The sequence below is a fragment of the Salvelinus fontinalis genome, chromosome 42 (assembly GCF_029448725.1).
Source record: "Salvelinus fontinalis isolate EN_2023a chromosome 42, ASM2944872v1, whole genome shotgun sequence".
Classification (NCBI taxonomy): domain Eukaryota; kingdom Metazoa; phylum Chordata; class Actinopteri; order Salmoniformes; family Salmonidae; genus Salvelinus; species Salvelinus fontinalis.
In genome coordinates, this window is record NC_074706.1 from 1715404 (window position 1) to 1787492 (window position 72089).

The following is a 72089-nucleotide window of genomic DNA, read 5'->3' on the forward strand; positions in this document are numbered from 1 at the left end:
TGCTACCCTCCCTGTCCCACTGCCTGTCCCCCTGCCTGTCCCCCTGCCTGCTACCCTCCCTGTCCCACTGCCTATCCCCCTGCCTGCTACCCTCCCTGTCCCACTGCCTGTCCCCCTGCCTGCTACCCTCCCTGTCCCACTGCCTGTCCCCCTGCCTGTCCCCCTAACTGTGCCTCTGCATGTCCCACTGCCTGTCCCCCTGCCTGTCCCCTTGCCTGCTACCCTCCCTGTCCCACTGCCTGTCCCCCTCCCTGTCCCCCTGTCTGTCCCCCTGCCTGTCCCCACTGCCTGTCCCCCTGCTTGTCCCCCTGCCTGTCCCCCTGCCTGCTACCCTCCCTGTCCCCCTGTCTGTCCCCCTGCTTGTCCCCCTGCCTGCTACCCTCCCTGTCCCCCTGCCTGTACCCCTGCCTGCTACCCTCCCTGTCCCCCTGTCTGTCCCCCTGCCTGCTACCCTCCCTGTCCCACTGCCTGTCCCCCTGCCTGTCCCCCTGCCTGCTACCCTCCCTGTCCCACTGCCTGTCCCCCTGCCTGTCCCCCTGCCTGCTACCCTCCCTGTCCCACTGCCTATCCCCCTGCCTGCTACCCTCCCTGTCCCACTGCCTGTCCCCCTGCCTGCTACCCTCCCTGTCCCACTGCCTGTCCCCCTGCCTGTCCCCCTAACTGTGCCTCTGCATGTCCCACTGCCTGTCCCCCTGCCTGTCCCCTTGCCTGCTACCCTCCCTGTCCCACTGCCTGTCCCCCTGCCTGTCCCCCTGCCTGTCCCCCTGCCTGCTACCCTCCCTGTCCCCCTGTCTGTCCCCCTGCCTGCTACCCTCCCTGTCCCCCTGCCTGTCCCCCTGCCTGCTACCCTCCCTGTCCCCCTGTCTGTCCCCCTGCTTGTCCCCCTGCCTGCTACCCTCCCTGTCCCCCTGTCTGTCCCCCTGCCTGCTACCCTGTCTGTCCCACTGCCTATCCCCCTGCCTGTCCCCCTGCCTGTCCCCCTGCCTGCTACCCTCCCTGTCCCACTGCCTGTCCCCCTGCCTGCTACCCTCCCTGTCCCACTGCCTGTCCCCCTAACTGTGCCTCTGCCTGTCCCACTGCCTGTCCCCCTGCCTGTCCCCCTGCCTGTCCCCTTGCCTGCTACCCTCCCTGTCCCACTGCCTGTCCCCCTGCCTGTCCCCCTGCCTGTCCCCCTGCCTGCTACCCTCCCTGTCCCACTGCCTGTCCCCCTGCCTGTCCCCCTAACTGTGCCTCTGCCTGTCCCACTGCCTGCACATCTGTGTCAGATTGCCTTCGACCTGACATTCAAACAGTGACGTGTATTCATGGATGCCAAGAGAAGCCACGCTTCCTCAAAAGACTAACCAATAAAAATAAAAACCTAATATAATTGGTCTATTGTTCTCTTCTGTTTTATAATTTTCCTTCAATTCGCAAGAGGCTGAATGTGTCTCACCGGAAATGCATCCGAGCAAGCGAAACAGCGCACCTCTGACTCTGTATGTGTAGACCATCTCGGCATTGTTGCAGCCCGTAGAATTGAATGCAAGGGAAGCCAGCGAGCATTTGGCGTACCTTGATAAAATCAAATGGTTAATTAATAGCCCATCAGCATTATGCTAAACTAAAGAAGCTCTACTGTGAATGGTTCTGGTGCATTAAACAAAGTGTCAAGGAAAGCCAGTTTGGATTTGGCTTCAAACCAATCAATAGATCATTAGTAGTCTGAAAAATGTTGTAAACATAAACTTGCTTGACCATGTTCTAGGTCATGTAGCTGTTTGTTACATGCAATATGCTTTGTGGACTTAACCGGACAGATGTTGCTCTCCGGTTTTGTGATGAATCAAAGGTGTGGTTAAATGTATTCTGCAACTGTGTCTCTTTCATTGTCTCGGCATTAGGCCTATATATCACAGTCACAAAGCATATGAACTAACAGGTTATAGAACAAACAACACAATTATCACAACACAGGTTGTAAAATGCCATTTTTTAAAACTTGTCATCCCCAGTGATTTTATCCATGAACCCCTACTGCATGTAAATAGCCTGTTTACTCTCTGTTTACTCTCTGTTTACTCTCTGACGGGACCCAGAGCCATGTCTTTTTACATTTTCTGACTGTATCACTGGCTGAATTTCTCTGCTCTACATAAAGAAAAAGACAGCTACATGAGTAGTTCTGCACACGTATTTATTAAATGTGAAGGATTCAAAAAATAAAAAAGATGTAGTGAACATGAAAACAAGTTTTAACCAAACAAAGTAAGTCTCATCATTCCATCTCACTAATAAATAGCTTTCATACATAAAGGTGCAATGTGAAGCAAGAAGATTGATAGGTAATCTTCCCAGATACGAGGGAATAAATCAAACCAAGACTTGTAAAATTCCTGATTTCCTGCTTATTCTTTCCTCATGCCAGGAATCTTCTGAACAGGATTTCGGGAAAACTTGGGAATTTAGGGGACATTTCCGTACTTTGGCAACCCTTATCAAAACACATACATATTTCTGCCAGAGCATCAACAACTATCAACCTCTTTACAAGCTTATCAACCTCTTTACAAGCTATCAATTAACAGGTGGAAACAAACAGGTTACAACTGGCCATCTGTATAAGGTGAAACTTTGAGTATCAACTCTCTTAAAGACCTCTGATACAGGGCAGTTTCCCAGCCCTGTGGAGGTAGAGGAGGGGCTGCACAAACCCACAGACCACACCGATGAAGACACAAACATATATGGCTGAAAGGAACTGCCCCAAATCTAAGATTCCAATGAAAGGTAAAATCATTAACCATGGGAGGCAGTTCACCATCATAACCACCATAATAATCAAAATGATCTTAAACGCCCTTATCTTCATGTTATTTGTCCCCTCCCTCTCCCCTTCCCCCGGTCCTGGACGTTTCAGAGCCCTGAGAACTGAGAGGCAGCAGAATAACATGAATGAAATGAAGAACAACATTTCACTCAAAGACAAAAAATATAAAACATTTAGGCTTTTTCCCAGCATAAAAGTAAGACAGAACCCAATCACAACCAACCAGATTAACCCAGAACATGCCAACTTGTATCTGAGGAGTTTGTACTTCAGGAAGACCACAGGGTGGACCACCGCCAGGTAGCGTTCTAAACATATACAGCACTGGAACAGGGTCCGACCAAAGATGAGAAAACCACCACAGAATGATACTAGAGCTTGGAGAGAGGGAATAGGGAGGTGTATGTAGACAAAGAAGAAGACAGAACACAGGCAGCAGAGGATCTCAGAGATGGCCAGGTTGAGAGCGAAGAACTCTGAGGTCATCGTTTCTCCTGCTCCGGTCACTATCAGCCACAGGACGTAGACATTGGTGGGGAGACTGAGGATGAGATTGACTGCATAGCAGGCAGTGCCGATAGAGTGATTGATTTCCGCATAGCCAGAGAGGACAGAAGAATGGTTAGAAGAGTTCATCTTTTTATTTTTACCAATCTCAGTTTGGAAGTACCAGCTTTGATGTTTCAAGTATCACTGTGGAAGAGAGAGAGAGAGAGAGACAGAGAGAGAGACAGAGAGAGACAGAGAGAGACAGAGAGAGACAGAGGGATACATGTATAAATCTCATGCAATATACGTGTACATTTAAATAGCGTTTAAGGTGTTTTTTAAATACCAACTGAAAATACTAATTACTGTAAGATATTCATAACAAACATGTATGAACTATCCCATGCAGATTTTTTTTCCTGCTTTGAAATGTCTAATAATTCCAGATATTGTACAGAAAACAAAGGGGAAAACCTCAGAAGTGAAGTGAAAACTTCTTCTACATCAACAATACTGATATTAAAGAGGAAAAATAAAAATGTCAAACCTTGACTGATGGAGTTCTTCTCTGTATTGGACAGTCTGTGTCTGTCAAGAAGTGAATGTTGGGTCATACACAACAGACACAACATAACAGGGACAAAACGGATGGAAATGGAGGACGTGCCTACCCTTATCCAATGAGAATGCTCATCTTTGTTTTTAACCCCATTCAAAACAATTTCCATTTGATGTGACCTGAATACAAGTCAAGTCTATTAGTCCCTGTTTGTACACCTGTGAGTCACAAACAGGTGCAGCAGGTCATTACACCTATGCAAATGATTGTGTTTGACGGGTCCTAATGATACACAGTCTAAGATTGATTGAGGATGTTTTGTAAAGCCTTGTTCACACTGCATGCCTTGATGCTCAAATCAGTTTTGTTTTTACTGACTGTCCAAATAGCAAGTTACAAGTGACCAAGTTGGATTTGTGTGTGTTCAGACAGCAGTCATTTGCTGACATGGCTACACTTGTCATAATAATGACTGGTGTGTGCGCAGTGGTGTAGGTTGATTAGTGCTTGTGCTTCCTATATCTCAGAAGTTATGCAGTAAACTAAGGTGACAACAATACCTTCCATGGACTTTTTCCAGTTGCTTTGAATGTTCAAACTCATAGTGTCAGAACACTTTTAAATGATTAAAGGATAGGATGATCCAACTTGAGAAACGTGTTTTCTGGCTTGCCACAACAGTCAACGTTCTTGCATATTCACTAAATTGTTTGTAAACAATTAACAAGCCAGTTAGATACCACGGTTCCACGGCAAAAAACTCTGATTTGACTGCGACACAAGTCGCAAGGCCAGGAATCAGAATTGTATCTGATTTCAAACCACCTACAAAAGTCGTTTGAAATGTGTCTTGAAATTACTGGTTACTGGTTACTGATTACTGGTGCTCTTTCATGCCGTCCCTAGGAGGGGTGCGTCACTTGAGTGGGTTGAGTCACTGACGTGAACTTACTTGGGTTGTGCCGTGGCGGAGGTCTTTGTGGGCTATACTCGGCCTTGTCTCAGAATGGTACGTTGGTGGTTGAAGATATCCATCTAGTGGTGTGGGGGCTGTGCTTTGGCAAAGTAGGTGGGGTTATATCCTTCCTGTTTGGCCCTGTCCGGGGGTATCATCGGATGGGGACACAGTGTCTCCTGACCCCTCCTGTCTCAGTCTCCAGTATTTCTGCTGCAGTAGTTTATGTATCGGGGGGCTAGGGTCAGTTTGTTATATCTGGAGTACTACTCCTGTCTTATCCGGTGTCCTGTGTGAATTTCAGTATGCTCTCTCTAATTCTCTCTTTCTCTCTTTCTTTCTTTCTCTCTCTCGGAGGACCTGAGCCCTAGGACCATGCCTCAGGACTACCTGGCATGATGACTCCTTGCTGTCCCCAGTCCACCTGGCCATGCTGCTGCTCCAGTTTCAACTATTCTGCCTGCGGCTACGGAACCCTGACCTGTTCACCGGACGTGCTACCTGTCCCAGACCTGCTGTTTTCAACTCTCTAGAGACAGCAGGAGCGGTAGAGATACTCTTAATGATCGGCTATGAAAAGCCAACTGACATTTACTCCTGAGGTGCTGACTTGCTGCACCCTCGAGAACTACTGTGATTATTATTATTTGACCATGCTGGTCATTTATGAAAATTTGAACATCTTGGCCATGTTCTGTTATAATCTCCACCCGGCACAGCCAGAAGAGGGCTGGCCACCCCTCATAGCTTGGTTCCGCTCTAGGTTTCTTCCTAGGTTTTGGCCTTTCTAGGGAGTTTTTCCTAGCCACTGTGCTTCTACACCTGCATTGCTTGCTGTTTGCGATTTTAGGCTGGGTTTCTGTACAGCACTTTGAGATATCAGCTGATGTAAGGGCTATATAAATACATTTGATTACATTTTAATTTTGGCTGTTCAGACTGCAGTAAAATAATCAGATTTGAATCACTTCAAACTCCAAATGTAAACAAGGCCTAAGTGACTGTACCTATAGAGGGCTTGCAGTTACATCACAATTCACCTAGCAACCGTACCAGTTGGAAGGCCAGAGTCAGTCTGGTGGAAGCCATCCAATCGTCCTTATGGCTGGCTGCGTTTTGCTACCACCGGAAAATTCGGGAAGATTTCCCATTATTTTGTTTTTCTAAGTACCCAGAATACTGAGGCAGTGGGATAACTTATTAAAGGAAGTAAATATTTTTTTTAAATGATAAACTATGTAGCTATAATTAGCAAGACTGTGTAACCGGTGCTGTACTGCACCGCTGTAACTCTGCGTTGTGTGTGGTTGATTGAGACTATAGACGTGGACTTTGGAGATCAGGTTGTTTTAATTAAGCAGAATTCACTCGCTGCATCCTGCATCTGCATCCAAAAGAAAATAAAACATTTGTAGATCACATATGTTCTGCGAACCATCGCCTCTTTCTACAACAGATGCACAATACAAGGGACTGGGATCATTCGAGGAGCTAGCCATCGTTCACACAGACAATAGCCTGCTAATACCTCCTATTGACCACATGTTGAATTCAGAACGTTAATATCATCCTAAAAAGTAAAGTTACAAGTGCATCTTAACAATACCATCCACTTATGAGTAACCTCTAAATAGACAACATTATTCATGAACAAAACACTGTGTGTATGACTGTGCTTAAAATAATCTAACTTTTCTGAAGACGACAGAAAAAGCGTGCCTACCTCTCATAGTGCATCAAAAAGATTTGAGCACGGGCACGAAAATGATTTGAGCACGGGCACGCAGGGCAAAACGTACGTACACACTCTCCTACTCCCAGGATGCAGGCATGCATAATAACAAATCAACATGCCATATTAAAATATGAACCTGGTGAAATTCACACAGTACTTTAACAACTGTTACATTCACCTTGTAAAACTGAACAAAATGACCTACCAAGCTCAAGGCATAATTCTGAATTCAGCTCAAAGCTACAGGCTTCAGGTCAAGTGAAAGTTGGTCAGGCCTTCAACTGCCCCTAGATGCATAGTGCCTCTTACACTATACCTACCTTCTTAGCCTTAAAAAAAAGTCATTCTGTACTAAATTATATCTCTGTAATATGTTAAACTTGCACCTTCTGGTGGATTGACTCAATTAGTCTCTTGACTGGTTGAACTACCCTCCCCGCCCTTGTGTGACCTGCCGCTGGGCTAGGGGCCATGGTGACTAACAGTGGCTCTGGCCTTAGATCATTGATCAGAGGGTTTGAAGGAATCAGCTACAGGATCTCAGAGGTGCTTCCCAGGTCATTTTCCTCAAGCAAGCAAGGTTCTTCTGGTTCTGACTGTCCATCCGATGTCCAGAGCTCGGAGTAATCGCTTGAATCGTCCGCCAACCAAGATGCACTTTCCTCCCCAGAGTTCTCCATGTCTTTCCTGTCCAGTCCATCGCCGGACTGGGTGGCCTCTCCTGCATCTACATTGATTGAAGGTCCTGCAGCATCACTGTCATTGAATTGCGCTGAGTCATCAATGAGATGAGCGATGAGAACACGATCCCCATGGACAAACTGATGCCTTTAACCCGCTTGTCATACTCCCGACCTTGTCGTCTCTGTTGCTTGTCAGTGTGCCTTTGGGCAACACTCATAGCTTCCTTCAGCCCAGTGATCAGAGTCTTGACATACTAGTTGGAATCCACAACACTGGAGTCGTCCAAAACAAAACATCCACTGGTAGCCGAGGGACCCTACCAAACATGAGAAAGAATGGAGCATAACCAGTAGTCTCGTGAACAGTGGCATTGTAGGCAAATGTCAATGACTGGATTTGTTCAGGCCAATGTTCTTTGGTTTCCAAGGGTAGACTCCTGAGCATGCTACCTAAAGTCCTGTTGAAGCTTTCAGTTTCTCCATTCCACATTGGGTGATATGCCGTGGTTCTTGACTTTTGAACACCGGAGAGCTTAAGCATTTCTGCTATTAGCTCGCTCTCGAAATTTGCACCTTGATCAGTATGGATCCTTGAAGCAAGTCCGTGGAGACAGAAGACATGATCCCACTGTTTACGAGCTACTTGCTTCGCTGTCTGGTTTCTGCATGGCCTTGCATGGGCAAGTTTAGTAAAGTGGTCAGTCACCAACTGAGTTCTTCTTACTGTCTTCCGCTGTCCAAAAATCCAAACACACTCTCCAAAAACACTGTCCATTGGAGAGCAAGTTTTGATGCTCTGGGGCTTAAGCCGCTGGCTCTGGAGTCTTTGCTAGAATGCATCTCTGGCAGAAGCGCACATAGTCCTTGATGCCTCTCTCCATTGCAGGCCAGAAAAACCTCTGTCTGGCCAGGGCTAGAGTTCTAGCTTGGCCTTGATGTCCTGCAAGGTTGTGAATGCCAGTCATCACTTTGAGTCTCAACACCTCTGGCAAGATATACTGGAACTTTCTCCGGTTTGCGTGACTCACCTTAATGACACGATACAGAACTCCCTCTCTAAGGATCAAGCAGTCCCACTGTTTCATCAGCAGCAACACTTTAGAAGAAACATTGTATCGATCTCGTCTGGTGGGCCGTTTCTTATCGAAGACGAAAGGGATGACCTTGGAAGTCACAGAGTCTTGCAGCTGAAGATCTCGAAGTTCCTCGTGCGAGAGTTCAGGCAAAGTGTCAATACCAGGAGAAAGCAGCTGTTGGGTGTTGGAACCAAGCTGGATTGCTTGCATCTCCGTTGAACATTCCCAGTCGATATGGAGCTGACATATGGCCTTCACTTCAGCAGTGGTCAAGGAGGTTATCTCCTGGGAATAAGAAGCCCAACAGAAGGCATCTTGGACATCATCATTCAACATCCCAAAAGCCTCAGAAGTGCTAGGTAGGACTCCCTCAACATTCTCTGCGTGACAGTCACTGCGAAGGGGATCACTGCTCAGTGCATCTGCTACTGTTTTCTTGCTGCCTGGGATACGCTTCAAATCGAAGTTGTACGGTGCCACATTGGCAACCCATCTTTGCTCACAAGCGTCTAGCTTGGGTTTTGTCATGATATACGTTAACGGGTTACCATCTGTCCAGACAGTGAACTCATGCCCCTTAAGCCAGTGACTGAATTTCTCACACACAGTCCATTTCAGTGCTAGAAATTCAAGTCTGTGTGTCGGATACCTTCTCTGCAACTTACTCAGGGTCTTGCTCGTGAATGCTATGGGCCTTGCTTTATCTTCACCTTCAGGCACTTGACAAAGCACAGCCCCGAGACCATCCAACGAAGCGTCAGTGAAGAGAATGAACGGCCTCTCAAAATCAGACACAATTCAAAAGAGCATCCTTCAGCTTCTGGAATGCAACGACACACTCCTCAGTCCAATCCGATAGCGTCAGCTTCCGGAAAAAATCCCACTGTTGCCCTTCTTCCTATCTCTTCCTCTTCTCTTTTGACCCCCAGTGAGTGCAAACAAAGGTCAGGCTATGGCGGAACAGTCAGGAATGAAGTGCTGATAATAAAATACCATACCCAAGAAGGATTTCAGCCTCCGAGCAGAGGGAGTGCATCTGTCTGCCTCCATCAGCTGAGTTTGACTCATCTTGGCAAGGGCCTCCACCTTCTCAGGATCCACTGACACACCGTCCTCATTAATGATATGTCCGAGGAATTTCACTGTTCTTCGTAGGAAGTGGCATTTCTTGGGTGCTAGTTTGAGATTGTTGGCTCTTAGGCGGCTAAACACAACGTCAAGTCGCTGTAGAGCCTGTTCCTCGGTAGGTGCAAAGACCAACAAGTCATCTAGGTAACAAAGGAGATTTGAGAAATGTAGGTCCCCAAATATACTTAACATCATTCTCATGAAAGAGGCCGGGCTGTTACACAGACCTTGTGGCATGCGATTGTACTCATAAAGTCCCATCGGTGTGGTAAAGGCTGTGTACTTCTTGTCCTCTTCATGAACTGGAATGTTATAAAATCCAGAGGTCAAGTCCATGTAGCTGAAAAATGCACTGCCAGCAAGGGCTGCGAGGCAATCTGCTTGATGAGGAAGGGGATCAGCGTCCTTCACCGTTCGTGCATTCATCCACCTGAAGTCAGTGCATAACCTCAGACTCCCGTCTTTCTTCCATACCATGTCCAAAGGGGAGGTATACTCACTAACCGACTGGCGTACAAGACCTACTTCTTCTATATCTGTCAATACCTTCCTCAGCTTCAGATAATGAGATGGCGGAAATCTTCTGTATGGTAGCCGGATGGGTCTGTGTTACAGATACAGGTATTCTGTGTGTATCCTGTGTGTATTTCTTTGCTCTCCTTCTCCCCTACTCACAGGTGACAATCATCATTCCCCAATCAGTCATCAATTAGTCGCTAATCAGAAGACACCTGTTCCTTTTCCCTTACCCAATCACAGTTCCTTTCCCTTGGTTTAAAAACCCTGTCAGTTGTGTTCTCTAGAGCTAAATCTCTCTGTAAATGCCATATGTTTGTAGATCTCTAGTGTGGTTTAGAGGATACATGTCACTTTGTCCCCACCTGTGAGCATTGTTTTGGTGATGGCGTTTGAGTGTTTGTTTGATGGTGGGAAAAGGGGGTAACCAGATAAGTCGCCCATGGGCATACTTTACCCGTAGGAATACTTTGTTAAATACACTAGTTAGAACTGGGTGGACCACCCACTGTATTTTTGGTTAGTTAGCTGTTGTTGAAATAGGCTAGTCTAGCTTAGGGGTGTTTTTGGATGCTTATTGTTTCATTCCTTGGGTCCAGCTCAGCCCCTTTTCCTGCTCCCTCCATTACTGTGTGTTTGTAAATAAACCCTGAGTGTTTGACGGTAATTAAGTTGTCTGTGTTATTTCGTTCTCACTCTTACTTTGCCACTACTATAATTTGCATGAGTTATGTTACGGGTCCCATTACCATCCCCCCTAGATTGTCGGGCCAAAGGGATTCGTAACAGCCTGTCATCAACCAGGTGGACACGGTGAACATAAACCCTGGCTTCTCCGCAGTCCAGATTATGCCTTGAGAAGATGTCTTCATAATTTGTGATGGAATTCACAAGCTTCTCCTTCCACTGGTCAGTTACCTGACATCCATCAATGTCAATGTCTCCTAATCCTAGATCAGACAGTCTTTTTGTTTCAGGTTGTGGCTGCCATTGTCATCCTGCTTCTATTCCATTGGGGTTTTTCCTCACTTCATGAAGGTCCTGAAAGATTGTTGCATCCTTAACAGCCAAGCATGTAGACACATCGGCCAGCTTCATGTTACATCTTAGATGTTTGTCAGAACAGTTTACTACCTTTAAAGGGACGCAGCCATCTCCCCACATGGGCGTAATAACTCTATCCACAAGTATGTTTCTGGGCATGCCCTTTGACCTGGTAGGCTCGACTATTACAGTGCTGCCTGGAGTCAATGCCACGTTTTTAGGAAGTTTACCCCAAACTAAGTGTTCAGTCTTGGGTGAAAGAGTCACAGCTTGAGTGAGCTTCACTGTCCCAATCTTGCCATCGACTTGCATCTTGTGACACTTGTCATCATATGCAGAAACTGCTCACCCTCTGGTGAGTGGATCTGGCCATCCATGTTGTGAACGAGGTTCCAGTATTCGTCAGTGCCTTTCATTTCATGCAATAGATGCTTAATGACATTCGATCCCAGGATGAGATCATCACGCTGTCCAGAAACAACTAGGGTGGGCACTTTAACATCAATCCCATAGATTTGCATCTCCAAGTCATAAAAACACTTTGTTGAGGTGTTCTTCCCCCCACACCACACTAACTTTGTAGGAGGCTGATAATGCTGAGGAAGGACACCTGCTTCCAAAAGTCTCTGCTCTGTATGTTCACTCAATGTACAGGCCATAGACCCAGTGTCAAGCATGCCCTTAAGCTGCACTTTCCCATGTACAAACATAGAGGTGTAAAACAAATCTGAAAAAGCCTCAACCTCTTGTGAACCTAGCATAACAATTTTTTCTCCTTTCACATCAGAGCACAAAATCTCATGTTTTCTCGAGATCATCAGATTATTTCTTGGGGGCAGAAAGTTGAACACCCACATTTTCCCCCTTCACCTGTGGGCGTGTCAGTTTAACGGTTGCTGCTGTGGAGAGTTTCTCTGCTGTTGTGGTGGGCATCTCTCACCACCGGGATTGGCATAGCGTTCCCCCTGTTTGGACAAATTGACTTCCAATGATCTGGGGAAAAGCACCAGAGGCAAAGGTTCTCATGTCTACAGTGAATCACAGTGGAGTGATCGGTTGAGCCACAAACCCTGCAATCCCTACGCCTGAAGGGCTGGGTGGGGAAAGATGGTGCCTTGGCCTGTGTCTGTGAAACCATAACGGGTGGTATGCTCTTCTCTAAGGTACGTTCAAGCAGGTGAATGAGTCTCTCGATACTTGCACTCTGCCCATCTTGTTTTGCGCTTGATGTGAGAGAAGTGCCACTGTAACCGATGTGAAATGGCTAGCTAGGTAGCGGTGGTGCGCGCTAGCAGCCTTTTAGTTGGTGATGTCACTTGCTCTGAGACTTGAAGTAGTGGTTCCTCTTGCTCTGCAAGGGCCTTGGCTTTTGTGGAGCGATGGGTAACGACGCTTCGTGGGTGACTGTTGTTGATGTGTGCAGAGGGTCCCTGGTTCGCGCCCGGGTTGGGGCGAGGGGACGGACGTGAAGTTATACTGTGAAATTGATACAGTTGACCCGGAACTGACCACTAGACCACCAGGGAAGGATACTACAGTATAAATCGGTTCACAATTTGAAATGGTACAAATGTGCGATAACCTACTAAATTCATTGTGACGGGTTGCACAATGAACGGAAATCTCACCATGGCTGAATGGTCAACGTTGATCAACATGTGGTAGAAAAGATTCAACTCAATGCTACGGTTCAAACATGTACCTTTTGCTCCAAAGTTTTCTTCATGTCCCTTCGATAGCTCAGTTGGTAGAGCAGAGGACTGTAGAACGACACATGCTGAAATCCTTAGGTCGCTGGTTCAAATCCGGCTCAAAGGAGAACCATTTTTCTGCCTCATCAATGCGCCCCAAACAATGGTTTTACCTGTCGTTCGCACCTCCCCCCATGGAGAATAAAATGTGCATTTCCAGTTTCCTTAAAGAATTGTCTAGATGTACGAATCCAATCATACAGAAGAATTCAAAACACTTCAAGTTTATACACAGTTCTCCACATTCGATAGCTCAGTTGGTATAGCAGAGGACCGTAGAACACTAAATGCTGAAATCCGGCTTGAGGAGGACCCTTTTCCTACCTCATAAATGTGCCTAAAAGATATACATTTGCCTGTTGTTTGCACATTCCCCTATAGAGAATACAACGTGCATTTCAAGTTTCCTAATTAAGAAAGCATCCAAGTTAACTCACAAAATAGTAAAGAACAATTCAGAACACCTAGTTCCCTGAAGTCACTTTTCCAAAAAGTGTTTACAGACAGATTATTTTACTTATAATTCACTGTATCACAAATGGAGTGGGTAAGAATTTTAAATACACTAAGTTGGCTGTGCCTATAAACAGCTGGGAAAATTCCCGAAAATGATGCCATGGCTTTAGAAGATTGTGATAGGCTAATTGACATCATTTGAGTCAATTGGAGATGTAGATGTATTTCAAGGCCTACCTTCAAACTCAGTGCCTCTTTGCTTGACATCATGGGAAAATCAAAAGAAATCAGCCAAGACCTCAGAAATAAATTGTAGAACTCCAAAAGTCTGGTTCATCCTTGGGAGCAATTTCCAAACGCCTGAAGGTACCACGTTCATCTGTACAAACAATAGTACGCAAGTATAAACACCATGGGACCACACAGACCTCATACCGCTCAGGAAGGAGAAGCGTTCTGTCTCCTAGAGATGAATGTACTTTGGTACGATAAGTGCAGATCAATCCCAGAACAACAGCAAAGGACCTTGAGAAGATCCTGGAGGAAACAGGTACAAAAGTATCTATATCCACAGTAAAACGAGTCCTATATCGACATAACCTGAAAGGTCGCTCAGTAAGGAAGAAGCCACTGCTCCAAAACCGGCATAAAAAAGCCGGACTACGGTTTGTAGCTGCGGACAAAGATTGTACTTTTTGGAGAAATGTCCTCTGGTCTGATGAAACAAAAATAGTACTCTTTGGCCATAATGACCATCGTTATTTTTGGAGGAAAAAGGGGGCGCTTGCAAGCCGAAGAACACCATCCCAACCGTGAAGCACGGGAGTGGCAGCATCATGTTGTGGGGGTGCTTTGCTGCAGGAGGGACTGGTGCACTTCACAAAATAGATGGCATCACGAGGGAGGAAAATTATGTGGATATATTGAAGCAACATCTCAAGACATCAGTCAGGAAGTTAAAGCTTGGTCACAAATGGGTCTTCCAAATTGACAATGACGCCAAGCATACTTCCAAAGTTGTGGCAAAATGTCTTAAGGACAACAAAATCAAATTACTTTGTGAGGAAAATGTGTGTGCAGAACTGAAAAAGCATGTGCGAGCAAGGAGGCCTACAACCTGACTCAGTTACACCAGCTCTGTCAGGAGTGGGTCAAAATTCACACAACTTAATGTGGGAAGCTTGTGGACGGCTACCCGGAACATTTGACCCAAATTAAACAATTTAAAGGCAATGCTACCAAATACTAATTGAGTGTATGTAAACTTCTGACCCACTGGGAATGTGATGAAATAAATAAAAGCAGAAATAATCATTCTACTATTATTCTGACATCTCACATACTTAAAATAAAGTGGTGATCATCAGAAATTGTGAAAAACTGAGTTTAAATGTATTTGGCTAAGACGCCTTAGCCAAATACATTTAAACTCAGTTTTTCACAATTTCTGACATTTAAACTTCTGACTTCAACTGTATATAGGTCCTGGATGGCAGGAAGCTTGGTCCCAGTGATGTACTGGTCTGTTTGATCACCGTCAGGCAATGCAACCTGTCTGGATGTTCTCGATGGTGCAGCTGTATTACTTTGTGGAACTGGGGACTCATGCCAAATCTTTTCAGTTCCCTGAGGGGTTAAAAGTGTTGTCCTGTCCTCTTCACAACTGTCATGGTGTGTTTGGACCATGTTAGTTTGTTGATGACGTGGACACCAAGGAACTTGAAACTCTCGACCAGCTCCACTTCAGACCCGTCGATGTTAATGGATGCCTGTTTGTCCCTCCTTTTCTTATAGTCCACTATCAGCTCATTTGTCTTGCTCACATTGAGAGGTTGTTGTCCTGGCACCACACTGCCAGTTCTCTGATCTCCTCCCTATCGGCTGTCTCATCGTTGTCAGTGATCAGAAACAATAAAAAACATGTTTTGTTTGTTTTAATGTATTTATGTTGACAGAATTCTCTTTTACAGAAATCAACTGTTGCAGTGAAGTAATGAGTCATTGGAATGTATGAATTTGAAATAGCTACTGTATATAAAAGAGCACGATACCTTAACTAGAGCCAAGTCTAATATATTTCCATGTTAACATGAGGTTTTAGCACAGTGGCTAGCTGTGCTATGGCTAGGGGCAGCTAATGGTCCATGCATGAGTTGAACATGGAAATCAGTACATTTCCCTTGGTGTGCATGGAAACCACACTGCTGAACTAGTAGTAATCAAATCAGGATAATGCATAAGTAGATAGACAGAATTTCCCTGGGGGGGATGAATAAAGTTGTATTGAATAAGGGTAAAAGGTGACTTTGGTAAACATGTCTTCAAAGGATGGTTTCAACTTCAAAACAAAGACACAGCGATTGAATAAAACACTTTATTTTCATTGTACACTGGTTTCTACTTTAATTTCTCTCTATTGAGTCACTTCTCTTCTATATCATGGGAAAATAACTAACAAAATGAAACCGTTATAGTTGTGAGTGAGAGATTGGACCCATGGGGAAGAAAAACAAAAACAAGTAAGTGTGAAAAGAGTTAAGACAGGAATGAATCAGTCAGTGGTTGGGACACAGCCAGTCAATATTTAACTCTTCAGCTCATCATGGAGAGTCAGTCTTTCTTCGCTCTCCACTTCTCCAGGGATTTCTGTAGAAGAATAAAAAGAAAATCATGATTAAGTATCTTACTAGATAATGTTGATTCATATGTGGAATATACGGGTTCCACGAGAGAGCGCCACTGCTGCCAATCTTAAGCTGATGGTTTCCATGACTGGACACATTCCTTCATCTCCTTCCCCACTCCTGAGTATCAATGTATTAGTTATCAAACACGTAACACCTGGACAATAAAAGCAATAAAACAGTTTCAATTCAGGAAGCAAACTGAAATCCCAAATATGTTTTGCCAAATGAATTTACTCAATGGAATTGACCCCATCCCTGATTGTCAAAATGTTATTTCTGATTGGTGGTTGACTTGTCAGTGTTGTGGCTGATTGGTTGTTTTGGGTTCTCACCTCCAGGTTCTGATGGTGTTTGAGGGTCTTGCAGTGGTTCTTCTCAGCCTCGTCAGTTCCACTGTAGAACTTAGAACACACCTTGCAGAAGAAGCCTGACTTGGGAACCAGAAACTCCATGCCTGATAGTGATTAAACAGACCAGAAACAAAACCTGTTTTAAGATATACAAATGACATGTGATTATACTATGGGACCTATGTAAACATATACACACACACACACACAGTATTCTGACAATAGATAAGCTTGACAAATGTATCATTAGAGCTACCCTAATCAATTTCAACAATTAGTTTGTCAAACGCAGCATCATCAGTCTCACCGACAGGGCTGTCAGGGTTGAAAGGAGGGATGCTGTAGTCTTTATAAAAGAGGGGTTCCATCTTCATCTTCCTCCTCGCTGTCTCCTCCTCTCTCTCCTCCTGAGATGTCCTCCTTCGCTTTGACTCCACTGAGAGATGAAAGAGAAGATGGAGGAAGGAGCAGGGTCATCACTGACACCTTAACTGTTCTGTATTTTGGTGTGACTTTTCCTATACCTGACAAGTCACCAGAATGTCCTTACAAGGAAGGAACAAACATTTGAATTCAAGTCTTTAAAGCATGAATCACAAAAATAAAAATCACTGACATCTTTAAAAAAATCCAACTAACGTGGTTTCAGGCTGTCAACCAACCATATTTTTCTACAACTTCTCAAAGAACCCAGCATTTCGTGCCATCATGCCATGTTTGCCATGACGAGGAGTGGCATAACACAAAACAGACAGGTAACCAGGTTAACATGAGCTTGCTACCACCATTGATTTGGCTGAGTTCACCTCTTCACCTTTTATCATCTAGCCGTATAGTGGTTACCATAGCTACCATTGATCTACATACTTGGACTAACGGTTCACAAAACCCACGGTTAGGTACGTATTGCGGTGTTGGGGCCACGATTCAGTTTCGGTAGAGTGGGAAAATGAAATGACAAACGTTACTGTAGCAATTTTTATTTTATTTCATAGAAATAGTGTTGGTATTCCAGATTCCATTTATGTTCATTAAGTGAATGCCAGAGAAGCCTTTGTTGAGGATATATTGGCACGGGTGTTGTTAGGCCTGTGTCAAACACTGGCTTTAAGGGCATTATAACCTTTATAAAACAGGTTACCAACATATTCAAATAATGATTTACATATTTTAATTAACGTTATTTTGATGAATTTATTCATACAAATTTTCATTCTTCCACAACATAGTCCCAACACAATTCTAGGGTTGCTACCCAAGCCGGCTGGTCGTTCATTCTATCGGTTCGGTTGCCAGAGATGCGATCCAGTCGTTTTGTTCTGTATCTATGGACACAACCCAGTTGTTCGCTCTAAAATGTTCCATTGCCAAACTGGCTGGCAACGTTCCTAGCCATAGGTGGCTAGCTAGCAAGCAAGGGAAAACTTAGACACGTCAAAAAGTGCAACCAGAAAAACAGCTGCAGTAAGTAGCTGCATAAACTGATTTCTAGTGACATTTATTTTGATTCATTGATAACAATGAGGTAATGAGGCGCAATTTCACCTGGCATAGAAAATATGTTCACTCTTCAGGGCACTGTTGTTCAGGGGAGCTAGCCAACAACACAGCTAACACAATCACTGCAAACTAGCTGCAATTTGTTTCGGTTGACCTTTTCTCAATGACATTTCTGTGTATATAAACTCAGCAAAAAAATAAACGTCCCCTCAATGTCAACTGCGTATATTTTCAGCAAACTTAACATGTCTAAATATTTGAATGAACATAAGGTTAAACAACTGAGACAAACTGAACAAATTCCACAGACATGTGACTAACCGAAATGGAATAGTGTCCCTGAACAAGGGGGGGTCAAAATCTAAAAAGTAACACTCAGTATCTGCTGTGGCCACAAGCTGCATTAAGTACTGCAGTGTATCTCCTCCTCATAGACTGAACCAGATTTGCCAGTTCTTGCTGTGAGATGTTACCCCACTCTTCCACCAAGGCACCTGCAAGTTCCGGATATTTCTGGGGGGAATGGCCCTAGCCCTCACCCTCCGATCCAACAGGTCCCAGACATGCTCAATGGGATTGAGATCTGGGCTCTTCGCTGACCATGGCAGAACACGGACATTCCTTCATTCTTTCAGGAAATTACACACAGAACGAGCAGTATGGCGGGTGGCCTTGTCATGCTGGAGGGTCATGTCAGGATGAGCCTGCAGGAAGGGAACCACATGAGGGAGGAGGATGTCTTCCCTGTAACACACAGCATTGAGATTGCCTGCAATGACAACAAGCTCAGTCCGATGACGCTTTGACACACCGCCCCAGACCATGACGGACCATCCACCTCCAAAATCCTATTGCGGACAGTCTGAGCACTGATGGAGGGATTGTGCGTTCCTGGCGTAACTCGGGCAGTTGTTGTTGCCATCCTGTACCTGTCCCGCAGGTGTGATGTTTTTGTTGTTGTTGCTCTTTTGCACACAAGTAATGTCTACTTGCACATCTATCACTCTTGGCCAGGTCGCAGTTGTAAATGAGTACTTGTTCTCAACTGGCCTACCTGGTTAAATAAAGGTGAAATATATATTTTTTAAATTAAGTTTGGCTGTACCGACCCTGTGCAGGTGTTGTTACACGTGGTATGCCACTGCGAGGACGATCAGCTGTCCGTCCTGTCTTAGGTGTCTCACAGTACATTGCAATGTATTGCCCTGGCAACATCTGCAGTCCTCATGTCTCCTTGTAGCATGACTAAGGCACGTTTACGCAGATGAGCAGGGACCCTGGGCATCTTTCTTTTGATGTTCTTCAGTGTCCTAAATTGTCATAATTGTGACCTTAATTGCCTACCGTCTGTAAACTGTTAGTATCTTAATGACCGTTCCACAGGTGCAGGTCCATGAATTGTTTATGTTTCAATGAACAAGCATGGGAAACAGTGTTTTAAACCCTTTACAATGAAAATCTGTGAAGTTATTTGGATTTTTACAAACTATTTTTTAAAGACATGGTCCTGAAAAAGGGACTTTTCTTTTTTTGCCAAGTTTATATCCATAAAAGTGATGCCAGCTGATTCATGAATTCGACTGGCTGAGAAACACTGTGTGCCTCTATCGTCCCTGTTTCCCGACGTTCATTACTATGGGAAAGCTGGAGATCGGATTTGAATGTTGAAACAATGTTGCAAATGTCAGAGACAGCAACGTTTAAACAAATCTTTGTTGTTGATAACTAAATGTTAGTCTAAAAGAAACGTGAGATAATGTCTAGAATGCTTTTTAATAGTGCAGATCAAGTTTATAAATTGCTTGGCTGGGCTGATGAGACTGGATTGCGCAGTCAGGTGTAACTAAAAAAAATTGGCAATTTAATGTCATAGATTTAGCCAGTTTTAAATTCTGGAACAGACACTGGCTGGAACGCGGTTTTAACCAATCAGCATTAGACCCACCCGTTGTATAATTAGTCATAATGCACAATCAGGAATAACACTTCGGATTTTCGTGATTGAAAACACAGGATTACTGAACACTCAGTCACTTGTAAAAGTAATACTTGTAAAATCAATATGTAAACATGGCTCATGCTATAATGTTTTGAACAAAGAGAAAAATATGCACTTATTTGACTCTCATAAAGAGGGGCGTATCTGTAGCACCCTACTTCTCCTTTCCCACTCCTGGGTGATGTGGTGTCACTGCTAAGTAGCTCTCTGTAGCCCTGGAGGTCTATCTATCTGTAGTAAGCGCAACACATGGGTGCATTGGCCAATACATTGACTACTTCAGCTTTACCTTGCTTATATGGAAGCGGATACTACCTGTTTGGTGAAATGGGTGCGAGAGAGTGAAGTTCGCAACGTGGCTCGAACACTTTGACGAGGCGCCGAAACCCCTTATTCTTCTCAACCACCGAGAAGCAGCGCATATCCACGGCTATAAACATACCTATCGCTCTGGTCATTTCTTTGGCCCATTTAGAATCAGCTGAAGCTACTTGAATGCAGAGGAGAGACAAAGTTGTGTTGTTGAAGCTACGATGGTAGGAAAACTGGGGTGTTTTCTAAGTAAACGTTTCAAAATGTTTGAGGTGTTGGCAGCTGCATAGGCTATTCTGGTTGAGCAGTGTCGACAACACCGTTATCTACTGGGAAAACAACATTTTCCCAAACTGGAGATGTAAATATCGATGGCGAATCCTTTTGGGTTTATCCATCCCACCACTCCCGCCTGCTGCGCCTCACAAAAGGACAGTGAAATGTGACAATGAAACAATTTTGATTCCAACATGCACATAAGACTGTAGTTGTTTTAACCAAACAGCCTGAATGTTTTTTTTTCAGATTAGATTTACTGATGCTGCGTAGGCATTTAAATGGATATATACAGTACCAATCAACAGTTTGGACACCTACTCATTCAAGGGTTTTCATTCATTTTTACTATTTTCTACAATGTAGAATAATAGTGAAGACATCAAAACAATGAAATAACACATATGGAATCATGTAGTAACCAACAATGTGTTAAACAAATCAAAATATTTTATATTCTTCAAAGATGCCACCCTTTGCCTTGATGACAGCTTTGCACTCTTGGCATTCTCTCAACCAGCTTCACCTGGAATGCTTTTTCAACAGTCTTGAAGGAGTTCCCACACATGCTGAGCACTTGTTGGCTGCTTTTCCTTCACTCTGAGGTCCAACTCATCCCAAACCATCTCAATTGGGGTCGGGTGATGGTGGAGGCCAGGTCATCTGATTCAAGCAGGACCACACGGTTACTCCATCACTCTCCTTGGTCAAATAGCCCTTAAAACAGCCTGGAGGTGTGTTTTGGGTCATTGTTCTGTTGAAAAACAAATGACTGTCCCACTAAGTGCAAACCAGATAGGATGGCATATCCCTGCTGAATGTTGTGGTAGCCATGCTGGTTAAGTGCTCCCGAGTGACGCAGTGGTCTAAGGCACTGCATCTCAGTGCAAGAGGCGTTACAACAGTGCCTGGTTTGAATCCAGGCTGTATCACATCTGGCTGTAATTGAGAGTCCCATAGGGCAGAGCACAATTGGCCCAGCGTCGTCCGGGTTTGGCCGGGGTAGGCTGTCGTTGTAAATAATAATTTGTCCTTAACTGACTTGCATAGTTAAATAAAAAGGTTAAATAAGTGTACCTTGAATTCTAAATAAAATCACTGACTGTCACCAGCAAAGCACCCACACACCATCACACCTCCTCCTCCATGCTTCACGGTGGGAACCACACATGCAGAGATCATCAGTTCACCTACTCAGCATCTCACAAAGACACGCCAGTTGGAACAACAAAAATTTAAAATCACAAATTTGGACTCAAATTAAAGGACAGATTTCCACTGGTGTAATTGCTCGTGTTTCTTGGCCCAAGCAAGTCTCTTCTTATTGGTGTCCATTAGTAGTGGTTTCTTTGCTCAGGTGCAAAGGTAACTTTGGGTCTTACTTTCCTGTGGCGGTCCTTATGAGAGACAGTTTCATCATAGCGCTTGATGGTTTTTGCGACTGCACTTGAAGAAACTTTCAAAGTTCTTGAGATTATCTGGATTGACTGACCTTTGTCTTAAAAGTAATGATGGACTGTCATTTCTCTTTGCTTATTTGAGCGGTTGTTGCCATATTATGGACTTGGTCTTTTACCAAATAGGGCTATCTTCTGTATACCACCTGTCATGACTGGCCTGTTCGGGTCAGGTTACCGTGGATCACACTCCTACAGAGATATATATCTCTCACACCCACCAGCGGGGGAGAGATGGAGAGGTATGGAGGTGGGGGATTTTTGACACCTCACGCCCATTGTAAATCTTAAAGCAGCAGACATTTCTTTGTCCTCTCAGTATGGAGGAATGGAATGTATGATGGGCCTATGGAGAACCTACCTAACATGCAATAAATTGACTGTTTCATCAGACAAAATGGTAGTCATGACGACAGACGGAATGTGAAAATTAATGTTGTTTTTGTTATTATAAGTTAAATGACGACGTTATAACGAAAACATTGTAACTTGAAGAGTTTTCACAACAAGTACTTGACGATGGCATATTTATTGCATGTTGTGTGGAAAACATTTCCAGATCAAAGAGAATGTTTTCATTTTTTAAAGATGAAATGTGAAGTTGTCTAAATTGCATCTGCGTAAAATCCAGACCTTGCCTCGTAACTAGTTACACCCAGAGAACATGCGAGTTAAGAATTAACATTTTAACTAAGTGACCACTAGCTGCAGCCAAGGTCCGATTAGTTGTAACACCAAAACGCAACACGAGGTTGAAGAAGACAAAGGAACCGTTTAAAAATCTATGCTACGGATGAGTAGCTGTGTCTAAGAGGGTGAATTCAAGCAGGATCACACGGTTATTCACTCCAAGGAATCGTGTGTCTACACTGCTTTCATTCCCACGCTGGAACTGCCCTCCGAAGACCCCTTTTCAACAAGGACGAGGAAACAGACCACTAAGAAAAAGGACACCAACATTGTGTGGACAATCAGAGAGTTACACCCGATAACAACAGAAGTGTCACCATCAGAGGAGAAGTCGGGCCTCGGTCCACGAGGAGACACCCCTTCAGAGACCTTCGACACGTAATTACATAATTGTATTCTGAACCCATAACAGCAGCAATTCAGGGCAAGGTTAGGGTTAAACTAAGCATAGTTTACAAATGTACCCAAGTGTTCTTTTCTCTCGTGCATTCTCTTTCTCTTTTGAAATCCCCATTTTGTGCAACACGTGTCATATTGTGTTGGCATGCTAGGGACCTGTTTCATTGAACTAAGTTCTAATCAATAGCCTGGACTATCTTATATTATTATTTATATACTAACAAGCTAAAATTATCAACTCAATTGGTGTGGTACGAACTTTTTTTTAGTGAGACTCGGGTTTGTGCAGATTATGCAACGTTCAGAATGAGACTGTAGAGGAAATTAATTAGCGACTGTTGTAAAATCGATATTCTGATATTATTTGAGTTATTTTGGGAAATAGAAACTCAAAGCCAAAACTTTCCCATGGTGCCCCCAGGTTAACGAGTTAATACCTGACTCATTAAATCACGTAATTATAAACAGCAGTCGTCACATTAATCAATACAACGTTACGACACACCCCTACCTTTTCACAACACAACTGACTGGCTCAAAAGCAATAAGGAAACACATTCTACAAATTAACTTAAGGCACACTTGTTAATTGAAATGCATTCCAGGTGGCTACCTTATGAAGCTGGTTGAGTGAATGCCAAGAATGTGCAAAGCTGTCATCAAGGCAAAGGTTGGCCACTTTTTTGGTTATTACATGATTCTATGTGTTATTTAATTGTTTTGATGACTTAACTAATATTCTACAATGTAAAAAATAATCCAAATAAAGAAAAACCCTGGAATGAGTAGGTGTGTAAACTTTTGACTGGTACTGTGTATACACACACACAGATGTTTTATTTATCTATTCATTCGGGTTCACAGTGCAGACCGATCTGAGGTCCCCATACCGAACGGTTCAGTACTAATGCTTGTACCATTACACCTCTACTACATACAGTTGGTTATCTGACCTCGCCACTACCACTCATCTACAATGACCACAACCACTAATCTATGTAAACCAGGTTACCATTCATTGACCACTTAACAAAAAGGCGGGTGGCCAACTCAACCACTACTATGCATACAGTAGGCTGGCTACCATATCTCAAACAACATTCTACCTGTAGTCTTTTTCCTCCTGTGGCAAACCAGACGGTAGATCAGAAAAAAAAAACATCATGTAGGGACTACCTGAACTTGTCCAAACCACTCATTTATTTTCCATTTCAAAACATTTCGCTACTGAACACAACCCAGTCTCCTCAGACAAATATGTTGCAGATTGACTTAACATAAAGTTTGTTTCTTACCTCTACTGGCCAGTTCCCTACCATATCTTCATTTTTTAAAAACATTTATTTATACAGGTAAGCACAGCAGAACAGATTTTATTTACAATGACGGGCTTTCACGAGACAAGCATAGCAACGATATACAGTATATTTCTTACCGTTCTCAGCAGACCTCTTCTCCCCGTCCTCCTCCATTTGTCCCACCTCGTCCACCGTCAGAAACGTCCCCATGTGGAGACCCTCCTTTTCTCCATCCCTTTCCTCTTCTCCAGCGGCGGCAGGTGCGTCTGTGGTTGTGGACTCCTCAGTGACCTCGTCGCAGGTTGTCTTGGGCACAGTGACCACAGGCTGAAGGAGAGTAATGTTAGAAACACTTTATTTCTTCCTTCCTCAGTTGAAGTAGTCTTTAACCGATCTGCTCGTTGTTGAACGCTATAGAGTTGAAGCCTTTCTTTTCGGAAAGGGATTACTCAAATAGGAATGCGACTAGACACACTGACCTCTTTGATGTCATCCTGACAGTCTGGAAATGTCTCCTCTGTCACCTCCCCAGGTCCCTCTGCAGTCTTCACCGACCCCTCTGTGGTTGCTGGGGACAACCCCCCCTCCTTCTGTTCTCGTTTGTCCAGAGCTTCCTCCCGTACCTTGGCTGTCCCAGGCTCACCCTCCAACTCCATCGATGTAGTGTCAGCTGGTGCCTGCTGCTCCGCCTCAGAGGCTGTGGTCACAGGGTCGTTGACGGTCACCTCTGTAACCTCAGTCACCTCTGTGGTAGTCTCGGGGAGAGGACGGGGCACCGCAGCTGCTTCCCCCACCTCGTCCACAGTCACAAAGTCTTCCATGTCGAAGGGGACGTGCTTCTCACCTAACTCCTCCTCTTCCTGAAATAACACAGGACAGGGAACTTTAAAGCCACAATTTTCTTCAAAATGGAAAGTCCTTCCCCAAAATGGTTGGAAAGTTGATATTGGCATTCTATATTCATGATGGGTATATGACACTCTGTGCATGTATGGATGGAAAGAGAATCTCCAGTGAACCAGTGTACACCAAACATTAGGATCACTTTCCTAATATTGAGTTGCCACCCCCCCCCCCCCCGCTCTACAAGGTGTCGAAAGTGTTCCACAGGGATGCTGGCCTATGTTGACTCCAATGCTTCCCACAGTTGTGTCAAGTTGGCTGGATGTCCTTTGGGTGGTGGACCATTCTTGATACACACCGGGAAACTGTTGAGCACGGAAAGAACTGCAACGCTGCTGGGTTTGACACAAACCGGTGTGCCTGGCACCTACTACCACACCCTGTTCAAAGGCACAAATATTTGGTCTTGCCCATTCACCCGCTGAATGGCACAAACACACAATCCATGGCTCAATTGTCTCAAGGCTTGAAAATCCTTCTTTAACCCGTCTCCTCCCCTTCATCTACACTGATTGAAGTGGATTTAACAAGTGGCATCAATAAGGGATCATAGACTGACATGGAAAGCGTTGTTAATGTTTTGTCCTCTCTGTATATAGAGTGAATACCAACACACTAGCCTCTCTCTTACCTGCTGTTTCTCCTCTCCGTTTCCTCTCCTGGACTCAGACCTGGCGCCGCCCTTCCCACTGTGCCGGCTCCCCTCATACCTGATGGAGGACCTGGACCCCGGGGATCCTGATGACCGTTCCCTGTGGGACCGCCTCTTCTCTCTCTCCCTCCTTCCTTTCTCCTTCTCCTCCTCTTGGGCCTTCAGCCTCCTCTCTTTCTCCCTCTCCCTCCTCGCTCTCTCCCTCTCCTCCCTTTCCTCCTCGCGGGTCTTCCTCTTAGTGGCCTGCTCTCTTCCAGGCTCCCCGTCTCCACTGTGGTCTCTTCGGTTTCCAGTGGATGGCTTTTGGCCTGCAGGGGGCGCCTGGTCCTGCTCCTTCCTGGCCTGCTCAGCGCCAGCCCTACTGGTGGACCGGACCCTGCACTCCTCCAGCAGCACCTTCAGGATCTCTGGGGTCACTCTGGGTAGAGCGGGGGCAGCCTGAACATCTGGAGTCGCCTTATCTTTTGGTTGTTTACCTGGAGGATTGTCAGCTGCAGCCTGGTCGGTGGTAACCTTGGTAGAGGATCTGTTCCTGCTCTCCTGTCGTAAGGCCTCTATGATGGCCGCCATCACTTTTGGGGCTGGGGTGGCTGTTGTGGAACTGGAAACAGACATTTTCTCAGTCTCTGGTTCAGCAGCTTGAGGAGCGGAGGTAGCATCTGAAGAGACTGGTTCTTCAGTTTCTTCGGACTCCGTTGTTGAAATGTCTGCAACCTTCTCTGTGACGACCTCTCTACCCTGACCTCCAGGTTCTCTCTGGTTCACTCCTGCTGGCTGTAAGGAAGATGTATCAGGCTCCTTCTCTTGATCCTTTCCTCCTAATGCTGGAGACTTTGTGGCTTGAACCCATTTATCAACGTTCAGCCCTTCATTCCCTGGCTGAACCTCCTGTCCTTCAACCTTAGTATCAACCCCTGTTCCTGACTCCACCTTTAATCCTGACTGAGATAGCGAGTCCTCCTGGCCACCAGGGGGCATAGTGGTCTCTGCAGTCTGGGAGTCATTGCCACCAGTTGAAGCTGTTGAGCCGGCAGAGGAGATGTCGACTTTAGCTAGATCAGTCTTGGGATCAGGTTTCCAGGAGAAGGCGAGCTTGTTGTTCTGAACAATGCAGGGAAACTTCTGGAAGCGGTTGAAGACACTCTTGGCCATGTCTGCTGTTCCCATCTCAAAGATGATCTGCATGGGGTGAAGAAAACAGGATTGGATGGATGGCGTGGAATTACTGTAGGCAGGGTAGATGCAAGACACTTGAACACACAAACACTTAAACGTTCCTCACTAAGATGTCCCTCCCTTTGACAGACACTTGAGCACACAAAGACACCCCTCCCCACCCACAGGTCCCTCACCTTGTCCTTGAGTGCCAGAGTCTGTTGGACTGTGCCGAAGCGCTGGACCAGTTTCTGGATCTCTGTTGGGCCGGAGGGCGTGGCCGGGATGTTACTGACAACCAGGAGACGGTTCCAGTCATCATCACCTCCCTCCTCCGCCTGCAGCAGGACGTATTAGAAACATTGAAATGTATTCAATTACAAACAACTTTACTTGTACCATTTATTAGAAGAAGCTCAACTTTATAAATAGTTGTTAGAAATTGCAAAGGGACCCTGCAATAATTTATGCTCTTGGGTGGAATTCATTTCATTAGGTTAAATCATGTTGTAACATGCAGGTCTACAGTTGGGATTGTGTGTGTTTCTCTACCTTTTCCTTGGGGTGGCAACAATGCTATTATTAAGAGCCTTTCAGGTTAGCGGAAGCAACAGGAAAATACTCACACTAACAGGATTCCTGGGTCCCATTAATGAATGGAAAAGGGCCACCTGTGGTAATACAATGGAATGAAACGTTCTTTATGTCATCACTGATCAGAGACAACTACATTGAATGTGCATAAACACTCTTTTCATAGTGAACAGTGATCATACTTTGCAGCAACCACCTGGAATTAAGTGATGAAAACTGCCCAGAACAGAGGACGCTGGAGATGCACGCTTGAGGCCCTGTGCTCCACTAGGAGCTAATAGGGATCAGTCAGTCAAGCCACAGTATCTTACCGGTCTGTTGAAGTCCACCAGGAGGTTTGGAAGCAGGCTCATGTTCAGAACAGAGTCCTTGATGCAGACTGGCTTGTCGTTGTAAAATTTCACCATCTCCTGGGCTGACTCCACATCCTGCATGGTGACCAGAGCCTGGGGAGGACCACAGACAGTCATATTGGGCATACAAGTTATATTGTTTAAAATCCATGTGAAAATCATGATATTGCCATTATACCCAAAGCATCTGACAGAACATTGACAGCGCCAATATATTCAGCAGGTCCTACGTTGGAATCAAATTCCCAAACCTGGTCCTCCAGTACCCCCAACAGTACACATTTGTGTTGAAGCCCTGGACAAACACACCTGGTTCAACTCATTGAGGGCCTGATGATTAGTTGACAAGTTAAATCAGGTGTGCTTGTACAAGGTGTACTGTTGGGGTACTGGAGAACCAGGGTTGGGAAACACTGCCCTAAGCCACATAATGTGAAAGTGAGTGATTTATTGCGGATAGCGTGCCTACCTCACTGGGCTTGGTGATGAGGAGGATCTTGACAGGTGTTCCGAAGGGCTGGGCCAGCTTTGCGATATCAATCTCGGAGCAGCCGCTTTCAGGAAGTCCAGTAATCTTGACCATGCCCCTCTAAAAAGGTCAAACCACAGGAGACAAAGACCGTCACAATCAAGACGGGGAGTATTCAGTGAGGTAACAAAAGAAACCGGTCAGAACGTTGTATACAGAGATATCACAAAGAGCTGACAGTCACACAATTTCCTATTCTACCTGTCCTGACGGAGGCAAATCAAGTCCAATCTACATGATAGATTTCTATCTAAACGTTCCATAATGTAGCATCCCCTGCCTGGGCCTATGAGAAATCAGTTCAGTTCTGCACCTTGTTTTCCCTCTGCAGTCTTTTGAGTCTCTCGACCTGTCCCGCTCTACAGCCCCTCTTCCTCTTCCTCTGTGGCTTCACCTGCTCCCTGTGTATCTGTTGGGAAACCCATTTCATCTTACAGCTCAGACACCGCTGACTGGCTGGCTAACTGACTGGCCGACTGCCTCCCCGTTTTCTATTGTTTTAAAGATTAACTGAAACACTATGCTGGAACACTAATCTTCCTGACACCCAGGACCTATATACTAGGTGGTGTCAGAGGAAGCCCCCCCCCAAAAAAAATCGGCCAAGTCATACTGTTCTGTCTGCTACCGCACAGCAAGCGGTACTGAAGCGCCAAGTCTTGGAATAAAAGGCTCCTTAACAGCTTCTACCCCCAAGCCACAAGACTGTTGAACAACTAATCAAATGGCCACCCAGACTATTTACATTGAACCCCCCCCTCTCATTTTTACACTGCTGCCACTCTGTTTATTATCTGTTACGTCATTTTCTTCTGTAATTTTTTTTTAAACTTTATTTTTTTAGTAAATATTTTCTAAACTCCATTTCTTGAACTGCATTGCTGGTTAAGTGCTTTCACAGTAAAGTCTACACCTGCTGTATTCGGAACGTGACAACCGTCACTTACTTGTCTTTCTGTAGATGTGATATATAATATTGAAAGACTTCATATAATTGTAATAGACATACTGGCAAATAAGAGACAGATAAACAAAAAATAAATCACCTCATTTGAATTCTTCTGACCAACGCTGGCTTCTGTGGGGGACAAGAAGTATAATGTTACATTTCACAACTCTTATTGATCAGGTCTATCAAACATCATTAGTTGTATATTAAATCAAGACATCTAAGGCTGGCACCCTATTTGCTATTTAGTGCAATACTTTTGAGCAGAATACAATGCCCTATATAGGGAATAGGGTGCCATTTGGGATGCATTCCAAAAGAACATTAATTGTATGTTTTTTTTACCTGGGCCTTTGACGGCCAAGTTGGCCTCGTTGGGGGCTGCAGGTGTCCTGGGAGCACCGATCACTTCTCTATGGAGAGTAGTGAAATGTGTGAAGAACTGCCTCCGTAATAACACACAAGTGGCAAAGGTCAGGGGTCAAAGATAACCCTGGCATTTATAGGTAATGCATAATGCTTACCCTTTTATAATGACAGGTATCGAGGAAGTAAGCTCCTCCTCGCCATTCTGTAAAACAAAGAAAAAAAAGGATTACATTTGATCAATCATCACCTTTCTTTATATTTAATTTTCTCCTCTTTCTGTCATTATTAGCTTCCTTACTACAAGGGAAACCTGAGCCAGTTCAATGATATACAGTCCATTGGATGAATACCCAGCTGGGAGCTGAGGTGGCTTTGGTACGGTAAGCAGGGAGGGACAAACCTGGTCGGAGACAGAGATGGGGTGTTCCCGTATGTTGAGAGTGAGGCACTCAGCCAGTGCTTTAGCGTCCTGCTCTCTCTGCATGCAAACAGTGGCCTGGAGGAACAGAGACACCGAGAGGGGCACAGGTTAGATAGATGGATCCAAAACTAGTGATTGGGGGGGGGGGGGGGGGGTACAGCCACATATCTCAATATTATTTTTGCGCTAATGGGCTGTACCTGCACCAGTATTCTTGCCACATAGCTTGTTCTCCATCTTCTTTCTGAAGAGGAAGCCATTTTATTTTGCACTTGTTTTATCATGGCTCTCTCTTGTACCTTTACAGCAGACATACCGTGAGCATTATGTTTGGAACATTGAATTGCAACAAAATAACAATATTGAATCGCAATACATATCGTGAGGTCCCTGGCACAGGAGCATTAGTGAGGTCAGGAACTGATGTTGGGCGATTAGGCCTGGCTCAACAGGGGGCGTTCCAATTCATACCAAAGGTGTTTGATGGGGTTAAGGTCAGGTCTCTGTGCAGGCCAGTCAAGGTCTTTCACACCGATCTTGACAAACCATTTCTGTATGGACCTCACTTTGTGCACGGGGACATTGTAATGCTGAAACAGTAAAGGTCCTTGCCCAAACTGTTTCCACAAAGTTGGAAACACTGAATAGTCTAGAATGTCCTTGTATGCTATAGCATTAAGATGTCCCTTCACTGGAACTAAGGGGCAACCAAATTTTACAGTGCATTGGGGCGGGTAGCGTTCTCCTGGCATCCCCCAAACCCAGACTCATCCGTTGGACTGCCAGATGGTAAAAAGTGATTAATCACTGCAGAGAACGCGTTTCAACTGCTCCAGAGTCCAATGACGGCAAGCTATACACCACCCCAGCCGACGCTTGGCATTGCGCATGGTGTTCTTAGGCTTGTGTGTGGCTGTCGGCCATGGAAACCCATTTCATGAAGCTCCCGACGAAGAGTACTTGTACTGATGTTGCTTCTAGATGCAGTTTGAAAATTAGTAGTGTGTTGCAACCGAGGACAGACGATTTTTACGCGCTACGTGCTTCAGCACTTGGCGGTGCTGTTCTGTGAGCTTGTGTGGTCTACCACGTCGCGGCTGACCCGTTGTTGCTCCTAGACGTTTCCACCACAATAACAACACTTACAGTTGACCGGGGCAGCTCTAGCAGGGTAGAAATGTGACCAATTGACTTGTTGGAAAGGTGGCACCCTATGACGGTGCCATTTTGGTAGTCACTGAGCTCTTCAGTAAGGCCATTCTACTGACAATGTTTGTCTATGGAGATTGCATGGCGGTGTGCTCGATTTTCTGCACCTGTCAGCAACGGGTGTGGTAGCAATAGCCGAACCTACTCATTTGGCGTCGTGTCCACATACTTTCGTATATATAGTGGATCAGTGTTTCCGCTGCAGTCATTTATATGTAGTGCTATACCACGGCAAAATCCTTCCCGCCACGACAAAACAATATGGACGATTTCAGGAAGACTTTACAAATATATCTGCCTGGCGCACTTTGAAGATGTTACAACAGTCCACATTTACTTTTTGGAAGCTAACCAGTTAAAAGATCACATCTGGGATAATAGAATAAATGCAGAGGGGCAACCCCATGCTTCCGCCTATTTATTGAGCCCTATAAAATCAGTTTCAGTTTTTCCCCCAAATTCCATTTTCTCTGTTTAGTTTTCCCAGGTTTCCGTTTTATCAGGGTTTCGCTCTGAAAAATCACACTTTTATAAAACAGGAAAACAAACAAATTGGATGTTAAGTCCACAACAATGCTTAAACTGAGGGATTTTGATGGGGATTTTTTTTATTATGCAGGGCCGGGGAAATCGACTCCAAGGGGTAAACAAGAGGTCTTCATATTTATCAAAAAGACACCACACTTAGCATTAAAAGGGTATGATGCATAACTTGACACTCCCACAGTTATCTATACTCACTTTACTGTATTGCGGCTGCCCCTGGTTCTCCTCACCCTCCTCGTTCCTGATGATGAGGACATTGGTGACCTTGCCGAAGGACTGCACCAGTGACACCACTTCCTGGTACTTGGCATCTACAGGGAGGCCCGTCAGATAGAGCAAGTAGGAACCTGGAGGATTCTTCTTCTGCAGCGTTGGATTCGGCTTCTTCTGTGGCGCGTTGGAGGACTGGAACTAAAATCAAGGAAGGAAGGTTTACAAGCACTGCTTGGGTTGGATGGGAGTGTGAAGAAGCTGCTTATAAAGTTAGTTCTAATTCAATTTGTGAAATTTCCCTAATGATATTACTACTGAAAGTAAATATAACTGATAATGTAGTTGATCTTAAAAGCCCTAATGACACTGTGCATAGCAAACAAAAGATTGAACCAAAAGCTCTGCCTAGGGCACACCTCTGAGTCCTGTCCTAGGGCGGTATCCTTCCCGGCCGCTGGCTTGGCGCCTGGCTTAGAGGAAGCTGGACGATGTGGCTTCTCAGACATGGACGCCGGAAACTTGCTGGTGGACGACAAATAGGACTCACGTTTCCCGGACTCGTGTTTCCCAGAAACCCCTGCTCTGTTGCCGTGGCCAGTCGCACACTTGGCGGGGTCATTTCTGGAACGCTTCAGGCCTTCTCGAGAGGAGCTCCCAGTAGATATCCCTGGAGGTAGGGGTAACAGATGATGTCTGGGTTATAATGATGTAAATATATTACAGTAGATGTCCCTGGATGTAGGGGTAACAGATGTCTGGGCTATAATGACGTAAATATATTACAGTAAATATCCCTGGATGTAGGGGTAAACAGATGTCTGGGCTATAATGACGTAAATATATTACAGTAAATATCCCTGGATGTAGGGGTAAACAGATGTCTGGGCTATAATGACATAAATATACACTGCTCAAAAAAATAAAGGGGACACTTAAACAGCACAACGTAACGCCAAGTCAATCACACTTCTGTGAAATCAAACTGTCCACTTAGGAAGCAACACTGACAATAAATTTCACATGCTGTTGTGCAAATGGAATAGACAAAAGGTGGAAATTATAGGCAATTAGCAAGACACCCCCAATAAAGGAATGGTTCTACAGGTGGTGACCACAGACCACTTCTCAGTTCCTATGCTTCCTGGCTGATGTTTTGGTCACTTTTGAATGCTGGCGGTGCTTTCACTCTAGTGGTAGCATGAGACGGAGTCTACAACCCACACAAGTGGTTCAGGTACTGCAGTTCACCTGTGGACGTCGGGCCCTCATACCACCCTCATGGAGTCTGTTTCTGACCGTTTGAGCAGACACATGCACATTTGTGGTACAGTACTGGCCTGTCTCCTGGTAGCGCCTCCATGCTCTGGACACTACGCTGACAGACACAGCAAACCTTTTTGCCACAGCTCGCATTGATGTGCCATCCTGGATGAACTGCACTACCTGAGCCACTTGTGTGGGTTGTAGACTCCGTCTCATGCTACCACTAGAGTGAAAGCACCGCCAGCATTCAAAAGTGACCAAAACATCAGCCAGGAAGCATAGGAACCGAGAAGTGGTCTGTGGTCACCACCTGCAGAACCATTCCTTTATTGGGGGTGTCTTGCTAATTGCCTATAATTTCCACCTTTTGTCTATTCCATTTGCAAAACAGCATGTGAAATTTATTGTCAATCAGTGTTGCTTCCTAAGTGGACAGTTTGATTTCACAGAAGTGTGATTGACTTGGAGTTACATTGTGTTGTTTAAGTGTTCCCTTTATTTTTTTGAGCAGTGTATTACAGTAGATATCCCTGGATGTAGGGGTGACAGATGTCTGGGTTATAATGACGTAGATATATTACAACAAAAATGAAGGTATTTGGACATAAATTATGGACTTTATCGAACAAAACAAGCATTTGTGGAACTGGGATTCCTGGGAGTGCATTCTGATGAAGATCATCAAAGGTAAGTGAATATTTATAATGCTTTTTCTGACTTCTGTTGACTCCACAACATGGCGGGTACCTGTACGGCTTGTTTTTGTGTCTGAGCGCCGTACTCAGATTATTGCATGGTGTGCTTTTTCCGTACATTTAAAAAGAAAAATCTGACACATAAGAATAAGAAGTAAGGGCTTGTAAGTAAGCATTTCACGGTAAGGTCTGCGCATGTGACAAATAAAGTTTGATTTGATATATTACAGTAGATATCCCTGGAGGTAGGGGTAACAAATGACGTCTGGGTTATGACGATGTAGCACAGGGCAGATATATTACAGTGCCAACAGACTAGCACTCCAGGAATACGCTTCATCTGGGTCTGGGAAACCGTGTCAACCACTAGCCCAGATTAGCATCTAGACAAAGTGGCTTACCTGAGGATTCGCTGGTTCTCTTCTCCGGCCTGTGAGCGCTGGAGGCAGAACGCCGATGGGACTGGGAGGGGCTGTGCCGGCCAGAGGTGTGGGGGGTGTGTCCATGGGAGGTGGGCGGAGAGATCCTTCTGCTTCGGTCCGGAGGGGGGGTGGGGGACCAGGACAAGGAACGGGACACGGAGCGGGAGGGAGAGCGTTCTAGGGAATGCCAGGTGGCACAGGCATCCTGACCTTGAGACAGGTCACTCCTGGTTTGGGGCAAAGAGGGGAGAGAGGAGTCAGAAGAACAATATGACATTATATGTGATTCAAAGACCCAGAGACATACAACACCACCAGAGGAAAATGATAGGTTGTTTGTCAGTTGCACAGTTGTAATCTAAAAAAAGGTACGATTGGACAATCAGGGTGAAAAATAGGTAGTCCTACATTTTAGGAACATCTCACCTTGGGACATTTGGATTCCAGTCTGGATACCTTTGGGGGAAAAAGAAGAGACATGAGTACATCATCCATGGGTTATTGTTGAGTATTAATGGGTTAGTTAACTCTAAAAGTCTAAGCCGTTGTGGGGGAGGGGTACTAAGCTAACATATGGAATTGTTTTACCTTCTCTAGGGTAGGGGGCAGCATTTGGAATTTTGGATGAAAAGCATGCCCAAATTAAACTGCCTGCTACTCGGGCCCAGAAGATATGATATGTATATAACGGGTAGATTTAGATAGAACATCCTCTAAAGTTTCCAAAACTGTTAAAATAGTGTCTAAGTATAACAGAACTGATATGGCAGGCGAAAACCTGAGAAAAATCCATTCAGGAAGTAGGATTCCTTTTGGTTTTGTAGTTTTCTATTCAATGCCATTACAGTATCCATTGACTTAGGACTCAAATTGCAGTTCCTATGCCTTCCACTATATGTCAACAGTCTTTAGAAATTGTTTCAGGCTTGTATTCTGAAAAATGAGGGAGTAAGAGCAGTCTGAATGAGTGGACCCTGCAGTGTCACAGAGCTTTTTCATGCGCGCGACAGAGAGAGTGCCTTTCATGTTAACCTTTTATATTGACAACATTATTGTTCGGTTAAAATATTATCGATTATTTAGGCTAAAAACAACCTGAGGATTGAATATAAACCTCGTTTGACATGTTTCTATGAACTTTACGGATACAATTTGTATTTTTTGTCTGCCTGTTGTGACTGCGTTTAGCCTGTGGATTACTAAAGAAAACGCAAACAAAATGGAGGTTTTTGGATATAAAGAGACTTTATCGATCAAAAGGAACATTTATTGAATAAATGAATGTCTTCTGAGTGCAACCATATGAAGATCATCAAAGGGATTAATTTTATCTCTATTTCTGACTTGTGTAACTCTTCTACTTGGCTGGTTACTGTTTGTAATGATTTGTCTTCTGGGCTATGTTCTCAAATAATTGTACGGTATGCTTTCGCCGTAAAGCATTTTTTATTTTATTTTTATCTGACACCGTGGTTGGATTCACAAGAAGTTAATCTTTAAACCTATGTAAAATATGTTTTGTTTTCTGAATGTTTATAATGAGTATTTCTGTATTTGAATTTTGCGCTCTGCAATCTCACTGGATGTTGGCCAGGTGGGACGTTACCCTTAAGATGGTCATACCATGGATCATTTAGCTATTTGATTTTTAATTTCTAGTACACCTTTAAGAATCCCAAAAAGCTAGAAAATATATATCTATCTTTTAGGAAATATTGAATTTGGTCCTCTATAGCCCATAGAAATACATTGAATAACACATTCATAAATGACAACAAAAAAGGCAGTACATTTTTTTCTTCATTAAGAATAAGGTTTTGAAGTGTCTGTCCTATATCTAGGATATAAGAAAGCTCAGGAAATGTTTTGTTTTACTTAACTAACTCCTCCATAGTTCATTTGTTTGTAAGGGCTAGCTTTAGAAGGTCATGGAGCAAAACGGAGAACACCATTGTGTTTGTGAGTCACCACTTTCCATAGTGGGGTCATAGTATGTAGCTCAAATGGTTCGGACGCTACAGACACTAGTTGGCACATCAGCGTTACCGACGTCAGACGAGTCACATGACACTTCTCAAGCCGTCCGGACCCTACAGACATCTTCGGGAGAAGACCGATTTTCAGGATGTCTCATGGTCTGATAAACACCGCTGTAGCTCGGCCACCTATCACGGACGCGGAAGGCTGACATAGGCGGATGTGATGGATTGAGACACAGCCCATGCAAAAAGAAAATGATATCTGATATCTTAAACTGATGGATTTTGATGGGATTTATTACATTTTTTACTTAGACTGATGGGTGCTTCAATAGACATAAGGATTTAACTTAGTCGCTCTGGATAAGAGCGTCTGCTAAATGACTTAAATGTTAACTGCCAGCATAGTTTTAGATTTTTTTTCTTTTTTTAAACACCCACTTGTTGCGCAGATCTCTGCAGCTAGCTGTGTGGTTGACTGTGTTCACATGATTGATCCAGTCCTGTGAGAAAAAAAAACAAAAGAAAATAAAGAAATAATGGTTAGATATATACCAGAGTCCAGCAGAGAGATGTGATTGGTAGGATCACATTTACACCACCATAGTGCCTATGCTTATGTATGCATTAAGGAGTGTGGTGGAAATGTATTATGTATATTTAGGGGAATTATTGATATGTATAGGTCTTCCATATCTTGAATGCATTCCTCAACAAGCTATCAAAAATATATGTATTGATACTACTTGTTCAAGTTTGAGGCATCAAATCAAATGGCAAAGTACTAAAGAAAGTTTCAAAATTTGAAGTTATGAAAAGAGACATTTTGGCAACAACCTGTAAAAAAATATGTAAATTGCAAAATGGTGTTTCTTGTCTTAAAACAGCATTGATAATGTTTTTGTACACTGTAGAAGAGTGAATACTGGGTAAAGTTAGTCCTCTTCACCACAAATACGATTCAGCTTTTGCAGTTATATCCATGTCTTCTGCAATCTTCATCTTCTTCATCTTCATCATTAGCAGAGTAAGGGTCAGGCTACTTTTTCAGGAGCAAATGTTTTTAGTTTTTTTTTCTCCTTTAGTGTTTAGTTGTTTTAATTGTTGAACAACTCAACAGTAACACCAACCATATATGGATTTACAAAATAATGGTTTGAAAGGAGAAGACACCGTGTACGGTTAGATGCACACAATAATGTGATTATTGTGGATAGTCAGATCAATAAAATAGTTTAATAAAAACATTGACATGCTTTGCAAGAAGAACGATTTCCTTAATAGTGCTGTTTACATGGACACATCTGGAATCAGGCTACCTGATGGCACTGACAAATGCAGAAAATTGCCAATCAAAATATACATTCTACCACAGCGACCATGTTATTTTTGGGAGGCATATTTGATTCTGATTTCGGGCATATAAAGTTTGTATGTGAAAACTATTTGTAAAGATGCATACATTGTTGTTCCGAATTCACTTCACGCTCGCTAAAGACGGAGGCTCAGCTGGTGCTAGCACAACTGCAGATCACCGCTGGGATGCCGATTAAGGTATTTACATGTCCAAATCATTTGAAAGACTGCACAGAAAACCTGGTGTTTCAATCAGCGTAAGCACACCAATAGTACAAACTGTTTATGTGAATCAGACCTGTTAAACCATTGCTTAAAATATGTATATTTTTGTAAGTAGAACCAAATATTATGTGATGTATTTCACTGTGTTTTATGCCTGGTGTGTATGTAAAAGTGGTTATGGCGTTTAAAGGAAAAATCCACCCCAAATTTTTTCCCCCTCCTTCATTAGTCCATTGTTGATACAGTCCCAAAAGGTTTTGCATCATCATGACAATGTGGCAAGTGACATTTTGCTTCTTGAAAGTCCAATATCTTGAAAACTTGACTGCTGACATTCAAAACACTGTGGTAGTGTATCAACAGTGGACTAATGGAAACAAATACCAAAATATAGTTTGAGTGGATTTTTCCTCTAACTGCATTGGGCCTTTATAAAAGCTTAAAGGGATACTTTGTGATTTTGGCAATGAAGCCCTTTATCTACTTCCCCAGAGCCAGAGGAACTCATTGATACAATCTCTCTGTATCCAGTATGATGGAAGTTAGAAGTAGCTTTGCGAGCCAAAGCCAACTAGCATCAGCACAACAAATGGAAGTCTATGGTATCTACTAGCATGCTAGCAGTTGCCAAAGACTTCCAGTTATTGCGCTAATGCTAATTAGCAACTTCCTAACTGGACGCAGAGACAACAAATGGTATCCACGAGTTCGTCAGACTCCAAAATCCTGAAGTATCCGTTTAACAAAAACAAAATCTCTGCTTGGCGAACAACGTGTGCGGTACAGGTACGGTACTCACCTTAGCCCGTTCACATTGCATGTCGCACAGGGAGCAGGTGTGGGGGTACACCTTCGGAGGGTCCGCAGAGAAATCACCTATCATGGTGGGTGTTGGGAGCCTCTTGGTTGCGCTAGAGCTGCGCTTGGCACCGGTGGGTCTGGTTGATTTTGACGACTCACTCCTGGCTTCGAACTGTGGCCTTGATCTGGACCCTTCGCGCTCCGACCGAGATCTTGATGGCGGCTCTCTGACGGGCGTTATTTTGTGCTTGTGAGCGTCGGGGATTGGAGCACGCCTCCTGTAGTCTTTGTCTTTCTTTGAGTCGGAGGAGTCGTCGTGCCGCCTTGGGGATTCAGCTTTACGTTTCAAAGACGAACCAGTGGGCTTTGACTCTGGTTTAGTCGCTCTCTCCTTAGGCGGTAGCTCGCGTTTGTAAGAGTCTCTACCCTCTTCCGCCGCCTTACTTGCGTGGCCGTAGTCGATAACTTTACCCGCCGTTTGCATCACACTCAGAAAACGTGGGATGTTGGTCGTACATGAATGTGCAGGATGCCGCTGTGGTGGAGAAAGACGCAGCGGTGGCGGCAGGTTAGGAATAGCAGGGAGAGTTTGAGAGAACGCAGGAGGGCCTGTGTTTCTGTTTGTTTTGTGTATCTGTATGTCACGTAGGATGAAGGGCAGAGTGTCTGGAGTTAGTTGGTCATCAGGGTAGTGGCTGAGAACCTCCAGGTCATCGTTTGACAAACCGAAGCCGGCCAGGATACTGCCTGCGCTCTCGGGTACGTACAGACCCTGCATGTTTCCACCCTGTGGACGAGCCGGTTCAGAAACAGGAGCATTCCAGCTTTGCATGCCCCCTCCTGAATGCCCGCTGTTGGGGTTAGCATGAGAGTGGGAGGACTGCTGGAGGTGCTGCTGCTGATTGAGACCAAAGAGTTTACTGGGAGTCTGGTAGTTGGACCAGTCCACATCTTGCATCTGATTCTGCTGGTCATCGCAGGAGAGCGAGACAAGGTTGTTGCTGTTAGAATAGGCAGTCTCTGAACTCCCACCCTGACCGTCCCCGTGCAGGTGGGGATCTACACAGTGTTGACGGGAGATCTGGGTATTCTGGTTGAGTAGTCGGTGGTCCTCGTCCCTCCCGCCCTGAACACGGACAGAGATCGCTGACTCCAGCTCCTCGGGTAGCCGTGTTTGCGGCGGGAACTGACCCGCCTGGTAGCTGTTCATCTGGGCCATGTTGTTGCCATCCGTAGAGTGGCCGGGTTGTTGTTGATGGTATGGCATGTTCCTGGGCCTGTTGAAGGGTGGCCCCTGTTGCTGAGGCTGGTACATGGCGGTGGCGAGCGGCTGAGCGATGTTGTTGGCAGCTGCTTGCTGGAGAAGGTTGAGCAGGGCCAGTTGCTGGTTGCCGTGGTTACTGGCAGCGGCGATGATGCTCAGTTGGTGCAGGGTTAGCTGGGCTTTGATCTGGGCCAGGCGGATAGCCGCGGACGGTCCGAAGAGGAACGGGGTTCCCCGGCCTACGGTACCGAAGGCACTGGCTGCCCTATCTGCCCAAGCTGATAGAGTGTAGAGCTGGGATGGACTTTCTGTGAGCAACGCGAAGCTGAGAGGTGGAAAGCAGAAACAGGATTACAGATGCTGGGCCTCCTCAAATTTGATTTGCTTGTATTATTTCTTCTTTTTGGTTTTCTTACAGGAGGGGGTCCCTATGTAGTGAGAAATGTCTATGATTTCACTGTTTTTGTTTCCTTTAAATTGAGGGGAGGGAAAATTCCATCATCTTCTCTTAAACATCTTGCAGTCATGCTCTTTTACAGGGTGGAAAAGCAAAGCAATGTTAACTATTCAACACCATTAGACTTACCATCAATTTGATACAAAGGCCAAGAAAAGAATAACATGTGGAAGTACAACAATGAAAGCTACCCAATGGCACTTGTTTTGGACATACCCACCACATTAACAATTTTCTGGGAGAAAAACTAAACTGAGCTAATGGGCATGTTAAGATGTTCTAGAAGAATTGACCCGTTGCTACTTGTATCAGGTGTCACAGAAAACAGGCCATTACGTACACTAGCACAACTCAATCTCAAATTTATATACACTTTGTGGCCTGCAAATTGATTATTTTGATTTGGATAAAAGACCAGCAACCTACTATAAAAAGTGGTATTATGAGATATTTAAAAGGCTGCCACTGGAGAAAACAAATTCCATACTTCAGAACAAAGGGGGGGGGGGGGAGATATGGGACCCCTTCATGCTATCTTTCCCCTAATCTTGCAGATACCCTGAGAAATGTCACGGGTAATAAGAAAGAATATTTATTTTTGTTAATGTAATAAAAATGTAATTATGTTATGTATTGTACAGGTAACTGTCAAAATAAAGTAAACGCCAACATAAAGTGTCTTAATAGGGCGTTGGACCACCCTGAGCCGTCAGAACAGCTTCAATGTGCCTTGGCAGATTCTACAAGTGTCTGGAACTCTACTGGAGGGATGCAACACCATTCTTCCACAAGAAATTCCATCATTTGTTGATGGTGGTGTAGAATTGGGTTAAGATCTGGTGACAGACGGCCATAGCATATGGTTTACATCGTTTTCATTCAACAAACCATTTAGTGACCACTCATGCCATGTGGATGGGGACATATTCATCTCGGATGAGACCACTCCCATCAGGATAGAAATTCTTCACCATAGGTTGACGGTGATCACTCACTCAGAATGGCTGTGTATTTATTGACATTTACCTTGCCCACTTAAGTGACTGAGTGGACCTAAACCAAATGTTCATTTCGGTGAACTGTTGGAATCATGGGAATGTATTATTCTAATTCTATAGTTAGAATATAATAGCGGACACTTTGGATACAGTGTTGGTTGACTTGAAAATGAACAAAAATGCCAGGGAGGAGACAGGGTAGCAACCAAAGTGTTGATAAGTGTTTCCTAGGGAACCCTATAATCTTTGGCTACATATAAAGTTCTCTTAGCAACTGCATGTAGTGAACATACTCAAGCTTCACGTTTCCCTCTGATTTAGAAGATAATGTTGCACAAACATTCTGATTTAGGTCTACACCATCACTGGTACTTTCAGGCTGTATAGCTAGTTACATTTTCTCTGACTCAGTACATTTATTAGCTAACGGGGCTAGGTCTGTTTGGAAAGCGGCACAGAAAGAGAGCGGAAAGAGATGACTCAAGTAGTGGAGTAAACTATAAAAATGGACATTACACATGGCGTATCAGATTTAACAAACCAAACATTCAAATACCGTTATAGAAGGTAAAGTTAAAACCCAAACCGGTCCGTACACCAAATACCGGTATATTTGAGCAATAAGGGATGAGGGGGTGTAATATACGGCCAATATACCACGGCTAAGGTCTGTTCTTAAACACGACACAACACAGAGTGCCTGGATACAGGCCTTAGCCATTGTATATTGGCAATATACAACAAACCCCAGACGTTGCAATATTGCTATTATAAATAAATGTTTTACCATACTCGTGGTATACAGTCTGATATACCACAGCTGTCAACCAATCAACATTCAGGGCTCGAACCACCCAGTTTCTAATGTAAAATACGGTATACCAACCAGCCTTGTCCCTTTTGATTTCTGTTGCTAATGTTATGTTTTATGTAATCTTGATTCTTGCTTGTATTCAAATACATGTACAACTTGATATGTTGACCTGAAACAAGGAATATTAAGGGGAAAATCATTATACATAAATTCGATAGAAGCCCAAACAGCAGTATTTTTTACACCGTTTTCAGATGACGGACCGATTCAATTGTAAAGGCGTCCGCCTGCTTCCCAGCCGAAACAGTACAGAAGGGTTTGTGCATGTATTATGATGACATTGTGACGTTTTTGTTCATTTCAGACTTCAGTAAAGTTTTCTTCGGTTGTTCGGGCACAGACATTTTCTCTCTCGAGGCAAGCCGAAGTCTGTAGTAGCCGAAGTCTACGCCCCTTTCATCTGTACCTGGTCAACAGTAGGGATTTTTCTATAGTCTGTCATTCAATGAGAGACGACTCATTTTCACACAAATTGTTTTCATTGAGAAATATTGCACCAAACATTTTAGATGTAAAATGGGGCGAGTAAGATCTCCTGTGCAAAAACATTACAATTAATGACCAATTTCTTGAGTTATCTTCGATTAATTCTGACTATTTTGAAAAAGTGTATACTGGCTCCGGCGTCTCAAAGTGCTATTGCTGCCTTTTTCAAATGTTTTAAAGAGAAAGGTATTTTAATGGAGTATGTGAGAACACTAGTTCGTTTCGCATAGGCGCCAGTCAAACTGAAGCATGCTGACGCCTTAATGAGTAAACGCCATTTTGCCATTAGACTCTGATGATAGTCTATCTTGTAATTGAGAAGTCCATCAGCATCCTGCACAGATTTAGTCCACCGATCAAGCAAGCTTGTGTGAATATTAGGGATAGGTTAGTTAGAAGCTAATCTGGGTTGGCATCATACATCAGTCTCAAAGAGCAGAAGTTCTATGCATAAGAAAGGACAAGTATATAGGATTCTGTTCAAATGACAAGGGGTGCAGTAACTAGGAACATACTCCATTGTTAGAGGCTAACTACCTTTAATAAGGCCTATTGATGACAGCAATGGAGGATGGTGGGTTGAGCTATAGAAGGACGGGCTCATAGTAATGGCTGGAATGGAATAAATGCAACAATATCAAGCACAAACATATGGAAACCACATTTGACTACATTCCATTAATTTAATTCCAGCCATTACAATGAGATTGTCCTCCTATAGCTTCTCCCACCAGCCTCTACTGGACTATCATATGTCTGGCCATAAAAGCCCAGACACTTTCTTTAAACTTTAACATGCATCACTTGCAGTACAGTTTGGGAAACATACAGAACCTGTCTTCCATATCAATGAGAAATAATTTTCATTAAACAAAAAGGTTAAATTACTACACAGCTTTATAGGGTTAGGTTTCCCACACTGCCATATTTCCATGTTACAGTGCTTGTTTACGGAAAACGCCAGAGTCAACTCTGTGCTAATTATCTATCTGCATCTCCGAACACCTGAGTATTAACAGAAGACGGACGCCACAAACCTGTTGTCACAAAGATACTATCAGCTGCAACTGCATTAACCCGGTCCAACTCCGCCCCTTTCTCAATTTTCAGAAGAGAAATGGGGTGTGCCTTTGGTGGTTAGTTAAGCGTCATTCTGGTCATGCGCATCGAAACAGCTAGTTCGTTAGCCAGTAACTACATATGTGTTGACGTCATTTCCAAAAATTTGTTTAGAGAAATGGCACTGGGCAAATATCTTATTCATCCAATTGAGTTTTTAATGCATTAAATTACCTGGTATGATGGGTGCATTGATCAGTTATACCGTTTGAATACGTTATTTTTGCCCAAAGCCGACCTTTAAAACAGTAACTGTATATTTTCCATTTGTGAAATTGTTTTGATGTGATATGAAAGTAGAAAGCTTTATGTTTCTAGAACCATACCGTAATTGAAAATCGATTCACATTTAGATGGACTATTTGGCTGCCAGGGCCAATTCCCCTCTAAATAGACCATGTAACGGTAAGGCCCTTGCACTATAACGTTACTCCGACCTTAGCTTCTAGTCCATTATTGGGCTACTAGCAACATAGCTGTAGGTGGCCGGTTATTCACTTACATGAGTTAGATCGCTAATATAAACACGACTTTCTCTAACTGTACTGTAAAGTTAGCCTATACATTATATACAAACTGCACAAGATGTCAAATGCCGCTTAATTACAAACGCATTGAGTCGCTCTGATGCTAACCAGTTGAAATTAGGAGTTAGTTACAATGCTAGTTAGCTAACCTAAATCAGAAAGGTCCTGTAATGCTCATTTTATTGACTAGTATCAACCAGCTGTGCACTCGTGCAAATACATTTCTGTCGTTTTATAACTTAGGTTTGCGGAAAAACAGGTTCCACATTGACTAGCTGCAGTGCCCGACTAAATGCAGCTTTCCCGGCCTAACGTTAGGTTAGCTAGCTAGCTGCATTGTAAAGCCATTTTGTTTTTTGCTGCGATGCCAGTAGCAGAACGAGGAAGCATGAATGGTATTTTATCCCCGAACGAACGGTGATTAATATCCGTGAAGATGCTATTTTTGAAAATAATCTGTTTAGACATAGCTACCTGTCATACAATACCGGGTGTGGTTCTTTGTTTGTCTTCGTGGGACCTGTTGAAATCGGCTCTTCTCTTCCCTGTGAAGAAGGATATAACCGATTGCGCAAAAAGCCCTACAATGAAAACAGGCTGACTAATCGAGAGTAGAACCAATGATTAAATCTTAGGCATTAAATCGAATCTTATTGCGACTTTTCTGCTCAAAAAAAGACGTACGCCAAACATACATCTTCTTTTCTATCAAAATGTGTAAATTATAGTTTATTCATCACTATAATTTATGTAAACTACAAACAACGTTTCTGCCACTCTACCAGCATAAATCAGAGTTATTTAGTGCTCCTATTTGCAATTGTTTGGTGAAGTTATGACAGATTGCATATTTGGTCAATGTTGAGATATTAGACATTTGTTATGGGAAACTTTTGTTACATGCTTCTGTATTAGATACCTACTGTTATGTTTATGTTTTTCAAAACAGTACATAAATTCAGGATGAGGCTAAATTAGGATTTGAGACTGCATCAACCTCAACACTACTATGTCTTTCTCTTAACAATGCAAACATGTCTAACTTGATTTTTAAAGTCACCCCTGATGGGAATAAATAAAGTTGCATAGAATTTACTGCGTCCTGTGATTGGCTGTTCCCAACATTCCGGTGTGTCTGTGGCCAAAGCTCCCATGACCGTCTCATTAGCTCGTGACTTGACGAATTATCAGGCTTGTAACGGCAACTGCCTTCATTCCCCCTGGGTCATATTAAACTGCTGTCATCCACACACTGATAAAGAGAGGGATATACAGAGGCTGTGTACGTGTGAGCAAGAGAAATAGTGTGTTTGTGAGATATAGGCCTAGGTCCTAGAGAATGGGCATTTTGTGTGTGTGTGTGTGTGTGCATGTGTTTATGAGAGACAGAAGCTGTATGTTTGAGAGACAGAGGGAATGATGGAGAGAAGGGGGGACGAGAGAGAGAGAAGGAATGAGAGACAGCATGCTGGTGTATTTAAACATGCCACAGACATCTGATCCAAGCGATGTATTCGATACCAGAAACATTTAAAAACAGACAGTAACACATGATCCATCCATGCCGGCCTGGTAATCGATACGGGGATGAACTATCTGACAACATTATGTACTGTATGCGGTATCTCTCTCAGTGGGTTTGGTGGTGGTGGGGGTCCGAATGACTTGCCTCTCACTCATATTTCCTGTCATAACTGGTTGCTGTTTGCGTCACCAAAGTGCACCTGTGGGCAATGTCCCTCGTACCCCACGGCGGCCGATGCTAGATTTGGAGACATGTCGTGGGGATGAAAAACACACAACCCCTGCCTTTGGAATCCACCTCACCTCTGAACTCTGAGTCAGATTATAGATTTTTTTTCTTCATCATGCAAATTCCCATCACCCAACATGCCTGACTCCGTTGCTGTGTCCCATCTCTCTCTCTTTCTCTCTCTCTTACTCCACTCCCCCCTTTCTTTCTCTCTCGTCTCCCCCCTACAACTCGCCACCGCCCCAGGGCCCCTACCCTTCGCCACCGCACCTGTTCGCAGAGTTCTTTGGAGTCACTCACGTTTCATGATCAATGAGGTGAAAGATACATTTGGCTGTCGTAAATTTACCCCTTAGCCCCGCGCTTCACCCCTCAGCCTCATGACAATCATTATTTATTGGACAGAGATGCACATTATTCAAACACCTGTCTGACTGGATAAACAAGTGCTCATAATGTTGACAGGATAGGGGAAGGAACGGACGGGACGGCTAGCATACGTATTCAGGGAGATACGTGGATCATGGGCAGGCAGCATTAGCTAATGGAGATGTACGTATGCCATCTTGTATGTGTACAAAACAAATACCAACCATATCACAAGATGTATGCTGTTGCTAGGCGTGTTGAATGAGCACGTGAAGACAAGCCAGTGACTACTGTTATTGGCCATGGTGATGCACATGACATGTTATTTTCACAGGTAATAATATGGTTATTGTTGGGGTGGGAAACAGAACATGTCTGTAAATTCTCCAGGCATTCCATAAACCGTGTGACTACGATTTCAAATCAAATAGGGGCCTACCATTCTTTTCGTCCAGGCTATTTCTGTGGCATAGTGCATTTATATAATAATCATATCAAATTGTTAATCAAACTTCATGACTGACCACACTGAGAAAATAACTTATCTCTGTTTCGCCAGTCTCGACTTAATAAGATGATCATGTGCTCTTGCTACCAGAATATCCCTAACAAGTATACTCTCACTGCCCATCTTGTTCCGTAGACCCAACACTCTTTTATATCAGCCGCCCGCGTCCTTAGATTACAGAGCTCCAACTATTACTGCTGATGCATGGTGTGTGGTTGTCGTTGCTGTCGTAAGCCTACCCTAGGTGCCGGGACAAAGGTGGCGGGTTGTGGGGGGAGTCGGGTTGTGAAGGCACGTGCGTGGTGTTTCAAATCAACCTTGGAACGATGAGAGAAGACACTGAAGTTATTTGGTGCAGACAGGATGAAAATGATACGGGTTCCCCAGGTGGGACAAACAGAGCGGTATGGGGTGTTTCTCACTCCCCCCCCCCCCCATGGGGTTTGCATCATCAGCAGTCAAAGCGAGGGGAAGACAGCCTGGGTGTTAACAGTGCTGCATAATGGCTTGGCTTCCAGTCTGGCTTGTGATATCATCAATGTGTAATACAGTACTACAGTGTAGGACTAATTAAGAGCAGGTGGTGGACTGGAGAGGATTCAGGCCAACAGAATTCAGAAGTCAGACTTCCATGCTAGAGCAAATCTCTCCTCCGGAACCCCAGCCGCTCCATGTATTTGATGTATTCCAAAGCAAACACACATGATTCAACTTGTCAACTATATAATTATCAAGCCCTTGAATAGCTGAATCAGGTGAACGAGTTCAGGGGTACAACTAAATTGTAAAACTACTGGGGTCCCAGAGGAGAGGTTTGAAAACCTCTGTGCTAGAGAGGTATCTCAGCAATCCACCTTGAGGTTGAACTGGCCCCTAACCTTGAGTTTGAACTGGCCCCTAAACATAGACCTAGGATCAGATGTCCTCAGCCTAAATCCTCATTAGGATAGAACATATCTGACCCTGGAATCAGCGGTTAAGGTCAACTCCTATCAACTCCTACAACAGAACATAGTTAGACCAAGTAACAACACAAGCAATAGGGAATAGTAGCTTTGTTTGCACATCATGAATATTCCTCAGTAGATGAACTGAATCTGCCCACACTGTCGCCTAGACGACCGCTAACGTATCTATTACACCCAAGGGGATTGGATTGGATGAATCACTCAATGTAACACCCCTGAACTGCCCTGTTAGTCCCCCACCCCGACCCCTCTTTGCGGTGTGGCAGTAATGCATGACAGGTGTAGGCTTCATGACTTTGAGCGGAACGCAGTAGTCGGGGGTGTAAATTAACAGCGTCGCCAGCCGTTCCGTTCCACGCCCTCAAACATCCCAGAGTGGCTGAGCCATCAACAGCTCCATGCAAATTGCTGGGCAATAGAAATGCAGAATGGAGATTCAATGAGAGAATGTCGCACTGTAGCAATTAAAATGTATCATAGGGTTTAAGTCCTGAATTTGGCTGCAGAATACCAGTAGCAAGGAGGAGCGAAAAAGCAAACCACCAACTAAACAATCTTTTCTCTCTCTCTCTCTCTCTCTCTCACTAGCAGTTTGTTTAGCTCACACTTTCTCTCTCTCTCTCTCTCTCTCTCTCTCTCTCCCTCTCACTAGCAGTTTGTTTAGCTCACTCTCTCTCTCTCTCTCTCTCTCTCTCTCACTAGCAGTTTGTTTAGCTCACTCTCTCTCTCTCTCTCTCTCTCTCTCTCTCTCCCTCTCACTAGCAGTTTGTTTAGCTCTCTCTCTCTCTCTCTCTCTCTCTCTCTCTCTCTCACCCTCTCTCTCTCTCTCTCTCTCACTTGCAGTTTGTTTAGCTCACTCTCTCTCTCTCTCTCTCTCTCTCTCCCTCTCACTAGCAGTTTGTTTAGCTCACTCTCTCTCTCTCTCTCTCTCTCTCTCTCTCTCTCTCTCTCTCTCTCTCTCTCTTCTCTCTCTCTCTCTCTCTCTCTCTCTCTCTCTCTCTCTCTCTCTCTCTCTCTCTCTCTCACTAGCAGTTTGTTTATCTCTCTCTCTCTCTCTCTCTCTCTCTCTCTCTCTCTCTCTCTCTCTCTCTCCCTCTCACTAGCAGTTTGTTTAGCTCTCTCTCTCTCTCTCTCTCTCTCTCTCCCTCTCTCTCTCTCTCTCTCTCACTAGCAGTTTGTTTAGCTCACTCTCTCTCTCTCTCTCTCTCTCTCCCTCTCTCTCACTAGCAGTTTGTTTAGCTCACTCACTCTCTCTCTCTCTCTCTCTCCCTCTCTCTCTCTCTCTCTCTCACTAGCAGTTTGTTTAGCTCACTCACTCTCTCTCTCTCTCTCTCTCCCTCTCTCTCTCTCTCTCTCTCTCTCACTAGCAGTTTGTTTAGCTCACTCACTCTCTCTCTCTCTCTCTCTCTCTCTCTCTCTCTCTCTCTCTCTCTCTCTCTCACTAGCAGTTTGTTTAGCTCACTCTCTCTCTCTCTCTCTCTCTCTCTCTCTCTCTCTCTCTCTCTCTCTCTCACTAGCAGTTTGTTTATCTCTCTCTCTCTCTCTCTCTCTCACTAGCAGTTTGTTTATCTCTCTCTCTCTCTCTCTCTCTCACTAGCAGTTTGTTTATCTCTCTCTCTCTCTCTCTCTCTCTCTCTCTCTCTCTCTCTCTCTCTCTCGCTCTCTCTCTCTCTCTCTCTCTCTCTCTCTCTCTCTCTCTCTCTCTCTCTCTCTCTCTCTCTCTCTCTCTCTCTCTCTCTCTCTCTCTCTCGCTCACTAGCAGTTTGTTTAGCTCACACTCTCTCTCTCTCTCTCTCTGACACCATCTCTCTCAAGTGCCCATCACGAGTGCTTAGGACATAAATCTTTTTTAGGACTCCTCTTATTTTTAGACCTAGGCGTGGTGGATATAGGCTAGTGGCGATCACTCTAAGGCAACGTCGCAAATGGCAGCCTTTTGCACACAGTGCATTACTTTTGACCAGGGCCCACAGGGATGACCGCATGGTTCTGGACAAAAGTAGTACACTATTTAAGGAATAGAGTGCTATTCAGGATTCAGCCTAAGAATCCTCTCGATCCCAAGAGTGAAGGAGGTCACTGCTGAGACTGCTACAGTCAGAACCTACCTACTGAACCACAAAGTTTCCCAGTTGTGTAAAAACATTCTCTCACGCCCAAACAATGTGTCCCTTTAAGCTCAAAGTGCCTGAGCTAAAGCTTTATAAATGGATGATATGCGATGTTAATAACTACGTTACGTAGTGCCTGTTGGGCAGCGGCCAGTTCCAGGTGATTTACTGCCGGCAAATACAATGATTTACGACATCGCCTTCCCCTTTAACCAATCTACTAGAGCATTGCTAATGGATGGTGGCCATCTTGTCCGTCTAGCACATCGCTAATTTGTGCTAGTCAGTTACACGGCGTGACATTTCTGTGCAGAGGGGCGCACCACCAAATAAAAATAAAACCAGAAGAACCTGATGATAAGGCCCATTAGTATGACTTTATGTTCCTACAGGCAATGGGATATAGGTAACTCGTGTTTAATAAGCACCTCAAAATAGGTTTGGCGCATTTCAGCTAAGCCGTTACAAGGGACAACATTATAGACCAGTGGTTCGGTCCTTGAGTACCCCCAACAGCACCCATTTTTGTTGTAGCTGCGGACAACATACCTGATTCAACTCACTGAGGGCCTGATGATTAGTTGACAAGTTGAATCAGGTGTGCTTGTCTGGGACAACAAGAAACAGATCTACTGTTGGGGGTATTCGAGGACCAGAGTTAAGAACCACTGTTATAGACCATCACATATTTTGACACTTTATTCTCTGCTGTATCTATAATATTTTTTAGTTATACCGTCCTACGTGCCGTCCCATCGCATGTGGGCATCGTAAAGGCCATGCAGACTGTGTTTCATTGACAAGCATTTTATGATTATGATGTATTCAGATTCAGTTACATCTAATTTCAGTCACACAGATTTTTGTTTCCTCTGAGCGTGACACATTCAACGTGATGTCCTACAGCAGGGATGGCGAACTCCAGTCTTCAGGGGCCTGATTGGTGTCACACTTTTGCCCCAGCCCCAGCTAGCACACCTGACTTCAATAATCAACTAATCATGATCTTCAGTTTAGAATGCAATTAGTTTAATCAGCTGTGTTAGCTAGGGATGGGGAAAAAGTGTAACACCACTCCGTCCCGCGAGGACTGGAAATGCCCATCCCTGTCCTACAGTGCGTGGGTCCAGTGTGTCTTGCTGTGTGATTAATGAGAGGAATAGGGGAAGAGGGACGTCCTCTCGGCCTCTCTAAGGTTTATCTGGGTATTTCACTCTTAATCTGGTGACTTTTGTCCTGGCATAAAAGTCACCAGTCTTGACCTTTTAACAAGGACAATGAAAACTTTACTGTCATGCCTTGTGATGTTTTGTGGGGCACGAGTGTTTGTCGGGCATTGATTCATTGATTCCCTGACTCACAAAGCAGTCAAACAACATGCCTGAAAGACGGCGTTGTCACTGTATTAAACACTTTGATTTACACCTTTAGTTCACAAGCCCAACATTGTGAAAAGCTGCAAGCCGGGTTCTAGCTACATGGACAGTTAAAGAACATTTATAAGGCCCCCTTGACCCACAGTGGCCACCTGTGACTGTCACATTGCATGTGTATAAACGTATTTTATTGTCTTCTCTTGCATAGCTCTGACATGGCCAACCTTTTTAGAGTGTTTATTTTAGATCCTCGCAACCCGTGGCACGTTGTGTCAGTGGAATGCCACGCAGTTTGATGAGGTATAGGTTATGCACGTACTTACTGTGGTGTTTTCACAATCTTTCTGAGAGATCATTCAGAGAGATCATTCTGAGAGAGCATTCTGACTGCGGTGAAATAGACAATTGGCCAAATTAGGAGAAGATCACGCCCACACGTCATGATCTGATCATTTGGCTTATTTAAAACTTCTCTAGGGTCGGGGGCAGCATTCGGAATTTTGGATGAAAAGCATGCCCAAATTAAACTGCCTGCTTCTCGGGCCCAGAAGATATGATATGCATATAACTGGTAAATCTGGATAGAAAACACTCTAAAGTTTGCAAAACTGTTAACATAGTGTCTGTGAGTATAACAGAACTGATTTGGCAGGCGAAAAACAGAAAAATCCATTAGGGAAGTAGTTTTTTGGGGGTTTTGTAGTTTTCTATTCAATGCCATTACAGTATCCGTTGACTTAGGACTCAAATTGCAGTTCCTATGCCTTCCACTCGATGTCAACAGTATTTAGAAATTGTTTCAGGATTGTATTCTGAAAAATTAGGAAGTAAGAGCAGTCTGAATGAGTGGACCCTAAAATGTCACAGAGCTTTTTCATGCGCGCGACCGAGAGAGTGCCTTTCTTGTTTACCTTTTATATTGATGACGTTATTGTCCGGTTGAAATATTATCAATTATTTAGGGTAAAAATAACCTGAGGATTGAATATGAACATCGTTTGACATGTTTCTATGACCTTTACAGATACAATTTGGATTTTTTGTCTGCCTGTTTTGACTGCGTTTCAGCCTGTGGATTACTGAAGAAAACGCGCAAACAAAACAGAGGTTTTTGGATATAAAGAGACTTTATCGAACAAAAGGAACATTTATTGAGTAAATTAATGTCTGCAGAGTGCAACCATATGAAGATCATCAAAGGTAAGGGATTCATTTTATCTCTATTTCTGACTTGTGTAACTCTTCTACTTGGCTGGTTACTGTTTGTAATGATTTGTCTGCTGGGCTATGTTCTAAAATAATTGTAAGGTATGCTTTCGCCGTAAAGCATTTTTGAAAAATCTGACACCGTGGTTGGATTCACAAGAAGTTAATCTTTAAACCTATGTAAAATATGTTTTGTTTTCTGAATTTTTATAATGAGTATTTCTGTATTTGAATTTGGCGCCCTGCAGTTTCACTGGCTTTTGAAGAGGTGGGACGCTACCGTTTCATGTACCCAAGTGTAACGGTTTTCCTCCTCCTCTTCATCAGACGAGGAGGAGCAGGGATTGAACCAAAATGCAGCGGAGTTTGAAGACATATTTATTAAACAATACGGGAAAAAACACGAAAACCCGAACTTGACTAAACTAACAAAACAACAAACGGTGTAGACAGATCTGGACGACGGACTCACATAACACACGAGAACGCACAAACAGGGAAAATAGCCTACACATAAATGACGATGAACAAAACAAACCGAACAGTCCCGTATGGTGCGACAAACACAGACACAGGAGATAACCACCCACAACGAACATTGTGAGACAACCTACCTAAATATGACTCTTAATTAGAGGAACGCCAAACACCTGCCTTTAATTAAGAGCCATACCAGGCAACCCATAAACAAACATAGAAAAAGAAAACATAGAATGCCCACCCAAACTCACGTCCTGACCAACTAACACATACAACAAACTAACAGAAATAGGTCAGGAACGTGACATAACCCCCCCCATAAGGTGCGAACTCCGGGCGCACCAGCACAAAGTCTAGGGGAGGGTCTGGGTGGGCATCTGACCACGGTGGTGGCTCAGGCTCCGGGCGAGGTCCCCACCCCACCATAGTCAATCCCAGCTTCCATTTCCCCCTATTAATGACCACCCTCATCTTACCCCCACTAAATCCTTTTGGTAACATCGACACCAGGGGCAGCACCGGGACAGAGGGATAGCTCAGGACAGAGAGATAGCTCAGGACAGAGGGATAGCTCAGGATAGTAAGGTAACTCAGGATAGAGAGGTAACTCAGGATAGAGGGGCAACTCCGGACTGAAAGGCAGCTCCGGACTGAAAGGCAGCTCCGGACTGAGGGGCAGTTCTGAATAAATAGCCGCTCTGGGCTAAGGGACAGCTCATGACTGGCTGACGGCTCTGGACACTCATGGCTGGTTGGCGGCTCTGGCAGATCCTGTCTGGTTGGCGGCTCTGGCAGATCCTGTCTGGTTGGCGGCTCTGGCAGATCCTGTCTAGTTGGCGGCTCTGGCAGATCCTGACTGACGACTGGCTCTAGCGGCTCCTGACTGACTATCGGCTCTGACGGCTCGGGACAGACGGGCGGCTCTAATGGCTCGGGACAGACGGATGGCTCAGACGGCGCTGGGGAGACGGATGGCTCAGACGGCGCTGGGGAGACGGATGGCTCAGACGGCGCTGGGGAGACGGATGGCTCAGATGGCGCTGCGGAGACGGATGGCTCAGACTGCTCCTGTCTGGCGGAAGGCTCTGGCTGCTCCTGTCTGGCGGAAGGCTCTGTAGGCTCATGGCAGACGGGCAGCTTTGCAGGCTCATGGCAGACAGGCAGTTCATGCTCCGTTGGGCAGACGGCAGACTCTGGCCGGCTGAGACGCACTGTAGGCTTGGTGCGTGGTGCCGGAACTGGAGGCACCTGACTGGGGACACGCACTTCAAGCCTAGTGCGGGGAGCAGGGACAGGGCACACTGACCTCTCGAAGCGCACTATATGCCTGGTGCGTGGTACCGGACTGAGGGCACGCACCTCAGGACGAGTGCGGGGAGAAACAACAGTGTGCACAGGACTTAGGAGAGCACATGTGGCTTAGTGTGCGGTGCCGGAACTGGAGGCACTAGGCTGGAGACACGCACCATAGGGAGAGTGCGTGGAGGAGGCACAGGGCTCTGAAAACGCACTGGAAGCCTGGTGCGTAGTGTAGGCACTGGTGGTACTGGGCTGGGGCGGGGAGGTAGTGCCGGAAATACCGGACCGTGAAGGCGTACTGGCTCCCTTGAGCACCGAGCCTGCCCAACCTTACCTGGTTGAATGCTCCCCGTCGCCCGACCAGTGCGGGGAGGTGGAATAACCCGCACCGGGCTATGTAGGCGAACCGGGGACACCATGCGTAAGGCTGGTGCCATGTAAGCCGGCCCGAGGAGATGCACTGGAGACCAGACGCGTTGAGCCGGCCTCATGACACCTGGCTCAATGCCCAATCTTGCCCTACCAGTGCGGGGAGGTGGAATAACCCGCACTGGGCTATGCACTCGTACAGGAGACACCGTGCGCTCTACTGCGTAACACGGCGCCTGCCCGTACTCCCGCTCTCCACGGTAAGCCTGGGAAGTGGGCGCAGGTCTCCTACCTGCCCTTGGCCCACTACCTCTTAGCCCCCCCCTCCAAGAAATTTTTGGGTGGTACTCACGGGCTTTTCGGGCTTCCGTGCAAGACGCGTCCCCTCATAACACCGGTTGTGGGCTTGATTCTCCGGTCTCCAGCCTTGCTTCCTTGCTGCCTCCTCATATCTCCGCCTCTCTGCTTTCGCTGCCTCCAGCTCAGCTTTGGGGCGGCGATATTCCCCTGGTTGAGCCCAAGGACCTTTACCATCCAGCTCGTCCTCCCAAGTCCAGTAGTCCTGTGTATAATCCTGCTCGACTTCGCGCCGCTTGGTTCTGGATCGGTGGGTGGTTCTGTAACGGTTTTCCTCTTCCTCTTCATCAGAAGAGGAGGAGCAGGGATTGAACCAAAATGCAGCAGAGTTTGAAGACATGATTTATTAACGAAAACACGAAAACACGAAAACGAAATACACTTGACTAAACAAAATAACAAACGGTGTCGACAGACCTGGACGACGAACTCACATAAACACTAAGAACGCACGAACAGGGAAAATAGCCTACACATAAAAATGACGAATAACAAAACAAACCGAACAGTCCCGTATGGTGCGACAAACACAGACACAGGAGATAACCACCCACAACGAACACTGTGAGACAACCTACCTAAATATGACTCTTAATTAGAGGAACGCCAAACACCTGCCTCTAATTAAGAGCCATACCAGGCAACCCATAAACCAACATAGAAACAGAAAACATAGAATGCCCACCCAAACTCACGTCCTGACCAACTAACACATACAACAAACTAACAGAAATAAGTCAGGAACGTGACACCAAGAGAGGTTAAGACCCTGTTTGATCTTCTAATCAAGCAGGTTTTAAAGACTCTTACAAGTCCTAGAACTAGGTTAATGTGAGGGTTAAAGGGTCACCCACAGACAGTAGGGAAGTGAGACAGTGTAATTAGGGAAAACGTTGTTAGCAGGGAAAACAGTGGAAACCCAGGGGGTGTTAGCAGGGAAAACAGTGGAAACCCAGGGGATGTTAGCAGTGAAAACATTGGAAACCCAGTGGGTGTTATCATGGAAAACATTGGAAACCCAGGGGATGTTAGCAGGGAAAACAGTGGAAACACAGGGGGTGTTAGCAAGGTAAACAGTGGAAACCCAGGGGGTGTTAGCAGGGAAAACATTGGAATCCCAGGGGGTGTTAGCATGGAAAACTGTGGAATCCCAGGGGTGTTAGCAGGGAAAACAGTGGAAACCCAGGGGGTGTTAGCAGGGAAAACAGTGGAAACCCAGGGGGTGTGGGCAGGGAAAACAGTGGAAACCAAAAGGGGGTGTTAGCAGGGAAAACAGTGGAAACCCAGGGGGTGTTAGCAGGGAAAACAGTGGAAACCCAGGGGATGTTAGCAGTGAAAACATTGGAAACCCAGGGGGTGTTATCATGGAAAACATTGGAAACCCAGGGGATGTTAGCAGGGAAAACAGTGGAAACACAAGGGGTGTTAGCAAGGTAAACAGTGGAAACCCAGGGGGTGTTAGCAGGGAAAACATTTGAATCCCAGGGGGTGTTAGCATGGAAAACTGTGGAATCCCAGGGGGTGTTAGCAGGGAAAACAGTGGAAACCCAGGGGGTGTGGGCAGGGAAAACAGTGGAAACCAAAGGGGGTGTTAGCAGGGAAAACAGTGGAAACCCAGGGGGTGTGGGCAGGGAAAACAGTGGAAACCCAGGGGGTGTTAGCAGGGAAAACAGTGGAAACCCAGGGGGTGTTAGCAGGGAAAACAGTGGAAACCCAGGGGGTGTTAGCAGGGAAAACAGTGGAAACCAAGGGGGTGTTAGCAGGGAAAACAGTAGAAACCCAGGGGGTGTTAGCAGGGAAAACAGTGGATTGTAGGGCTCAGCAAGCTCCAACTTGTGTCTTGCACCAAGTTGTGTCAAGCGCAAACACGTGTCAAGTGCCAACCAGTGTCAAGCCAGAACAGTCATCACAGCCATGGAAAACCCTATCAACTCTACTTTGTTCTTACAGGCCCCTACGAACTTGAATATGTTGTTGTATGTATGTAGCAAACAAATCCAAGGCCAAAGCAATAAGACCAGACAGGGGTTTAAAAAAAGGAATGCGACAGGTGAGACTGCTCTCTGACCAGTGTCTGTGAGTGACTCAGGCAGCTAACATGGCTGTCAATCGTAAAACTCACGGCTGGCAGTCGTAAAACCTTTACCCCCCATATCCCACTCAGAGAGTCTGCCAGAGCTAGACGATGCATCATACGTTTCAAACTTAGCATCCTCAAACAGCTGATTTATTTAAGCTTAAACCTTCGTTAGTTAGTGTTCAACCCTATAATGATAGGATGCATTGCATGTCATGAGTCTTTGTCTTAATGAGTTACAGTATTGTGCTCGCGGTCTATAGACTGCTATAACAGAATCAATCCCTAATCAATCCCCCGCTAACGCTGCTAATGTTTTCATGGTATTTAGAGACTACTATACATATGTGTTATTTCATAGTGTTGATGTCTTCATTATTATTCTACAATGTAGAAAATAGTAGAAATAAAGCAGAACACTTTTGACTGGTACTCTAAGTATACTTTGAATACAATAGTAAATGATCCGTCCTTAATTAGACTTATCACTATAGAGTGACCACATGTTGTCCCAGATTGTGCGGGACAGTCCCATATTTTGTCCCACGTCCCGCGACCGAACAATCATGTACAGCATTTGATCAACAATTTCAAATTGTGCTTATGAAAAGATTCGTAAAATATTCAGACCCCTTCTCCTTTTGCACATTTTGGAACATTACAGCCTGATTCTAAAATGTATTCAATTATTTTCTTTCCTCATCAATCTACACACAATACCCCATAACCCCATAGACATTTTTGCTAACTTAGGTATATATATATACACTGCTCAAAAAAATAAAGGGAACACTTAAACAACACAATGTAACTCCAAGTCAATCACACTTCTATGAAATCTGTCCACTTAGGAAGCAACACTGATTGACAATAAATGTCACATGCTGTTGTGCAAATGGAATAGACAACAGGTGGAAATTATAGGCAATTAGCAAGACACCCCCAATAAAGGAGTGGTTCTGCAGGTGGTGACCACAGACCACTTCTCAGTTCCTATGCTTCCTGGCTGATGTTTTGGTCACTTTTGAATGCTGGCGGTGCTTTCGCTCTAGTGGTAGCATGAGACGGAGTATACAACCCACACAAGTGGCTCAGGTAGTGCAGCTCATCCAGGATGGCACATCAATGCGAGCTGTGGCAAGAAGGTTTGCTGTGTCTGTCAGCGTAGTGTCCAGAGCATGGAGGCGCTACCAAGAGACAGGCCAGTACATCAGGAGACGTGGAGGCCGTAGGAGGGCAACAACCCAGCAGCAGGACCGCTACCTCCGCCTTTGTGCAAGGAGGAGCAGGAGGAGCACTGCCAGAGCCCTGCAAAATGACCTCCAGCAGGCCACAAATGTGCATGTGTCTGCTCAAACGGTCAGAAACAGACTCCATGAGGGTGGTATGAGGGCCCGACGTCCACAGGTGGGGGTTGTGCTTACAGCCCAACACCGTGCAGGATGTTTGGCATTCGCCAGAGAACACCAAGATTGGCAAATTCGCCACTGGCGCCCTGTGCTCTTCACAGATGAAAGCAGGTTCACACTGAGCACATGTGACCGACGTGACAGAGTCTGGAGACGCTGTGGAGAACGTTCTGCTGCCTGCAAGATCCTCCAGCATGTCCGTTTTGGCGGTGGGTCAGTCATGGTGTGGGGGGGCATTTCTTTGTGGGGCCGCACAGCCCTCCATGTTCTCGCCAGAGGTAGCCTGACTGCCATTAGGTACCGAGATGAGATCCTCAGACCCCTTGTGAGACCATATGCTGGTGCGGTTGGCCCTGGGTTCCTCCTAATGCAAGACAATGCTAGACCTCATGTGGCTGGAGTGTGTCAGCAGTTCCTGCAAGAGGAAGGCATTGATGCTAAGGACTGGCCCGCCCGTTCCCCAGACCTGAATCCAATTGAGCACATCTGGGACATCATGTCTCGCTCCATCCACCAATGCCACTGCACCACAGACTGTCCAGGAGTTGGCGGATGCTTTAGTCCGCCACCTCATCAGGAGCACGCCCAGGCGTTGTAGGGAGGTCATACAGGCACGTGGAGGCCACACACACTACTGAGCCTCATTTTGACTTGTTTTAAGGACATTACATCAAAGTTGGATCAGCCTGTAGAGTGGTTTTCCACTTTAATTTTGAGTGTGACTCCAAATCCAGACCTCCATGGGTTGATACATTTGATGTCCATTGATCATTTTTGTGTGATTTTGTTGTCAGCACATTCAACTATGTAAAGAAAAAATAATTTAATAAGAATATTTCATTCATTCAGATCTAGGATGTGTTATTTTAGCGTTCCCTTAATTTTTTTGAGCAGTGTATATATATATATATATATATATATATATATATATATATATAAAAATAAATAAATAAATAAAACTGAAATAGTTTATTTACATAAGTATTCAGATCCTTTGAGACTCGAAATTAGCTCAAGTGCATCCTGAATCCATTGATCATACTTGAGATGTTTCTACAACTTGATTGGAGTCCACCTGTGGTAAATTCAATTGATTGGACATGATTTGGAAAGCCACACACCTATCTCTATAACGTCACATGTAAGAGCAAAAACTAAGCCATGAGGTCGAAAGAATTGTCCGTAGACGTCCGAGACAGGATTGTGTCAAAGCACCGATCTGGGGAAGGGTACCAAAACATTTCTGCATCATTGAATGTCCCCAAGAACACAGTGGCCTCCAGTATTCTTAAATGGAAGAAGTTTGGAACCACCAAGACTTCCTAGAGCTGGCCGCCCTTCCAAACTGAGCAATAGGGGAAGTGACCAAGAACCTGATGGTCACTCTGACAGCTCCAGAGTTCCCCTGTGGAGATAGGAAAACCTTCCAGAAGGATAACCATCTCTGCAGCACTCCACCAACCAGGCATTTATGATAGAGTGGCCAGTTGGAAGCCACTCCTCAGTAAAAGGCACATGATGCCTACTTGGAGTTTGCCAAAAGGCAGGTAAAGGACTCTCAGACCATGATAAACAAGATTATCTGGTCTGATGAAAGAAAGATTTAACTCTTTGGCCTGAATGCCAAGTGGTACATCTGGAGGAAACCTGGCACCCTTCCTATGGTGAAGCGTAGTATGGGCAGCATCATGCTGTGGGGATGTTTTTCAATGGCAGGAACTGGGACACTAGTCAGGATCAAGGGAAAGATGAATGGAGCAAAGTACAGAGAGATCTGTACTTTGTCAGAACCTGACTGGGCCAAAGGTTCACCTTCCAACAGGACAACGGTCCTAAGCACACAGCCAAGACAACCCAGGAGTGGCTTTGAGACAAGTCTCTGAATGTCCTTGAGTGGCCCAGCCCTGACTTGAACCCAATCGAACATCTCTGGAGAGACTTGAAAATAGCTGTGCAGCGACACTCCCCATCCTTGGGTATGACGCTACAAGCTTGCCACACCTATATTTCGGGGGTTTCTCCCATTTTCTCGGCAGATCCTCTCAAGCTCTGTCAGGTTGGATGGGGAGCAATTTAATCAATTTTAGAATAAAGCTGTAACATAATAAAATAAAGAAAATTCAAGAGGTCTGAATACTTTCCGAATGCACTGTATATGATAAGGATGTGGTAATGGTGACGTTAAACACTTCTCCAGTCATTGTTGAGATCTGATATTCTGCGCAAGACCAGACTTTGAGCCAATGTCATAGACCTATCATCAACCAATTCTCAAACTATTTCGGGCTGAATTCCAGCTAAACCTGGAGAGGACAGTTATGCCTAACTACTTACAAAAAGTGTGCTACCGATGAAGAGCTACAAAAGTAAGCAAATAGCTGTATTAGACTGCAAGATAGGATATAAGGTCATTTCACATTTATGTCGTTCTCATATTTACTGCTACTTCACTCAATCTCGTTTTACATTCCCTGAGACCAACTATAATTGTTTCCTTGGTCACAAATTGCCAGATTTTCATAAAACACATGTGGTTTCTTGTTTCTGCATCACTACATTTTGCACGAGGCAAAAGAGTAGCTTCGCTTCAATTAGCTCATTCGGTGCAGGGCTGTAGTGCTGCCTGAGTACACCTGAGTGTTGCTCAGCCACTTCTCACAATGGTGCTCATTTAGTCAAGTTAGATCACATAATGATTAGTTAGTATTCTACATAACACGACCAAATATAATGGCATAGTACAACGTTACTGTAACACCAAACACACCACCTAATGTCTTATGAGATTTTAGGATGGTTAGCTGAATAGTCAAAAAAGTAAATATCTCACGCGGCCAAAACTGTGAATGTCCTGCAAAATCATCCTGTTGTCCAACATTTGGATATTTTAAATGTGGTCACCGTACTAAAACTGTTCTTCTGCCAGTCTGTTTATTTATTTACCCCCTATCCTTCATCACGACTGACTGGGTTGGCTGTCAGTGGTCTCGTTTACTGTGATGTGATGCGCCTCTGACTGTGCACTAAGCATTTACTGATTTAAGCCGTTGGATGGGGCACCATTAGAAACGTACTGTCTGTCGGACTTACAGTAAAAGAGTGGTGACAAGTTGGAGCCTATGGGGACTGCTCCTCGGCTTGCAGCTGTCTGCAGCAAATAAAAACATCTAGTTCACGACATACCGCCCTAAAACTTTTCAAAACAGCCCAATGTTTGTGTTACAATTACGGCAGACATAGCCATGCTAAATGTTTTTATATATATATATATATACAGTATTTGTAATTTCTAAACAGAAACAAGAAAAGACTACTATTTTGCACAGTACATAAAAAAATGACTTAAAAGTTGGTAATAAACCACCTCGTCAACACTTTACACCACTTTATGGCTAAAGGTTTGGGCTAAATTTGACCTGATCACTTTGATAGAAGATTCAGCAAAAATTCCACAAAGTATTACTCTAGTAGTTGAGTTAAAGCGTTGCACTACCACAGTCATTGAGTGTAGAATTACTAGCTGAGTCACAGTACGCCGACCCGGCACTGTTAGCCAAGTCACTGTATTAAACACTCAGTTATTTTTTTGCTGAATTAGCGACTGTACAAACTTCATTCTTTCAAGGATCAGACATGAATCAATTACCAGTTGTGATTGGTAGTAAAGATAGCAATAAAGGTAGAGTAGTACTGGTAGTATTTCATTCTAGACCACAAACAAACACGATAGAAGACCATCTAAAAAGCTGTGTTGGTATTTAGCACAAATGCCATCCCACAACAAACACGTGTACACACACCTAAAGCAAACAGATGCCTGCATTTTTTACAGAGCGCAATAAAACAGCATCCCCCCAGACCCCTTTACAATGCACTTCACCCATTTGACCCGTAGTCCCCTTACCCTTCACCCCCTATACTATACCCTCTGACCCCTGAACCCTGACCTGACTCACGTGTTGCCTGGTTTTGTCAAGGCTGTGCAAGCTAGAGCTCTCTGCTGCTGGCTCATGTTCTGGACCCGTTTCTTCTTACTGTTCTTCTCCATCTCCTGGCCGGACTGTCTGGGACCAATGGGACCAGATCCCAGTGAAAAGCTGCAGTTAACACTTGTCTATAATGACTACAGGCTGATCCAGGACAGGTCCAGTTAAGACTGATCTATAATGACTACAGGCTGATCCAGGACAGGTCCAGTTAAGACTGATCTATAATGACTACAGGCTGATCCAGGACAGGTCCAGTTAAGACTGATCTATAATGACTACAGGCTGATCCAGGACAGGTCCAGTTAAGACTGATCTATAATGACTACAGGCCGATCCAGGACAGGTCCAGTTAACTCTGATCTATAAAGACTACAGGCCGATCCAGGACAGGTCCAGCTAACACTGTTCTATAAAGACTACAGGCTGATCCAGGACAGGTCCAGTTAACACGGGTCTATAATTACTACAGGCCGATCCAGGACAGGTCCAGTTAACACGGGTCTATGATTTACTACAGGCCGATCCAGGACAGCTGTAGACCCAGGCAGATTAAAGTAATAGTAATCCGTATAGCTGTCTTCAGAATGTAGAGTCTTCAGAATCTTGAGTCTTCAGAATCTTGAGTCTTCAGAATCTTGAGTCTTCAGAATGTAGAGTCTTCCGAGTCTTCAGACAGAATTAGAGTATTTGGGAACACATGTTCGTCTTGTTGTAGTTGAATTGTCCAGCCTCTGAGGACATTTAGAACAAAAGAGGAAAATGAGAACAAACAACGTTAGTTCATGGTTGGAGAACAGAGATTTCCGTCTGCAACATTTCCGTTGAAAAAAATCCATGTGCAACCAAAGCAGTTCATGATGAAGTGGCCATGGTTCGCTGCTCGTCCCGCTTCCTTACTTGGTCTCTCTCGCTCTCTCTGTTAATGTCCCGCTCTCACTGGCACTCATTCTCTCCCTCTTTCTCCCCCTCTCTCGCATTCCTCACTATGTCACTCAGTTTGCTCATCTTCTGTCAGTCCTTCTTTCTGCCCCATGTTTCCTCACCCACAACTGTCTCCACTCTGTTCCTCCCTCCCTCCCTCCCTTCCTCCCTCCCTCCTTTTCACACTTTCAGCCCCCAGCTGTTTTACGTAGCTCTGTTGACACAACCTTACATACGATACAGAGCTCGATGGAACCTAATAAAGAACCAATGCTGACCCCGTGTGTAAGCTTAGTACAGGACCCTACCCAGACCATTCCAGACCCTCTAATGCATCCTCATTCTATAATCACAGACACATAGCCATCACTTTATGTCCTCATGTGACATAAAGCTGCTGTCCTGTACAAACGCTGCGGGACTGGTGGCTACACAGGGGCAACTCTTGTGGACATGTTGAGGGGATTCCAGGTCAAGCAGAGGGCTAGGGGACCTTAACCATGTGAAAGTGAAGTCTTGTCTTCCAGCCAGACAGCTGAGTAAGAGGTACAAGTGCATCAGTCAGGGCCAGGCTGACAGAGCATGAAGGAAGAGGGGGCCTCACACCAGCCAGGGGAGGAATGTCCTTATGCACTTCCTTGGTCTGGGGTGGGATGGTGGGATGCGGGGCATTGGGAGGAAGGGGGCATGTGGAGGAAGAAAGGTGGGGTTACGGGGGGCTTCTTTGGGGTAGTCAGCTGTCACAGTGTTGGGTTGAGAGACAGGGAGGGGGTGAAAGGGAGATGGATGTCCTAGCTAAGTTCTTCCCCTCAATCACTGTGTAGAAGCTATTACCAACACACATTAACACTTTCTACATAGACTACATAGTATTAACACTTTCTATATAGACTACATAGTATTAACACTTTCTATATAGACTACATAGCATTAACACTTTCTATATAGACTACATAGTATTAACACTTTCTATATAGACTACATAGCATTAACACTTTCTATATAGACTACACAGTATTAACACTTTCTATATAGAATACATAGTATTAACACTTTCTATATAGACTACATAGCATTAACACTTTCTATATAGACTACATAGTATTAACACTTTCTATATAGACTACATAGTATTAACACTTTCTATATAGACTACATAGTATTAACACTTTCTATATAGACTACATAGTATTAACACTTTCTATATAGACTACATAGCATTAACACTTTCTATATAGGCTACATAGCATTAACACTTTCTATATAGGCTACATAGTATTAACACGTTCTATATAGACTACATAGTGTTAACACTTTCTATATAGACAACATAGTATTAACACTTTCTATATAGACTACATAGTATTAACACTTTCTATATAGGCTACATAGTATTAACACTTTCTATGTAGACTACATAGCAGTAACACTTTCTATATAGACTACGTCGTGTTAACACTTTCTATATAGACTACATAGTATTAACACTTTCTATATAGGCTACATAGTATTAACACTTTCTATATAGACTACATAGTATTAACACTTTCTATATAGACTACATAGTATTAACACTTTCTATATAGACTACATAGTATTTACACTCTACTATATCTTTAAAGAGGGATTGTTTTCATGATAAATACATGACATAAAAATCTTTCACTTGTTTCAGAAATGATGTGTGTTTAAACATAGAATGTATGTTTTTTTATTGAATATATCACATATGGTTGACCTATAAGTACAAACCTATACTGTATTCGCTATGCAATTACAGAGCGATCCAGAATCCAAACAACAGACTAATACTGTGTATGTCTGAAGTCCATATGATTTGATTATGTAAAGTGAAAGAGTCAGTCCTTGCAGGTGGCTGGGTTAACCTGTGGCTGGGACAGACAGGTGCTGAGTGATATGAGTGATGATGCTTCCATTTCTGCTCAGGCCGCGAAATGCAAATCACTGAGTAAGTTGAAATTGCATCTCTGTGTGTGTGTGTGTGTGTTTGTGTGTGTGTGTGTGTTGGTGCAGGCATCTTATGCCTTTTGGTTAATCTATGTTTTGTTCATGATATGTTTTGATAGGATTTCTAGTCAAATAAAATGACCTGCTCTAAACTAATCATTCAATGGTGCTCAATTCATGAACGCCCACAGGTGTGTGTATTTAAATAACACGTGACTTGTTAAGAAGAACACAGGACAAGGGGCTTAGGCAAAATTCACTCATGCATTTTTTTGTTCCATCAGGTTGGACTCAGCCTTCTGCAGGAGAGAGAACAACAACTATCATAAGGAAAGCTCTGATTTACTTAAACAACTAGGGTAGGTAATTTTACATTATAACATGTTACCTTCGGCTAACCGTTTTTCATCTCATGTGTTCATTCAGACTTTCTGAGACGATGCACAATACTTTGACTGACATAACAGTAGACCTATGTATATCTAAGTATTTTTATGTATGTTGACATCAGGATATTGCATCAGTATTTTGCATCAGTATTTTGCATCAGTATGTTGGATCAGTATGTTGCCAACAATATATTAAAACATAAAGTAATGAAACATGTAATCTCTCCTCTCTCATATCTCAGTGGGATCGGATACTGTTCTACAAGGATGAATGCCTCTTCAGGAAACCACACTTACTTCAGCTGGAATGTTTGCCTTAACAAGGGATATGTTGGGCCAGTGCTTTCTGGTGCTGTCCAGGCCCTGTGCTTCCTGCTGGGGATGCCAGCCCTGGTCTGGTGCCTCTGGATCTCTCTAAGAGGAAGTCTCTCTGGAGGTCTCAAACCCACCCAGGTCTTCCCTATTAACCTGTTTGCAGTGGAGCTGGTGTTCTGTGTGGAGGGTTTCTTTGAGGTGGTCAACAACCTCATCCAGAACATCATGTTGCAGCAGGCTGTATATTTCCTCTATATCCTCTCCTGGACCTGCAGGCCCCTGATCCAGAGCTGCATCTGTGTGGAGCGCTACCTGGCGGTGGTCCACCCTGTGGCTTTCCTCAAGTACAGACTCCGGAGATACAGGGTGGTGTGTTCAACCACGTTCTGGCTGCTGTCGCTCACTTACGCATGTTTTTCTATCCCTTTATTGGGTAATGAAGAAATCGCAACTCATGTGCTAATTGGTGTCTATTGCCTTGGGGTGGCCGTCATTTCCCTCTGCTGCTTCTTCATCCTGCGTGTGCTGAAGCAGGCTGGTCCAGGAGATGTAGAGGGAGGCAGAGGGGGAGAGAAGAAACAGGGGACAACAGATCCACATAAGATGAGAGCTTTTGGGATCATCTTAACCAACCTGGTGATCATTTTGGCGAGCTCCATCCTGATGGTTGTTGGTTATGCCACCCTTTCATCCAGTCTTGACTACAACTGCAATGTCGTGAACATTTTGCTGATTGTTAACATCTTTAGTGTCTTGTTCTCACCCCTGATGCATCTCTACAGAGAGGGAAAGCTGCCATACCGAAGAGGGACAGAGACACATTAGAATTACAGGTGTGGGCACAATCACTAGGAGATGATAGAGCGTTTTGTTAAATACGCATTGAATTAAAATGATTCTGCCAATACCGCGGTGCAGCCTAACTTCTTAGTGTCCGCAACTAGTTTAAACATACAAAGACATGGCAAAGATGTAGAAGGATTTGTGTACTATTTTATTTGATAAATAGTTTGGATTGTTTTAATTTGGTGGCCTGTAGCAATAGAGTGTTGCTAGATACACAACATAAGCTTTATAATTGTTGTTAAAGGGGCAATCAAACAGCAAAGTGAGAGAGTCCCTACCATTGTTTTCGTAAAAAGCATCTTTTTAATTCATAGACAGAGCTATGGATGCAAGGACTGACCAGCCATGATATCAAAATGATTGTTTTAATCAAGTTTTTAGATGCGGTGTTGGTTTATTTTGATGTTTTTTAACAAACGAAGGAGTTAAACACGCTCTTATTTTAGGTCCTGCTAGGGTATGACAGTTGAACTAAGCCAGGGGTCGGGAACCTATGGCTCCCGGGCCAGGTGTGGCTCTTTTGATGATTGCATCTGGCTCGCAGATAAAACAAAATGTTCTCTTTTTTATTTTTTTGTATCCCCTTTTCTCCCCAACTTTCGTGGTATCCAATCGCTAGTCATTACTATCTTGTCTCATCGCTACAACTCCCGTACGGGCTCGGGAGAGACGAAGGTCGAAAGCCATGCGTCCTACGAAGCACAACCCAACCAAGCCGCACTGCTTCTTAACACAGCGCGCCTCCAACCCGGAAGCCAGGCGCATCAATGTGTCGGAGGAAACACCGTGCACCCGCCCCCCTCGGTTAGCGCGCACTGCGCCCGGCCCGCCACAGGAGTCGCTGGAGCGCGATGAGACAAGGATATCCCTACCGGCCAAACCCTCCCTAACCCGGACGCCACGCGGGACCACTGCGCCACCCGGGAGGCCTATTCTCACTTGTTTTAATCCATCCATCGATTTTTCACTGCTCATGTCCTGTTCAGGGCTGCAGGAGCAATTGTCCATTATTTTAATTAAATGATACTGGCCTACGTTGGCCGTTGCTAGGTAAAACAGGTAAACGCCTCCTTTTGAATCAGTCTGCTCGGTCATTAGCTCAAAGCTAACCCTTCGACGAAGAAGATGGCGAAAATAAAAAAAGATGACGAGTATCGTACATTTCAGGACGAATGGACCGAAGAATTCGCCTTTGTGGAGAGAGCAGGTTCTGCGGTGTGTCTAATTTGCAATGACAAAATTACATCGATGAAACGGTCGAATGTAAAGCGGCACTTCGACAAATTCAGAGGCTTATTATACTGACATTTAGTTGAATTCACTTTTAAAATATATTATATGGCTCTCACTGAAATAAATTTCCAAAATTTTTTGCTTTCATGGCTCTCTTAGTCAAAAAGGTTCCCGACCCCTGAACTAAGCTCATGAGGCATTTCTAAGTAATATATTTCAAGATCCAATGGGCATATATCATTCATTTGAAAGTCCAAGAATGGATGTTCCAAAAGCAGATTGCCCCTTTAACTAAAGTGTCATCACTTGTTTATCACTTATAGTGAATGTTGGATTGTTTTATTAGTTATACAATTAGTATCAGGACGGGGTGACTAGATTGGAGATTAAGCTAAATGAATAATTTAGCATTATTACTGGTCCAGAGGATGGAGGGAAGGAGAGAAAGGGTAAACAAGAGGAGGGAGGTCACAGATCATCCTGCTGACCTTGATGCTGAAGTACTCTCCTATGATCATCAGGGAAATCCTTCAGGATCATATTTATTTCAGATCATTCAGGTGTATTCTGACCCCCATTACTTTCTCCTTCAGGGTGTTGGGTAGCTTTACTCAGCCCCTCCTCTACCTCCACAGGGCTGAGAAACTGTCCTTTATCGGGGGTTAAAGAGAAGGATAACCACTGTAGGGGAATGGTCGTCTTTCATTTCTCAGGTCATCATTCTGTTCCATTCCTTTTAGTCATGCTATTTTGAGGTCTTGACATTTGTAGTAAGTGGTTTCTGGTTAAACTAAACAGGGTGAGAAGTGGGGAAGAGGATTAAGGGGTTGATTGGTGTGAAATGTTCATTGTATTTGTCGTTGTATAGCCGTTAATCTAAGTGAAATTAGGAAGTTACATTGTGAGATTTTACTATCACCTCATGCTCACCATTCCAACCTATTCCTGACTATTTTGCCTGTCTTGACAAAATGTAACCCCAATAACATATTACTATTTTCACTTTGCTTAGTCGTATTTTAACTGGTATTACATCCTGTATAGCAGTTGCTTCTCTACTTCTATGTGATGTTCTATATCAACTGAATAAAAAGGCAAATGCAGCATGTAAACTGTTGGTCCCATGTTTCATGAGCTGAAATAAAAGATCCCAGATATTTTCCATGTGCACAAAATGTTTATTTCTCTCAAATTCTGTGTACAAATTTGGTTACGTCCCTGTTAGTGAGCATTTTATCCTTTATCAAGATAATCCATCCACCTGAGAGGTGTGGCATGTCAAGAAACTGATTAAACAGCGTGATGCTGGGGACAATACAAGACCACTCTATAATGTACAGTTTTATAACACAACACAATGCCAAAGACGTCTCATGTTTTGAGGGAGAGTGCAATTGGCATGCTGACTGCAGGACTGTCCACCAGAACTGTTGCCAGATCATTTAATGCTCATTTCTATACCATAAGCCTTTAACGTAATTTTTGAGAATTTGGTAGTACGTCCAACCGACCTCACAACCGCAGACCAAGTGTATGGCGTCTTGTGTGCGAGCGTTTTGCTGATGTCAATGTTGTGAACAGAGTGCCCCATGGTGGCTGTAGGGTTATGGTATGGGAAGGCATAGCATTCAGACAATGAGTGATATGAGTGGTGATGCTTCCATTTCTGCTCAGGCCAAAATGCTCATCCCTGACCAGGTTGAAATTCCATCTATATGTGTGTGTGTGTGCGAGCATCTGCATTTTGTTGATCTGGTCTAAGAGACTGCAGCTCAGTGCAATAGGCGTCACTGCAGTACCTGGTTCGAAACCAGGCTGCATCACATCCGGCCGTGATTGGGAGTCCCATAGAGCGGCACACAATTGGCCCAGCGGCGTCCGGATTTGGCCGTGGTAGAGTTATAACAATTTGTTCTTAACTTAACTGACTTGCATAGTTAAACAAAGGTTAAATAAAAACATTTAAATCTTTGTTATGTTCCATCCTGATACATTTAGATTTCTAGTAAAATAAAATGCAATGGTGTTCAATTCACCCACGGGTGTGTGTATGTAAATAACACAACACGTGACTTGTTAGGAAGAACACAGGACAGAGAGCTTTGCATGAAATCAATTCTACATGTAGGTACATTGAAGAGAGAAGGAGAGAGAACTGTTGCGCGTCAAGGTACGAGTTACACAAAAAAGAGAGCATTTTATTTTACAGTGAAACATCACTGAGTATGTTATCTCCTATTCATGTCTTAATTCAGACTTTCTGAGACAATGCGCAATGTTGTTACAGACAACGGTAGACCTATGTATATCAAAGTATTTTTATGAATATTTGCATCAGTATATTGTATCAGTATTTTGGCAACAATATATTAAAACATAAAGTGATGAATCTTGTCATCTACCCTCTCTCATATCTCAGTTGGCTCAGATATTGTTCCACAAGGTTGAATGCCTCTTCAGTAAACCACAATTACCTTGACAACTGGGATGCTTGCTTTGACCATGACTATGTTGGGCCAGTGCTGTACTGTGCTGTCCAGGCCCTGTGCTTCCTCCTGGGGACGCCATCCCTGCTCTGGTGCCTCTGGATCTCTCTGAGTGGAAGTCTCTCTGGAGGTCTGAAACCCACCCAGGTCTTCCCTGTTAACCTGTTTGTAGTGGAGCTGGTGTTCTGTGTCCAGGGTCTCCTTGAGATGGTCAGCTTTTTCACCCAGAATGTCAAGTTACAGCAGGCTGGTTATTTCTTCTATAGCCTCTCCTGGACCTGCAGGCCCCTGATCCAGAGCTGCATCTGTGTGGAGCGCTACCTGGCGGTGGTCCAACCTGTGGCTTTCCTCAAGTACAGACTCCGGAGGTACAGGGTGGTGTGTTCAACCCTGGTCTGGCTGTTGTTGCTCGCTTTTGGATGTTCTCCTATCACTTTAATGGGTTATGGACAAACCGCAGCTTATGTTCTCCTTAGTGTCTATTGCCTTGGGGTGGCCATCATTTCTTTCTGCTGCTTCTTCATCCTGCGTGCGCTGAAGCAGCCTGGTCCAGGTGAGGTAGAGGGAGGCAGAGAGCAGCACCTCCTCTACCACCTCAGGGTTGGAAAACTGTCCTGCATTTGGGGGTTAAAGAGAAGGATAACTCCACTGTAGGAAAATGGTTGTCTTGCATTTCTCCGGTTATCATTCTGTTCCATTCCTTTTAGTCATAATGTTCATGCTATTTAGAGATTTTGACTTTTTATAAGTTGGTTATAGTCAACTAAGTAGTGTGTGTGTGTGTGTGTGTGTGTGTGTGGGGGGGGGGGGGGCGGGGGGGGGGGGGGAAGGATCTGCCATTTTATTTGTCTTGTATAGCTGTTCATCTAAGTGAAATTAGGGAGATGCATGTTGATATTTTACTATCACCTCATGCTCTCAATTACCACTTATTCCCGACTGCTTTAATGGTTTTGACAAAATATATCCCGATATTTCTATGTATCAAAATAATATTTCAATGCAGTCATCTCAGTTTTCATTTGAAGCATCATTATATAAGTTACTTATTTGTATCAATTACAATGACATTGGCAACTTTTTTCTTAAGTTATCAGAGGTCACATAGAGACAGACAAACCATGTGTTTTAA

The 72089-nt window shown here is 44.4% G+C and overlaps 1 protein-coding gene and 1 non-coding gene across 2 annotated transcripts; one reads left to right on the plus strand and one right to left on the minus strand.

The window, feature by feature from the left end:
* The first annotated feature begins 12723 nt into the window (after positions 1 to 12723).
* On the plus strand, positions 12724 to 12812 carry trnay-gua (transfer RNA tyrosine (anticodon GUA)). The gene is given in 2 exon segments: positions 12724 to 12760; positions 12777 to 12812. It is a non-coding gene; the product is annotated as a tRNA-Tyr (tRNA).
* Positions 12813 to 15561: 2749 nt separating this feature from the next.
* LOC129841044 (zinc finger protein 638-like) lies at positions 15562 to 46306 on the minus strand. The gene is made up of 23 exons (XM_055909156.1): positions 46253 to 46306; positions 45017 to 45129; positions 38802 to 40392; positions 36863 to 36924; positions 34869 to 34898; positions 34422 to 34669; positions 32479 to 32729; positions 32045 to 32260; positions 30074 to 30169; positions 29829 to 29875; positions 29650 to 29717; positions 29402 to 29433; positions 28669 to 28764; positions 28296 to 28415; positions 27785 to 27919; positions 27506 to 27550; positions 27077 to 27217; positions 25704 to 26903; positions 24649 to 25029; positions 24307 to 24496; positions 16546 to 16674; positions 16221 to 16342; positions 15562 to 15847 (listed from the first exon to the last, which is right to left on the minus strand). Exons 1-23 carry the CDS (start codon positions 46304 to 46306, stop codon positions 15812 to 15814), a joined length of 5403 nt encoding a protein of 1800 aa, XP_055765131.1. The 3' UTR covers positions 15562 to 15811.
* Between the last annotated feature and the right edge of the window lie 25783 nt (positions 46307 to 72089).

What these genes read in the sequence shown, in the direction of transcription:
- LOC129841044 (XM_055909156.1), bottom strand. Translation starts at nt 46,306, where the DNA reads ATGTCTCCAAATCTAGCATCGGCCGCCGTGGGGTACGAGGGACATTGC. An exon ending in CAAACAAAGAACCACACCCG is followed by an intron (nt 40,393 to 45,016) that starts GTATTGTATGAC and finishes TCCACCTCTCAG; the next exon opens with CTTCGCGTTGCTCACAGAAA. An exon ending in TGCAGAGATCTGCGCAACAA is followed by an intron (nt 34,899 to 36,862) that starts GTGGGTGTTTAA and finishes TTTCCCCCAAAG; the next exon opens with GTATCCAGACTGGAATCCAA.